Raw genomic sequence first — 72,089 nt, 5'->3', positions numbered from 1 at the left:
ACTACAAGACATATGTCCTAAGCAGAAATATTGCCTCTAGGAACATATTTACATCTTGCAAACTTGTAACTTATGAGTCACAGCCATCTCTGGGCTTTCCATCCGCATAATCATAGCCTTTTATAGACATTTAATATCTCAGGTCATTCATGGCACATTCAATGAATACCTTGGGTCATTCCCACCACATTTAAGGAATACCCATCATACACTAATAGGTCATTCATGGCACATTCAATGAATACCTTAGGTTATTGATAAGTGCTCAAAAAGTGCAATTTAACCCTCGATTATGACTCTTGTTTAGCCATCTTAGTGGACTAATAGTGTTTGTAAGTTATGTTTTATGATTCTACAGGTGAAAAAGAGAGTTTTGTGGAATATTAGAGAAAAATGGGTAAAACTAAGCAATTCGGAACATTAAAGATCACATAGGAAGCCCGTGGACAATCATGGAGAAGGCCAAGGAATTGAAGCTATTAAATATGCGACTTGGACCTATTTTAAAGCCTATTTGGAAGCCCAAAGCCAAAAGATTCGTTGCTTGGACCAAAGCCAGCAAAAGAGGATAGAAGGATAGAGCAGAAGAGACAAAATAAACTTCTGCATCTGGGACACATGGATCACGCGTCCAGACGCATTGATCGCATCTGCGACACATGGATCGTGCGTCTAGACGCATGAAACGACACTGTAGCCACTTTCTTCTCAATTTTGGAGATGAAGTTGGACTCTGAAAGAAGTTGATTTGTATTAGGAAACAAATGGCGGTTTGGAATGCTTCTAGAACTCATTGTAACCCCTATAAATAGAGGACCTAAGTGCCTCATGTAATTTTCCAATTCACTTATACTCTTGTCTCCAGAACTTGAGGCAGAGAGAGATTAATAATAAAATATTTGGTTTTTACTAGCCGAGTCTTAATAAGTTAGTCTTTCTAGTCTTATGTTCTTCGACTCTTCTTTTTCTCGTTCTTCGTGTTCTTCCTTCTTTATAGAAGGCTAATCTTCTCCTTCAAGGGAGGAGATGAAGCCGGTGCTTAAGATTTAATGATTTTTTTGGTTCATGGTGTTCTTCAATCAGATTAGTTCTTTATGTTTTTAGTTATTAGTTCCATTGCCCAGACCAGGATGGAAGTATAGATTAAGGTTTTTATTTATTGCAATCGAATATCATGCTAGTTTAGGGTTTTATTTATTGCAATTGAATATTTGCTAGTGACATGCTTTTATTTATTACAATTGAATATAATGCAAGAATAGGGTTTTATTTATTGTAATTGAATATTATACTATTATTCTCTACTTTTCTTCTAGTTATGTAGTGTTTTAAAGTAAGGAAAGTATTCCTTGTGTTTGCTTTAGATGGTGATTCATTGAATAGCTGCCCAAGCTCACATAAAAGGAAAGAAGATATTAATAGCATAAACATAGGAACAACTTTAAGTAGAGTTATTCGTTAACGATGTTTCGTCCAAGAGGGCATCGAAACTCGCTCGATTGCCTAATTGTAGTCTACTTGTGAGAACAACCATGAAGCAAAAGGTCATTTAATCAAAGGTATCGGTGGATTCTAATCTCTTGAATTCCCTCTCTTATAAATTCTCAATAGTTTAGTTAGTTTAGTTTAGTTTAACATTAAAATCTACAATATGTATAATCATAGTTTTTAATCCCTCAAACCCCCTTTCCAGTCATGTCCTTCACATAACATACACTTAAAAGTGTAACGATACCCTACTCATCTTTTACTCATTGACGGATAATTAGGTTTTGATACGCTTCTATTTTGTTCAACGACCATCATCTATCTACATCTTCCATATACCATCTCATAAACACAAAAAGAGGCAAGGTCAGTTATTCCCGCCACATTCAAGGAATACCCATCATAACACTGACAGGTCATTCATGGCACATTCAATAAATACCTTGGGTCATTCCAGCCATATTCAAGGAATACCCATCATAACACTAACAGGACATTCATGGCACATTCAATGAATACCTTCCTATCACATGACATCTCAAGTCATAATATATCATTACCAAATCCTGAGGCAAAGAGAGTTCTAAAGGTGTGGTCGACTAGTTGAAAATATTATTCTCAGCTCATTTATCATTGTACTATCATTAATCATGCATAATAATTGATCACATGTTCAGAAAGTTATTTTCACGCATCAATGCAAATCAATCACGCATTTAAATATCATTGAACGCGACACGAATGGTCATCAATCAAATACAATTCAAGCAGCCACAATCATGTACACAATTAAATACTAATATTATACACATATAGTTATCACAAAAACTAATATATAATATATAATATAGTGGCTGCATCTGTACATAAGGCTACCTACGTATCCAATCTTTCAAGATTAGAATCAAGCCTTACGTAGCTCTTAACCAATAAATATCAACATCCTTGTATGTACCTTTAAGGAAAACAACAATTTATACTATATAGAATCGCATACATTAAGTTTCAAATACTCCCACAATCATATACTTAAAGTTTCATACCCAGAGATACACTGTGAACCTTTAAATCCAAAAACTCACAAATGAATATTTCTCTCCTTTTTTTTTTTTTTTTTTTAAAGAAGCTAGGGTTTAAGGATACCCTAACCTTATTCATAGATCAGTTAACTTTTAGGTACACAGTTCCTTCTTTATCCTTTCTTACAATGGAATCCAGAGTTGAGTCTAGGGGAGGTATAAAGTACACCACATCCATATCCAGGTAGTCATAGACTTTAGACAAGTAATCGGCTGCCCTATTACCTTCTCTAAAAATATGAACTATTTTAACAGACACAAACAAACTACTAAGGCTCTGAAGCTCAGCTACTAGATTCTTGTAGTGCCATGGTGCTTGCTCCTGCCCGTTTGCTATGTTAACAGCTCTGAGAGAGTCAGATGCAACTTTGATGTACCTCGCGCTAATCTCGAGAGTAGCCTTTAGACCAGCAACTATGGCTTGTATCTCCTGGTATAAGACTGAGGTATGTCGCAATCTACCATAATAAGCCACCTTTACTTGACCGTCTTCATCTCTTTTCAGTCCACCATATCTCGCAATATTGTCCTTCACCTACCCATCTGAGTTAAGCAGTAGCTCGCCAACTTTTGGTCTGACCCAACTACAACACCTGGTTTCCTTCTTTTGGTATCTTGGGGAAATACCCAACCTCTGTAATAGAATTCTCAGCTGGATATTGTCAGGAACTTTTATCAAGCATTTGGCCAAATATTTCTCTACTTTTGATTCTAAAAAAAAATGATCTTATGAACCATGTCGGTTCTAAATAAAACCACAATCTAAAAGTAAGCTACAAATACTATATAAAACACCCAAGAAGAGTTTAAGAGACTCTTAGTTCATTACTAGACATATTTTCCAAAATAAGTTCATGCACATAAAGGATAACACGGTAGGTTTTCTAGCCAACTAGTCAATGTTATAGTTTTTCCTACATTTATCCAAATGATATGTAAATTATTTATTTAGAAACTAGGGGATGTAGACCTACTTTTTCATGTAGAACTCGAAGTCCCAACCTCAACTCATCTAGAAGAAAACTTAGGTCGAAAACGGTAAAAATCCTAATTTTCAGCAAACTAGATTTCTGATGGACTATATTCCGAATGGCTCAACTCTTTACACAAGTGTCCAATCAAGACAAGGCTTTTTGTGTTGAAAAGAAGACTCTCGGAACTTACTCGTTTATGTTTACAAAAAATACTCAATCTTATTCTATGTGTGTGAAAACTAGGCTCGAACACAATGCACAGAAACTGATTTCTGACGAACTGTTTTCTGCTAGTCAAACTTCCAGACACCATAATTAATTCCACGGGCCTCAGAATGTGATGAAGCCAATTGGAATAGAAAGTAGACTTCAAGATCTTACTTTTTTAGGTTTTCATAAAAATCTAGTTCAAACTCTAACTAAATCAAAATTGAGCTCGAAATCAGACCAGCACTAAGACATCTAAAGCACGCCGAGTCATTCAAAGACCAACATATCCAAATCTTAACAATAGAACCGGCCTAACTCAACCCACCAGAAAAGGAATTGGTCAAATAAACCAAAACAAAACCAAGGGAAAAGCCTAAGCCCAAAAGTTTAAAACCAACCTATTTATTCAACCTGACCCAATTGGGACTAGCCCACATAAAAACATAAAACCGGCCCAAAGAAAACAAAAGACATTATTCCGGCCCAAGCCCAACTAACCAACAGATCTAATAAACTTAACCCCAGACCGGGAGCACCGGATCACGCTCTCGGTCATCCTCACTAGCAGCTCTCCTCCACCGAATCAACCACCACAATGTGACCACCAAACACCATGAAACGGTTCGGTTTTGTTCCCCATAAAAAACCCAACCTTTTGGTATAATCAAAACTCAAATCCCTCACTTCTCCAAAATCACCCTGACGCCATTAAGACCCTATTCAAGCTTCAACAGCACCCAAACCATAAAACTCAACCTACTCAACTCAAATAACAATCAACAACTAACCGACATAAATCAACAACCCATTTGATCATCCAAACAATTTGGTTCACACAACCAAAACAAAAAGCAGTATAATATCCTGCGAAATTCATATAATATAACAATTTTGGGCAATATATCTCCCTTAACAATTTATAACAATTCGAAAATGGTAATAGGGACAGTAGGTAAACCATACAAATCAATGAGTATTCGACAATACGATAAACAGTATGTATTCCAAATTCGACAGCATATAGCACAGAAATTAGCATAAGAATACTGAGCAGAAACCTTATATATTTTATGGTAAAGTTTTTAAATAGACGTAAAAATATAGGTTCAGTGAAAGATAAAAATATCTACTCACTCGTGATACGCTCCTGTTATCAGTAGATTTCCAGCAAGAAGCCTCCCTTTTTTTTTATGCGTAAAACTTTTTTTTTTCTTCCCTGTGTAAAACTCCCTCTGTGTTAAAACTCTCCTTGTAAACTCCTCTGTGTTCTTTTTTTTTTTTTTTAAACAAAAAACCCCAAAAACAGGGATGAAGGTTTATCTCTTTACCTTTCCTATGTCCACTAATCTTTATCATTCTTTATTTTATCTATCTTTATTATTATTTTAATATTTTAAACCCTAATAAATAGAGAAAAATATAAAGAAAATAAACGGGGTGTTATATGTGTATTTTATTAATTACCCTTACATTACTCCATTACAACCCTTCTTACGCATAATGAAAAGACAACTCATAGCTTTTATTGCCTTTCTCAAGTTATAGAGCATTTTAGACCATTTATCATAAAAGTTGCATCTGAGTGCCAAAAGAAGCCTTATTAACGCTTATTATGAAGACTCGAAGCTGCTATGAAAAAGTGCTAAAAAAGTCAATGTCAAATGTAAAATGTCAAATACTTAACACTAGATAACTGAAAGTCATGTCCTTAACTCAGAAGACTAGAGATGGATGTCCTTGATACAAAATAAGACTTGCTCTAAACCTAACTTGATTAAGAAGATAGGAAAAAGCAAAAGGAAAAGGAAAAAGGAAAATCATAAAGCAACATAGTGAGGTGTCTTGATTGTAGAGGGAGAAGGCAAATCAGTATTTTGTAAAAGTAGGGGTATAATAAGAACCTAAAAGTAGGAGGAGAGAATGCACCTAGACTTATTCTAGTGTCATGTAGGAGTAGAGTTGATTTATTTTCAAGTCATTTACATTCAAGTTTTGTTTTTACTTTTTGTTCTTCAATTCAATATTTTTCTTTTCATGTTTATGTTTCTATCTCCAATCAAAGTTGTTTCTTTTCAAGTTTATGTTTCAATCTTCACTCAAAGTTTTTCTTTTTATCAATCAAGTTGTTTCATTTAAGTTATTTATTCAAAACAAGTTTGAGTCATTTAAAAACAAGTCCTAAAGCTAAGAATGCTACCTTCTCTTCTTCCCAACTCCCATAAATCCATCTTCTAAACAATCTACGGTGAACCTTTTTAATACTCTTTGAAACCTTGCTTACCACAATACACAACTTCAAATGGCGTCGCCGTCATGGATTGAAAGAACATGGATTCTTGGTTGAGCTCTAACGAGGGAAGCACCATTCTATCCCTTTCATTTCTCGTTCTTTAAATTTTTCATCAATTTATTTCATTATTTTTCAATGCTGATACGTTTTATTTCAAATCCAAGTTCGAGGTTCAACTGCTAGAGAGGAGCTTAAGCTGCCGCCGGAAGCCGACCCAACTTTGCCTGAACCGGTGGGGCAACCGCCTAGCCACTTCCAGGCACTACTCCGTTGCCGTTTTTTCACTGTTCGATCAATTTTGTTCCGTGGTTGTAACTACAAACTCGGATTTTGTAATAAAGTAGTATAAATCAGTGGACTTTGTTGTAATAGATATATATATATATATACCAAGGATTATTTGGTTATGTTAGTTATGTAGATGAGCATGAGTTGAGCATTTGGTTGAAGTTGTGAAACTTACCATGGATTAGAGTTTCCATTACCTTGGAAAGTTCAAGTGTGCGAGGTGAGTCGTGAATCATACGCTCGCGCACTTTGAATCAACTTAGTAATCAGGTAATCAACACTCTAATTATGATTAGCTCTAGTTAATCTAGGTGATCTAGGTAATCTAGTTAATATATTAGTCTTAATACTAGTATTAGTTTACTTTTATGTTTTGGGCCTTTGAACGCAAAGTTGCTTAATTATTAAAAACCCGGATTGTGGATTTTTTTCTTAAGTAGACTTTTTTTGTAACCTAAAACAGGGAACGCTCGATTGGTTGGGCCTGATTCCCAGATCACGCGCCAACCAACATTGCATTCACCTAAAGCAGCATGTAAACACTGCTTGAGAGGTAAATTCTAAACCTCCTCGAAGCTCATGTAAGAGGATACCTTGTGTGTTCAAGCATGCTTACGTGATTGTTTGAATTTTAATTTCCGCACTGCAATTTCAATTCGCGCATAAGGTTGAGCCCGAGCCACATAGCAGCCATTGGGAAGTCATTCCCCAATGTAGATAAATCAGACGTTGCCTGATTCTTGAAGCCTAGACCAAACAATCAAATTAAAATCAATCAACTAAAGCCTAAAGTAGTCATGCTCATCCAGAAAAAGACAAAAATATAGCCACGAGGATTTAGAGTAATCAGTTATCAGATTCCAGTGGACCAACTACCTTCCTCACGCCCCTCCCCCAGATTTATCGTGAGTGAGATTCTTGGTAGAACACCACTTGGTGAAGTGATTGCTTACTCTTCTAAGTCGTGTAGTAGATCCATCCGAGTCTCGCGCCCAATTGTTCGTTAGAATAGGGCATAGTAATTTATAGATCCAACAAAGATTTTCAAAACTCCAAACTTGCAAAAACGAATTTCGATTGCTTGAGCATACACTACATCGTATGCGTATGTTAGGATAGTTTTGCTATCTTGCTAAAAGTGCATGATACTGCATTCAGGCGCTTCAAGGTTTAGTGAGAATAAAACTTACTCACGTAGGAGAGCACATCGTCCTAGACAATCTCCAATTTCTCGTCCCCTACCTTCTAAGATGGCTGACGAAGTAATGCAAGCTGAAGAGCCTCTCTCTAACTTCTATACACCGTTGCAAGATGAAACTTCATCTTGTATACGACTCATACCGCTCACGAGCGATTTTCGCATTCCACCAAACATGTTCAATATTCTACCCATCTTTCACGGGTTTGAACACAAGTTATCGTACGAACATCTACGCCGAATACATGAAATATGCAATACTTTCCGCCATCTGGGCGTCACTGACGATCAAGTGAAGCTACGGGTGTTTCCTTTCATTCTAGATGGTAAGAGTCACACATGACTTCTTTCTCAGAAACCTAATTCCTTCGATACATCGGAAAAGGTTATGTTATCCTTCATGAAAAAGTATTTTCCACCGAAGAAAATATAATAGATAAGAAGTAAGATACAGTTCTTCAGACAAAGCCCGTCTGAGATATTTTCCAAAGTATGAGATAAATTCTCTGACCTACTCCATTCATGTCCTCACCATAAACTAGAAAAATCCACTATTGTCCAATGTTTCTTCAAAAGTCTTCTCCAAGAACACAAAGTAACCCCCAACATCATGAGTAATGATAATTTTTTGGATAAAGGTGCAAGCGAAACTTTAACCTTTCTTGAAAACCAAGCTAAAAAGAGTACTCATTGGAGCAATATAAACAATTCCAGAACAACCCAACCCAGTACATCTAAGGCTAGTGGTATTTTTTAGGTAAAATCCAATCCATAAATCGAAACTTTAATCGAAACCCTCACAAGAAAGATAGATGCCCTCACAACCAAACAAAAAAACCAAACTCCTCATCCTGTCATGAACATAAATACCTTACCATGTATTTTCTGTTTAAGCTTAAATCATATAGATAACACTTGTCCCTTGCTCACAAACATATCATCACTTCCACCAGAAGAAGTCTGTGCTTTCAATGTATTAAATGCACCATTGAGACAACACCCCAATTTCGCATGGACTAATAATCCACAAACCCAGCCACCTCTAGGTTTCATTAACAATATCAAACCACCAAATACATTTAGATAAGGACAAGGTACCTATAACAATCATAACAGAGCATTGGTTCCATCCCATTTTAACTAGAACTACCAAAACCCACCTATCAACAACCAAAGAGACCTAGTTCCAGTTACACCACCAACTAGCATCCAAACAAATAAGTCAACCAAAATAATGTTATTGGTTATGCAACAACAAACTCAAATCCTAGCATCCATGCAGCAATCTCTGAACTTGTTAGCCCAAGACAAAATCCATAAAGGTGTGTTTCCAAGACAAGTTATCATAAACCCTAAACCAACAAACACAACCTTTGAAGCAACAAGTGATCTAAACGAAGTTGGAGCGCTAAAACTTCTTTCATGATTTACGATCTACGGATGTAGACGAAACCCTTCTCTAAGAAACTATCTATGAGGATTAAATCCTCTTTTTCGATATGTATTCATTCCCTTTCCCTTCTATTCCATCTTTTTCTTAAAAAGGAATACATTAATAAGGTAACCAGACCCTCCATTTAGAATGTGCGGTTGTAAGTGTCGGAGCCTTAGTCCACGTATATCTCACATATTCATTGTAAAACACTTTTTACTCGTCGTTTGAGTAAGTGTGAACCCGTGGAACGAGTATACAATTTTTTTTCTTTATTTTACATTTCTTTTTCAAAACAGTTGTTTTCTCTATTCTATTAATGCAAGATTCTCAATACATCAATAGTCAGGTGATTTTCCGAAAACAAAATGGGCAATGGATTCTACACAAACTAACCCCTAGAACAACGTAATCTAGGGGCGGTTTGAGATTAGTTTTGCTTACTAAGGGTCGCCTATATCACTGAGCTATTCGCACGGGTCAGGACATTCCATGTGCGCAATAAATCCCCCAACTCGCGTAGCTGAAGCTCTATCTATCTAAATTGGGTTCGCCCAAGAGCCGACACAAAAGTTGCCTGAGATACTTATTATGGTTTGTTTTCAAAAATTAGTGTTAGAATCACGGCTTTTGAGTACGAGTATCTTAAAACATCTCTCCATAGTTTTCAAAACTATTGGATATAAAAATGAAAATTATATGCCCCGGAGTAACCAAAATGATACCGGATTCACGTATAATTTTATCTTCTTGTCAAAACCTCTATATGGCTAGAGATATCTTTTGCTTGGGAAAACCAACTAAAAAAACAAACGAGGTGTCTCCAAATGAGAATTAAACAAATAGAGTAACCCAAATTGATATTATTCTCTGTTTAATTCTTTCTTTTGCCTCCACCTCTCTATTTGTCTCGAGAATCTGACGTTAAAACACTCAAACTTGTACAAATTTACAAAAATTCTTTCTTTCTTCTCAAAACTTTTAAAAAACAAAATCCAAAATGTCTTCTGTTACAAACAAAAACCCTCCATCTAGCAAGACTAAATGGACCAGATTCAATGATCGTGTGCAAGCACTCTCTAGCTAGAAAACTGGAACTGAAGATATGGACACATATACCAAAAAACATTCTTAGTTTGGGTAAGAGTTCATATGCACGTAAGAGACGAACTATGAAAGAAGGTTGGTGCTCAAACTGTCAAACACCAACTTGTCTCGGTTTTCAACCTCATAGTGAAAATTCAGTTTTCAAGGTTTTCATGTGCCAGCCACCTGCTCACCGAGCACAGCTGAAAAGAGTAATCCAACCATCTGGTTAGGATTGACTCAAGTTTTCAAAAACTTCAAGAAGTCTTAGGAATCTGACTTAAAACAACCCACCTTTTAAAATTTCAGTTCAAATATATTCAAAACCCAAAAAAATTAATTACATTTTTCCTTCTTTTGTTTGTATATATTTCCCTTTAGTTCTTTTTCGTTTCTTTCCTTTATCTGTTTTTCATCCATTGTTAGATGTGAGTATACCCTATATCTTTGTGTAGCATTTTCAATGCTGATCGTTTTGATACCTCACGGATCAGGATCAGACTAGTAACGAAGTGCGGATCGGCTCTTGAAGTTATCAAAGCACTAAGGACATGATCGGAATTACCTGATTTCATTTGGGCTTGGGCCAAAATTTCAAAACAACTTAAAGGGGCACGTGCCATCAAACCTTTTATAGCCATGCAACCACCCAACCGACCTCATCTTCCCTAAATTTCCAAAAACCCTACGTCACACTACACATTTCAGAGTTCACTGCAAAGGAATCAGTTAGCAATATCTCAATGGACAACCTTCAACTTGATAGGCTCAGTCAAGCCTTCTGATATCGATAAGGTGATGCTCCACATCTTGTGGATTCTTCAGGAGCAACATAATAGCTCCTACATCGCCACCTTCATCTGGGAGCAACTCTGCAAACCCAAGAGGTCCACTGCCCCTCTACCAGTGTTGGTCACTAGGATAATGCAACATTGGGGGTTCAATGCTATAGATGCTCTAGTGGAGGTCAGGGACGCTACCATTGGTCCTATCTAAGCCAACTGTGTCCAGAAATTTTGGCATCCACCTGCCGCCAGAGCCATCGAGCAAACACCTGCTACCGAGCTAGTGGACTACTTCGCTGAAGGTGCCACACAACAGTCCACTCAGCCCATGGACGGAATTCATTTCCTCTATTAGGGTCAGAGGATTCTGCACCAACACATCCATCACCTCAAGAAAGGTTAGGGAGTTATTATAGTGGCTCAACAAACCCTCAGAAAGGAGCAGCAGTCTTTTCAGCGGGAGCAACAACATTTTCATCACAGTGTCACAAGGACACTTCAAAGCATTAGATGTTATATAGACACTCTAGGACCCGACGTCAGCGAGGAGAAGGATCTTCTTGATGTCGTGACGAGCCACGCACGGATTCTGACTAGGAAGTTCCCTAGTGTCCGTACAGTTGGATGTTTTCTTTTTATTTGTATTTTATGTTGTTTATTTTTTCCTTTATATAACGTTAGTATAATATTAATTCTATATGTTTGTTTACTTTTTATCTGTGGAATTTGGTATATGAGTAGAATGTAATACAAATACATCATGCCAAAATTTTCCATTTTTCTTTCTACATTACATATGTTTTCAAAAATACAAAAACCCAAAAAGTTCATAGTAGAATAATTATCCCTAGTATAATAAATCATGTATTTCTCGTTCTATATCAAACAACCTACACCCCAAACTTAATTGGGGAGACATATTTTCATCATGAAAAACAGAATACAGGTGTATCACCGTTTTTGCTCATATTTCTATGGTAATCTCTTTCCTTATCTCTTCATACTTTGATGACAAAACATATTTATATTTTAGGGTGGTATAGTAACATTTGCAAAAACTAGGCATTTCTTATATTAGATATAGTAGTATATTTCTTCTTTTCTAAAAAAAAAATCAAAAAAGACCAAAAATATTTTTTATGTTTAGTATTAAAAGTCTTGTTTCCTTTTTCCATGATGAATAAAAAGTTTAGAAGTCTCATTATAGCAATAGAGTAAGGATTCTTTCTTCGAACTTAGACTAATATACGTACAATAGTTTCTGCATCTATTCATGAATGACATGCATAAGCATTTGGTTGTATATAGCAGTGAGTTTCCCAGACCAAGGTTAGAACAATTAAGTTCCATATATCCTATGAGAATCTAGCCAAAAGCCTCATCTGAATGATTATTGAGTGATGGCACAAAGGATGTCCTGATAGAAAGACCACTCATCTACTTACTTGATCACCACGCCATATCCTAGGAGAGAGTTTAAGCCTTTTTTAGATCGATATAGCCAAATAAACGTTAAAAACCCAAAAAAATAGTTTTCCTCTAGTTAACCCTCTTGAACCTTCACAATTTTCTAAAAACCTTTTTATTCATCACCATCAATACCTTACCCGTTACAACACACAATAAAAAACTTATCCAGCTAACGAATTGAGAATTGGATGGATATCAGAAAAAGAGAAAAAGGTGACTTTGTACAAGAATAGATCAGTTAGTTGCTTCGAAAAGAAAATAAAGACCAATCAAAAACCAAAACTCCAAAAAAAAACATTTCAAAGGGGTCAAAATCGAATCTCCCAAAAATTCAAAATCAATAGGAGATGATATCATAAACAAAAGCAAAGTTAGAACTCCCAAAATTTCAAAATCATATAGATTCACAAAGCCAAAGGGCTAAAAAATGAATCACAATTCGGAAGCAAATAACAAAACGAGGTTATTCTCTAGTTGCAAGTATCTTGAAAACCCAATTTCTCAACTTATCAAATTTTATTTTTCCCTTCTTTTTTCTTTCTAAACCATCACCTTAGCCCCGTAACTTCTAATAAAAGACCTCTAGCTCGATTAGGAATGGGATGGTGTGATAGTAAGTGGCAAATGTGATCAATCGACCTCGATTTCTTTTGGACGTCATTCGTGTATGTGAGGAATATAAATGCCTGCTGCATTTTAGAGAACCAAACTTGAGTGAATCTATCAGAAAGTTAGTATTTTAACACATCCCTGTGAGAACTGAAGTAGATTTATTGGTAGTGGTGGAAAGGGTGTTGAAGTTCATCTTAGATTCTTTGTTTAGAGGAGGCTTTTTGATGGATGAAACACTACACTTTGTAACTCTTCTCTCCTAGTCTCTTTTGGCTATTTGGAATTACTCTCAATCTTAAACTTGTATTGAAATGATGAAGAAAACTTGTATAGAATTGATTAAGAAAACTTATATTGAATTGATTAAGAACTTGGTTTACATTAAAGCTTGAAGAACATGAAAATGGAAAATAAGTAAATAACAATGTAATTTAAAAACATTTAATTTACTCCTAATGACTAAAATTTAGATCTAGAGTAAAGATCTTTCTCTATAACTTTGGTTTATATAGGACACCATTTACAATTATACTCTTCCTTCTAGAAACAAACTCATAGTCTTTTGACATAAGCCCATATATTAGAAGTCTTGAAATTGGCTTTAGGTCCCTCGGTCTGTAGCTTTCAGCCTTGAGTCCTTAAGTCTTTGACTTTGACTTTTCGGCAACTTTATGCCGAAGCTGGAATCTTCCCAAGCAGTGTAAATAGCCATCCTTTTTGTGTTAAATCGCACATATTAGGAATATGCGTCCTAATTAACTTGTATCCTGCAAACGGTAACAAAAGCTATAAGTTGACTGTTCATTAAGCATAAGAAGGGCATATATGAGGCATTGTAAAAAGGTAATAAAACGCACATTTGGGGACTAATCAACTACCTCAAAACAGCATTTTGCTTGTCCTCAAGCAAAAGATGAGAGAAAAAACTAAGATCATAAATGTGTGATTTATTATATTAATCTTGTTTCGCAGAGTGCGATTGCATTGACCATATCCAACAAGGCCTTAAACCACTAGGACTTCCCTAGTGGACGAGCTTAAGCCTCATGAGAGTTCTCCAGAGAAGGTACTCACAAACTTCCTCTATTTAGTACAAAGGGTCTTGTTTCCTTATTTATTCTTAGAAGTTTATACATCTCATTAGCGGGGAATAAGGAAAAGCTCCTTTGAACTCAGAATAATATATATACAGTAGTTTAATCATCTAAAGATAAACGTGCAAAACATGAGCGGTGAAATACAAAAGTAGAGTCGTTTCTAAAACCTTTGGAGAGCGTCCTTAAGTTAGGTCCTCACAAGAGTGTGTTGCAATCACAACTCTCTGATAGATTCACTCAAGTTTCATTTTCTCAAGTGCAGAGGGCACTTATATTCCTCACATACTTGAATGACGTCCAAAGAGACTGGAGTCGATTGATCACAATATCCACTTACTATCACACCATCATATTCCTAGTTCAGTTAAAGGTCTTTTATTAGAAATTACGGGGCTAAGGTAATGGTTTAGAAATAAAGGGAAGGGAAAACAAACTCTGATAAGTTGAGAAATTGGGTCTTCAGGATATTTGTAACTAGAGAAGAACCTCGTTTTGTTCTTTGCTTCCGAAATTGTGATTCATTCTTTTAGCCTTTTGGCTTTGTGACCCCATTTGATTTTGAATTTTTGAGAGTTCTAACTTTGCTTTTGATTTTGAACTTTTGGGAGATTTTGATATTTGAATCTTTTCTTTCATTTCTTTTTCTTTAGAAGCTTCTAACTATTCTGTTTTTGTACAAGGCATTCTCTTCTCTTTTTACATATCATCCAATTCTTAACTCGTCAGTTGGGTAAGCTTTTTATTGGGTGTGGTAACGATTCAGGGATTGATGGCGAAGAAATAAAAAGGCTTTTAGAATTTGGTGAAGGCTCAAGGGGGGTAACTAGAGGAAAAATTATATTTTTGGGTTTTTAACGTTTATTTGGCTATATCGATCCAAAAAGGGCTTAAATTCTTTCCTAGGATATGGCGTGGTGATCAAGCAAGTGGACGTGTTATCTTTCTATTTGGACATCCATGTGTCATCACTCAATAATCATTCAGATGAGGCTTTTGGCTAGATTCTCACAGGATATGAAACTTAATTGTTCTAACCTTGGTCTCGGAAACTCACTGCTATATACAATCAAATGTTGATGCATCCCATTCATGAAAAGGTGCATAAACTATTGTATGTATATTAGTCTGAGTTCGAAGAACGAATCTTTACTCTATTGCTATAATGAGACTTCTAAACCTTTTATTCATCATTAAAAAGGAAAACAAAACTTTTAGTACTAAACAGAAAAATATCTTTTGTCTTTTCATAATATTTCAAGAAAAAAAGAAATATAGAAAATCTATCTAATATAAGAAATGTTATATAATAAATGCCTAGTTTTTGCAAAATGTTATTATACCACCCCCAAACAGAAATATATTTTGTCCTCAAAGTATAAAGAAAATGAAGGAGATTACCATAGGAACATGAGCAAAAACGGCAGTGACCTGTACTCTGCTCTTCGTGATGAGAATATACCACCCCCAAACAAGTTTGGAGCGTGGGTTGATAGATATAGAACGAGAAATACATGGTTTATCTTAATAGTAAGCTACGTAATTATTCTACCATGAAATTTTTTTTTTTTTTTTTTTTTTAATCCTGTTTTTCTCAAAAAGTCTCTCTAACCATATAGAGGGTTTTTACAAGAAGATAAAATCATGCGTTTATCTAATAACATTTGGTTACTCTGGGGCGTAATATTTTAATTTTTATATCCTTAAGTTTTTGAAAAACTATGTAGAGATGTGTTAAAGATAACTCCTACAAAAGCTGTGAATTTTGAAGCTAAATTTGAAAAAAAAAAACCATAATAGGTGATCTTAGGCAACTTTTGTGTGGGCTCTTTATTTAACCCAATCCAGTCAGACTGTGGCTTCAGTTATGTGTGTTGCGGGATTTACTGCGTAGAACGTAGTAGGATGGTTTATCTAATTTGACACTAGTGGGTGGTGGAACTAGGTCTTTTTGGTGGATTTTGGTAGTTCTGGTTAAAATGGGGTGGAACCAATACTCTGTTCTAATTGATGTAGGTACTTTGTCCTTGTCTGAATGTAGTTGGTGGTTTGACGAACCCTGGAGGTGTTTGGGTTTATGGCTTTAGGTGTTGCCTCCATGGTTCATTTGGTATATTGAAAGTACAGACCTCTTAATGGTATGTTAGTGAGCAAGGGACAATTGGTATCTGGTTTAAGCTGGGACAGAAAGTGCATGGTGATATAGGCAACCCTTAATAACACATAACTGATCTTCAAACCGCCCTTAGAAGAATGGAGATTGCATACTTCTAAGGGTTGGTCTATGTCGAATCTATTGCCTGTTTTGTTTTTTTGGAAAAATCACATAACTATTGATGTATCGAGAAACTCTATTATAATAACGGGGAAAAACAAACATTTTTATTAAAGAAAGAAAAAAAACATTTGTTTTTGGTTTTTTGTTCCTAAATTACTTATGACAGAAAAATATAAACTATAAAACTACTAAGAAAAATCACTATGACAAGAGTGATCCTCCTAATAGAAGGTGCTTGAAATTAAGTGATTCTAATTGAAAACCTGTGTGGGGTTTGGCTTACCCTAGATTGTGCACTTTCTTGTTTTGCAAGAAAGCGAATCTAGTGAAGAGGACTAGCTCTATTGCTAGATAATCTAGTCTCTCCTCTCCTAATCTATAGTTAGCCCTATTTTGTAGCTATTCCAACCAGAGAGAAAGACGAAGCTCGAAACAATTAGAAATTACCCATAGAAAGAAAAAGTTTTCGAAATCAAGGGCTCCAGCTGCCAACCATCCCACGGTATGGCATGCCTATGGAAGATGAGACATGCTAAGCAACCATGAGAGACAACCATAAGACACCTTCACTCAATCCCCATCGCCCTCTTCTTTGTTTCACATCTCTTCATTATAGAGGAAAGACTACTCAGCGTCAAAGTTGAAGATTGAAATAAAAATGATTATGTAAGATAGAAAATAGGGAAATGAAAATAAAGAAAGGAATTGTAAATGACAGGAATAGAAAACCTATTCTAAAAAGAAGTGTAAAATAAAGAAAAATAAAATTGTATACTTGCTCCATAGGGGTACACTACTCAAAGTATGAGTAAAAATGCTAACGTGGAATATGCAAGGTATACGTGGACTCAAGGCTCCGGCACTTACAACCACACACTCCAAGTGGAGTGGTCTAGTTACTTTAATGATGCACTCCTATGGAATGCATTGAGAAAACACGATGAGTCTTTTATAGTCAAGACTATATGTAGGGTCGTTTTAAGTCAAATTCCCTAAGACTATATGCATATGATGGATGATATGTTATTAGCTATATACTAATAATCTAAATAGTTAGAGATCTTTATAGAAAAACATGTAAAAATATACACCCCCAAACATAATGAAATGATGCATTTGGAGTGTAAGATGCAGAATAATAAGAGAAAGTTTATGCAACCCATCATGGAACTTATGCAATAATCCGTCATGGTTGAATTTTCCAAGAGAATGTGAGTGTTGTAATAGTTGTTCTTCATGAGGCTTAGATAATGCGAGATATGGCAAACTGGATTTTTCAACTACTTGAATAAAGGGATCATCGTATGCTCTCAAGAACTCATATTCCACTTTAGATTTTATTTCCTCTTTTTCTAGCACTTCAATCAATGCGGGGCTCTTCTCAATTGGAATGATAGTCTCGGGAATTTATATGTTGGGCAAAGTCTCTTTACTGGGAAGGTTTAGAAAATTATGAAGTATTTTAAAGGCAATTGGCTTAAGTGCGAGCTTGAGGTTTCTTTGAAATGGTTTAGTGGTAAAGTCCTCAGAATTTGGTGGATTTTTTATGAATAGAGGTTGGCTTTCGAGAGGTGTTAACTCGGGGGAATGATGGTCGGGTGGTGGTTCTTCATGTGATCTCGAGGACTCAGATAAATCTTCATCTAGCTTTGGCGTTTCCACAAATTTGTGGTTCATATTAGCAATATTAAGGATGTCACAAATTTGTTCCATCAATAAGTCTTTAACAGCCAAACTAAAATTAGATCTACTTTCCACTATAGAATTTATATCCTCTTCTCCGTGCGCTTGATTTTTTTTGTCCTATTTGTCATTGTCCAAGTGTCGAGTTACTTTCCAACACAGGTTCTAGAGTTTCTTCTGCCGGAGTGTTCTTATCCATAGGTGTATTAAGACAAATGGGAGAAACTGTAACTTTAGGCATGTAATCATCATAAGAACTGGAATTCACACGATAGTCAGGTGGATGGTGATGTGGTTTTAATTGGTCATAATTATCATGATGGGCTTTAGCAATTGGCTCTGTCATAGCAGCACCTTGTTCCTCTTTTTGGTTGGGTTCTGGACTAGTGGGAAGAATATTAGTCTCAAAGGTGGTATCGATTAAAATAGATTGGAGATAACATAAAGTTTTTGCTATTTGTTGTATTTGAATTGTTTGCTCGACCATTGCTTGGTAAAGTTGGTCTGTGATAGATGGTGGAGTGGGATATGAATTTGAAATGGATGGTGATGTGAATGGTAATGGACTGTTAGTGAACCCATATTCTTACTGGCTAGGTGGATATATAAATGATGGTTGACTATTTGTGATGGAACTCTATGAATTGTTTACATTATTAGAAAACTCTGGGGTGTATTGGGTACTATGGAAATTTGAAAATTAAGGATTGTAATCGTAAGAATATTCCATAGGAGGCTCGAACTCGGTATATGATGTGCATTGAGATGCCCAATGATACGGACTACCATAACAAGAACATGGTTCTGGATTTGCATTATAATTCCATGACGGTTGCGATACATATTGATAAGACATGAATACTCAAATAAGAATGATGCACAATCTGTAGAAATTCATTTGTGACTTTGCAGTTTTTGAAAAGTTTGCATGCAATGTCGATCTATAAATTAGATACTATGCCCTATTTGAATTTAACAGTGGGCGCAAAACTGGGTTTTGGGAACTACACGCGTCAAGGGAGAAGATCACTACTTCACCAGATGGTGTGCCCACCAAGAATCTCACCCACGGTATTTCTAAGGGAAGGGAGTGAGGAAGGTGGTAGGTCCACTGGAATCTGGTAGTTTACTACTCTCTTTGTTCGTGCTAGATGTTTGTCCTGATGGACATGACTAAATTGGCTCTACTTGGTTGATTTTATCTTTTTAATTTGGTTTATGTAACAAACATTTCACGCAATGTCCATTCTAAAGTGGGTCTTAATCCCACTTTTTGTTCTTTTATGGCTCGGGTTTAGCCTTAGCGTTAAATGTAAGGACGAGACTGAAATGTAAATCACACATATCATACAATCATCCAAGCATGCTTAGTAACACACAAGTATCCTCTTACACTTTGTAGCGAGGAGGTTTAGAAATTATCGCCCAAGGTATGCATACACGACCCTTGGGGTGAAGGCGATGTGGTGGGGTTGACGAAGTGTTTGGTGTCTTGTGTGTCAACCCACCATTCGAGCTTTTCCTTTTGGTTACAAATTTAATCTAACTAAGACCCATAAGTCGGGTCGAAATGAAAATATGTAAAAGTTTGGAAAGTGTTCGTCAAAGATTGGAACTTCAACCCCCAAGTTGGGTTGTGATGTGCTTGCATGGTACTACTCTTTCGTGCCATGCACATCCAACCGATCCAAGTTGGTTGAATCTCCAACTCTTGGTAAGTAAACTTAAACCAAAAGACTAAACTTCCAAAGCTTAAACTATTTTGTATTTAACCTAGTTAATTTTTTTGTGTTTTGACTTACTGATTTGATATTATCTTAATCTAAACATGTATAAACAACAATTAATGAAAACTAAAACCTAAACATGTTACTAAACTAATTTTAACTTTTAACCTTGCTGATGGATTACTAATTCATTTTAATTAATAAAAACTTTTAATTTTTAAAATGCTTTTTAATTGAATTTTTTTGGTTTTTGAAAACTCAAAAACTTGTAAATCTATCTACTTTTTATCTACTAACAGTTGAATTAAACAGACTATGGTAAATTAAAGTGGATTTACATATGAAGATTCTAAGCCAACAGAATCTTCATCTAACAAAAATGAGGCGCAGTGTTAGGTAAGGCGCAGTCGTGTGTCACTTGCGTCCACTGGGAAATGGTTCACGGACGCATGTTGTACGCGGACGTGGGAAAATGGTTCGTGGATGCTTTTCACACGCGGGCGCGAGTGTGGCAGGTGCGGCGCTGGTTCTTTTTCTCCGTTTGCACTCTATTTTCTACAGGAAGTTCCGGTGGCTCGTCTCGTGCTACTGTCGGGCTCCGGTTGCGAAGAAATGTACTAGAAACACACAAAAACGAAATATCGGTAGCGAAAATTAGCGAAAAAAAAAAAAAAAAAAAAAAAAAAAAAAATTGAAATGAAGATTGAGAAGAAGGGTTCAATGATTGTTGCTCTTCTCCATCTTCCTCTTCCCATATGAATCCATGACAGCTGCGCCATTATATTTGAAGAATATGTATTGGTAGTGGTGGAAAGGGTGTTGAAGTTCATCTTAGATTCTTTGTTTAGAGGAGGGTTTTTGATGGATGAAACACTAAACTTTATAACTCTTCTCTCCTAGTCTCTTTTGGCTATTTGGAATTTCTCTCAATCTTAAACTTGTATTGAAATGATGAAGAAAACTTGTATAGAATTTATTAATAAGAAAACTTGTATTGAATTGATGAAGAACTTGGTTTACACTAAAGCTTGAAGAACATGAAAATGGAAAATAAGTAAATAACAATTTAATTTAAAACATTTAATCTACTCCTAATGACCAAAGATTTAGATCTAGGGTAAAGATCTTTCTCTATAACTTTGGTTTATATAGGACACCATTTATAATTATACCTTTCCTTCTATAAACAAAGTCATGGGCTTTTGACCTAAGCTCACATATTAGAAGTCTTGAAATTGGCTTTAGGTCCTTGGGTCTATAGCTTTCAGCCTTGAGTCCTTGAGTCTTTGACTTTGACTTTCCAGCAACTTTGCTCCGAAACTGGAATCTTCCTAAGCAGCATAAATAGCCATCCTTTTTGTGTTAAACTGCACATATTAGAAATATACGTCCTAATTGACCTATATCCTGCAAACGGTAGCAAAAGCTATAAGTTGACTGTTCATTAAGCATAAGAAGGGCATATATGAAGCATTGTAAAGGTAATAAAATGCACATTTGGGGACTGATCAAGAACCCACCTTAAGGACGCTCTCCAAAAGTTTCGGAAACGACTTTGCTTTTGCATTTCATTTCTCATGTTTGCGCATTTATCTTTAGATGATTAAATTACTGTACATATGTTATTCTAATTTCAAAGGAGCCTGTTCTTATTCCTCGCTAATGAGATGTATAAACTTCTGAGAATAAATAAGGAGACAAGACCTTTTGTACTAAATAGAAGAAGTTTGTGAGTACCTTCTCTGGAAAACTCTCACGAGGCAATCTCGTCCACTAGGAAATTCCTAGTGGTTTAAGGCCTTATTGCATATGGTCAATGCAATCGCACTCTGCGAAATGAGATTAGTATAATAAATAATAAATCACTCATTTGTGATCTTAGTTTTTTCTCTCATCCTTGCTTGATGACAAGCAAAATGCTATTTGGGGGTGGTGATCAGCTCCCAAATGTGCGTTTTATTATCCTTACATTTCTGCATTACAGCCCTTCTTACGCATAATGAAAAGACAACTCATAACTTTTATTGTCTTTTTCAGGTTACAGAGCATTTTAGACCACTTATCATAAAAGATGCATCTTAGCGCCAAAAGGAGCCTTATTAACGCTTATTATGAAGACTCAAAGCTGCTATGAAAAATTGTTGAAAAAGTCAAAGTCAAAGTCAAAGGTCAATGACTCAACACCAAAGAACTGAAAGTCACGTCCTTAACTTAGAAAACTAGAGATGGATGACATTGATACAAAAGAAGGCTTGCTCTAAACCTAGCTTGATCAAGAAGATACGAAAAAACAAAAGGAAAAGCAAAAAGGAAAAGGATAAAGCAACATGGTGAGGTGTCTTGATTGTAGAGGGAGAGGGCAAATCAGTCTTTACTAAAAGTATGTGTATAAGAACCTAAAAGTAGGAGGAGAGAATGCACCTAGACTTATTCTAGTGTCATGTTTTTACTTTTTGTTCTTCAATTTAATCTTTTTCTTTTCATGTTTATGTTTCTATCTTGAATCAAAGTTGTTTCTTTTCAAGTTTATGTTTCAATATTCACTCAAAGTTTTTCTTTTTATCAATCAAGTTGTTTCATTTGAGTTGTTCATTCCATACAAGTTTGAGTCATTTAAAAACAACTCCTAAAGCTAAGAATACTACCTTCTCTTCTTCCCAACTCCCATAAATCCATCTTCCAAACAATCTATGGTGAACCTCTTCAATACTCTTTGAAACCTTGCTTACCACAATACAAACCTTCATTTACCAAGGAACTGAATATCTGGATTCATTGCTATATAAATCATTTTCATCTATTCTAAAAGGGAAAACATTAAAATGGTTATGTTCTCTGCAAGAAGGAACAATTTCATGGTTCAGAGAGATAGAAGAAACTTTTATTACGATGGGCATCTAAGGATAGAGCCCAAACAGGTATCGGCTTTGCTTTAGTTGAAACACAAAAATAAAAAATAAAAAGTAAAAAAAATAAAAAATAAAAAAATAATAATAATAAAAAAATCACGTAAGGATTTCTTAGCTCGTTTTAAAGCAGAAACACAATCAATTGAAAAGCTAGACGGAGATGACTGCAATTATGGGATTCCAAACATGTAGGGGTCTATCTGCCTTAACCCCATAATTTAAACCCCCTCCCCCAATTTTCCCCAATTTTTATATTTTTCCTCATATAAAAATGACACCTAGCTTAGTTTGTGGTTAGACACCATAAAATGAAACCTGACTGGCTAGTGCGCATTCCTTCTGATTTCTTAAATAAAATGTAGAAAGTCTCTTAATTGACTAGTTACTGATTTTTTTAAACAAATAAACGGTAAATGTCTCAAATTCTTAGTGTTTACCACTTTTTATAGCGATTTTTTTTTTCTGATTTTTAAGATGATGGATTTATATGTATTTTATTTATTTATTTATATATATATTAAAAATTACAAATTTTATGTAGAATATTGTAAGGAATAATAAGACTTTACATATATATATATACAAATTTTGAATTTGATATATTTTCAAAGTAATTGTGATATGATCACACACCACATGTTATTTTATGTTTTAATTATTTATGGCTTTCTAGATTTGGATTTTTTATCCAATTTATTTTTACGAATTTCACATTTTCATTCTTACTGAATTGATTCAGAAATTCGATTTGTCACCATGGTTTGTGGACCAATAAAACTTTATATCTCTAACTTCCTAATGATAATCAAATTGAATGTATGAAATGTAATGACACAACACACGCAACTCGGTTATTAGTCAAGACCTTACTCTCTTAAATATTCGTTGTGTTATAGCTAGAGTAAGGATATCATACCCACCTCAAAACATGCGGAATGGAGATTAAGTTAGAGTCAAGTTAATGGGGAAGAGAGAATGATTTGTATAGTGAAATTGCTAAACTACTTTAAAGTTTAAACCTATGTTGCACGGACACGGACGCAGACAAATAAGTAGGACCCAGACGCAGCAAATGATGCATAAATTAATTAATATTTATAATTTTATGTTATATAAATTGAATATTAAAAACTAATATTCAAAACTATTTAAGATAAATTGCCAACAAGATTAAGGCTATGTTTGATAGGAGCAGTGGTGAATGCATATTTTGTCACCATTTGCCAATGGGAAATTTGCCAAGTGACAATTGCAAATAATTTGTAGCAAATTTAAATTTACAACTGTTTGATGATACTGTGGTAAATATCATTTGCCATGATTTGCAACAATTTGTTGTTGTTTGATTGTCAAAATTTGTTGTGGCAAATATTTCATTATTTCATTTTTTGTGCTTTTAAAATATTTAATAGGATTTAAAAATTATAGCCATTCTCCTGACTTCACCAAATTCAAATATCCTGTGTTGTAGATGAGTTCAACTTTCGAGTTGAGGGTGCTATGGTTGCAGCCTCTCCAGAAAACTGAAGTTAACATTTATGCAAATTATGGAGATCCGATTGATGCATTCTGCTAATGAAAGAAGTCGGAAATGAAGGTGTTATGTTTACGAAAAATATAGCTTTTTTATCGTTTAAATCTCTTATATATTTATTGTGCTTGTATGTTGTAGTCAGGGTGCTATGGAAATGAGGGTCGCCAATGATTGTAGTTATCGTTGTTATTCATTGTGTTTGTATGTTGTACCTGATAATTATTCAACTAATATGAAGTGTGCATACACAAATTACATGGAACACAATAGATGAGCAAAAGAAAAATATTTACATTTCATACTTACAAACAAGTCTTTAAAAGAGCTCAAAAAAGAAATTCGAACTACATGATCAGTAAGGGCTTTAAGCCACTTCAAGGTATCAAAGGTCTCTCCTCTAACACCGAACAACTCAACAAATTGAATTATCCCCTCACGATCACCAAGCAATCCTCCGAAGGTAAAACTGCACCACCAATCCTTTACAACTAACGATTTTGTAGAGATGGACGCAATGAAACTGTTAGTTTCCTAGACAATAAATGGGCAATAGTTGCTTGCAATAAAGAAGAGATGAAGTATAACAACAACAACAACAACAACAACAACAAAATGTATAGAAGACCATGCCAATTAGAATGATGCATGAAGTAATTAACTAATGCATGTAGCAATTTGCAAGTATATGCAGTATATGACCAAAGCCTACTAGTATTTACTCTTTACCACGACAATCATCAACCAAAGCATACCAAATTTTAGTTCTGACTTCTATGTGTTGATATGGATCTCCTACTATTTTCCCACTGGCACAACTCTTTCCACAGGTATCCAAAAGCAACTAGATTTTTTGCGATGAAAAGCTAACACATAGAACTTACTTTCTTATGTTTTACAAAATTCTCAACATCATTCTAAATATGTAAAAACTATGTTCGAACACAGTGTGCAGAAGTTGTTTTCTAACCACTGTTTTATGTCATCCAAACTTCTGGACATCATATCTTTCTCTACCGGCCTCGAACTGCTACAAGACTAATTGGTATGGAAAGAAGACTTGTAAACCTTACTTTTTTCATGTTTTAATGAAATCCTAAATCAACACTCAACCATATGAAAAAGATGACCACAATCCAGTGCACTGAAACTGTTTTCTGCAGTCAGAAAACTCTGCCTACCTAAGTTGTCGAAACCATAACTTTCTCCCCACACATCCAAATGAGTTAGGGCTTTTGGCGTTGAACAAAGGACTCCTTGAACTTCCATTCAGAGTTGGATTGAATTAAAAATATCAAATGTTTAACTTTATATGTAATATCAAAGTAGGAGGCAGAAGCATAAAATTTCCTGTTCATCCTTAACACTTTGCACTCAATTTAAATTCAACAACCACACCACACAATCAATCTGATCTTAGACATGTTCAAATAATATAAAAACATAGTTAAAAGACGATTACTCACCTTAGGAATGAAACCCAACATTAGTAGATATATGTTGGAAGGGCAGTACATATAATTTGAAAACTTAAGTTGTTATTAATAGCTAAGAGATGATCAAAATTCAAGGTTAAGAACTCAAGATGTAGGATCCAGAATATCTAGTAACACATTTATTTTGAAACACACAAGCATGCATGACACCACTAGATGGAGAATATCATAAAGCAAACCCATGGTAGACACATCCACATATTGTAAAACAAAAATAAAGCAACTAAAGAAATAAAGGAATTCATACATGAGAGCATTCAAAAAGCAGCAGGCAACCCCCTTCCTAAGTTTGAAACACTTCTCCAATCTGCTAGTCCTATCATTGCTGCTCCATCATCTGTTTTACGGCAAACATAGTTTTATGTTGAAAATGAAACATACAAATCTGTCGTAAGGAAGTTAATCAGTGACAAAGTCACATAGAAATAATATTTTGTAGTCCCATTACCCAACCTTTAAGAATATAAACAAAAAAAGACAAAATAAAATTGGCAAAGTAACACATTAAAATGGACTGATAAGCTTGGGTACCTGATTAGCCATAGTAGCAAAAATCCAAAAGAAATGTCTTAAACCAGACAAGTGCATTACATGTACCATAATAGCAAAAATCCAAAAGAAATGTCTTAAGCCACTAGAAGGTTGTCCAAAAGTCACTCCCTCCTAAGATCTTCATCATCAAAACTCAAAAAGATTTACCCATGTTTGGGTTATTTCCAAGGAAGGTCATTCCAAGCTTAAAATTTTCTTTAGACAAATCGAGACCTTTCAAGGCATCATTAACTTTTTGCATCATGCTAGGAGGTCTCTTCAAATTGTCTGTCATTACCTTAGCAACTTCTGCAAGATGTTCGAATGTCTTAGCTATCTTCTCATCGTTCACATCTATGCATGGTTTTTTTTTTTTTTTTTTTTTTTTTGCCCATTCGAAATTTGATGAGGTGATTCTTCTTCCACATTCACCCTTGAGCCTTGGGTAGCATCTCCAGTATTGTCAACATATTCATTTACATTCATGGGGTCATTATCATCAGTTTCATCTATTAATTTAAGTTAAACACACAACATAGTTATTAGCTTATTAGTATCTCATTGCATAAAAAAAAAACCACAAATAAAAAACATTTCGCGTAACTTACCATCCAATATGGGTATAGCATCAGGATCATGCACATTAAAGTTTCCACCTCCATTTGCAGAATCATTTCCATATATGAAGTCAAACATTTCTCATAGTGTTGAAGCCACTTGGTTTTATAACTTGCTGCGGCTGGGTGGGCCTACAATGATAATTGTAAGTCCTCTAGGAAGCTAGCTTCCTTTCAATGACAAATATATTAAATATATTAAGTGAAATATATACAAAATTGATAAATCAAGATCATTTACCTGAATATACCTCTCCCATACATCGGCATCAGCCTGAATGTACTGTACTTAGTTTGATGGTTAAAGGAAAAGCCACTCTGGGCTAGCAACTCTACAACAACTGTGTAGGCACCCCTTAATGACCTTAGCCTAGAGTGCACATTAGTCCATTCCACTTTTTGAGAACCAGAATTGGTTACCACACTTGCAACTTGAACTAGAGTATCTTTCTTGGAAAAATTAGAATTCTGAGAACCCTTCCCTAGAACAGTAATGATGTCAAACAAAGTTCCGACAAGGACCTTGTCCATTCCATCATTCCAACATATTTGAGGCTTGCCCTGAAGAGCTTCTGGAATTGGCAAAGGCGGGGGGTGGAGGATGTGGTGCTTGGCTTCTAGCATTGTTATGTGACATGGTTCTGGATATAATAAACCAAAAGAGATTAATATAATAATCATTTTTCTATATCGACACGAAACCAAAATGTAACAGTGAACTTCGTAGTGGTAGGACCTGAAACTAAAACAAAGTTAAGATATTCATACACAATTCTAAACAAAGAGTTACTAATATAAGGAAGGCTATAAGGAACCATACTGTCATATAGAATAACAAAAGTCATAAGCCAGAATAATATATACAAGCATCCTAGAGGCAAAACACATCATTCAATATTGCCAAAACAACGGCAACAAAAAATATAAAGTTAAGCCACTATTGCCAACAACACATTAGTTATATAATCTTCTCCATTTCGTTCATCTCGACGCTCCCACATGTCCACCATCAACCCATCTCTCCACGTTGTCCAACCATCGCTCGAAGTCATGGTTATCCCCACATCATCGCCTACTTCTCCATTTCCTTCCTCTTCAATAGTCACTCTTTCTTTTTCCCATATATCATCTTTATTATCTAGCAAAAGTTATGCAACCCGTAACATGCACAAATTATATTTACTTGTGTCTCAACGTCATGGTGTGGAGTGTGCCTAAGATACACAAATCTTTTTTTCAACACACCAATTGTCCTTTCAACAACATTCTGCAAAGAAATGACGGAAGTTACACATTTCTTTTGCATTTCGAGCACCGTTGTATTTAAAGTTACGTTGTTGGTCACTAAGATGATATCTTACACACGATATGGTGTAAGGAACTGTGGAGCTAGCGGGAACTCAACATCGACGAGATAATACTTACCTATGTGAAAAAATTAATTAGAATGATTGCTAAATTTTAATAATACTAAAAACACAGTTGGGATTTGAAATGTTTTAAGGATACGTACTGTGTGGTACAATTAGTTTTTGCCCTGGCCAACTCACTGCACATCTCAACAAATGACCCTCCCAACCAGTAAGTATGTAGGTGAATCTCATACCAAATGTACAAGACCTTTCGATTATGATACCTAACTTGATCTTGAGGTGGTACGTAAACTTCAAAGTGGGTGCCATCAATTGCACCCACATGATCCTAATTAATATAGCATCATCAGTAAAAGAATTACTAATTAATATTATGTGCATTAGATATATAGCTAACAAATCTGGAAAAAATGGTGCCAAGGTTTAGGTGTTCTACTACAGTCGGCTGGAGAGTTTTCCATGGTGGCAAGTCGTACCTCGTCTATATGTAGCCTAAGCAGTGCATTTAAGACTCGGTGGAAGTATCGGTTAATTGTTTCAATTGATCTAAAAAACTTAACCTCAAAAGTCCGATTCCTTAAATCGTACCAAACTGTGTGTAAGAAAATGGCTACTTGTTCTTCAACCTTAACGGACCGACTCGACTATCAACTAACCTATAACTAACCCCACAATCAAGTGCATACACGTTCAAATGTAAATATCCTCATTCTCAACTGTTCGTAAAATATACAGTCACTACACTTGAACATTCGCATGAAAACAATGTTTCTTTGAGCATCCAAGTTTCTAATGAGGTCCTTAGGAACTATAACCCTTCGCTTATTTCTCCTATACCATTGGTACCACATCATAGCTTGCATGATTGTTAGCATCATGGTAACCGCAACTAATATATTTACGCTCTTCGTCAGTCGGCATTTTACCTAATTAAATGGACAATCATGCATGAGATGAAATAAGACAAAGCAAAAACATGGAATGAGCAAAGAATGACAACAAGTTAATTTACCAGTAAAGAAACCAAATTAAATTCATAACCCAATCAAAAGCATGCCAACTAGATTACTAACACAAGCGACAAAAAAAATAGCTTTAAATCAAAAACAACTACAATAAATCCAAATCTGATGACTTACCCAATTACTTATTAAATTGAACAAAAATGCAGAAAACATTATTTGGGCATTCAATATTTGACTTTAGCTACTTCTAATTTGGTGAGAGTTCTGTATTGAGATCCCACCTTGAGAGCATGAAAACTTGCTGAATTTTCAAACTTACTTGAATGAGCATGAAATCAGTTTTGAGAATAACACAAAGAGATCGAATTTAGTCAAATAACTTCCAATTTATTAATCGATCAGTTATAAAATAATTAAAAGAAAACCTGAAAGATGTTAAACTAATGATCTAAAAAACTGAAAATTAAAGAAAAAAAATAAACAAAGAATGAGAGATGGAGTGAGAGAGATGAATGTACCTGAGTCGTGCAAATCGATGAAAAGTAACTCGCCTCTCCAAATCAATCAAAGAGAGATGTAGAGATTATGGAGAGAAGAAGAGAAAGGGAGAGATACCACCGAACCTATTAGAGAGATGATATCGGGGGGGGGTGTGTTTTGTTGGTGGCAAATCCAATTTTTTTTTTTGTGGCAAATTTGTCACGACAAAATTTACATAACTCGAGTAAAAATTTGCCATCAAAATCATGGCAAATCACAACTTCATGGGCCAAAAAAAATTATCAAACAGTTGCAAACAAATGAATAGTGCCATTTATTAATTTGCATTTGCCATGACAAATAGGGCTATCAAACACAACCTAAGTTTAATATTTCCTAATCTGACTTAAAAAACATGTTACAAGTCTTAACAAAACAAAAATTGGAAAATTTGAGTTTTTTAACATTATTTTTATTTTTTATTTTTTTATTTTTTTGAGTCAAAATTCGTGTCCTGACCATGTTGACCACGTTTGATTTAGTTGACCACGTCGGACACTCGTCCATGCCGCAAACACAACTCTTTAGTAGATGCGTCCATGCTTTAGAACTTTAAACTATAAAAATGATAAAAGAAAATGAGAAAGAAGATATGGGAGTACAGGAGAGTTTAAATCCATCTTTTTTGAAATCAAACTCTCTATTAATGTTGGTCAAATCATTACAATCTTTCATCCTTTAGTTGATTCATAGACAAATCAACTCCAAGACTCGACTTTTGATCCCTAGTAATATATCTTTGTCTGCTAGCATATAGAATCAAGATTGAACTCCATCTTTAGAGAACTCTCTTAAATTCCTAACTCAATCTCTACATCAAATATTTTGTAATTGATATGTAAATAAAAGTTGATATAACTAAGCAATGAACACCTCCACTAATAGAGTTTTATCTTTACTCGGGCCTTATATTGCACCCTCCTCTTAGGGGGTTGTTTGGCCTACAAAATAAAGACTTAGAAATAAGAGCGAAGAACTAATATATGCATTTATTAAAGGTTTACACTAGAAAACATGATTAAATGCTAAAATTTGATGGATTCTTTGGATTTTCTAAATAAGTCGCTACAATGAGAAGGAAAAGACAAAAATGACAATAAAGTAAACCTTATTCAACGATTCCAATAATGTAGAAAGAATGTTACTGATGGTTTTTGGATGATCTTAAAACCGTCACTAATTGTTTACACAAATATAAACTTTGAATAACTAACAAAGAGTAATGAATCCAATACACAATAAGTGTTAATGAGAATATGATGTCAACCCAATGGGAATGACAATACCAATAAAAGCAACTCTCTTTGTTCCTCAAACCCGATGGAATCTCTCCAAAAATGACAAATTCCGAGCAAACCCTGCTATGATACCAATAACAGATTTTAATTATAGGATTGGTGTGAGTAATGTCGCGAGACTATATCGATTACACACTAAGAGATAGAGATAGGATAGTTTCTTCAAGTTAACACCGATGGTGTGTAGAACAATTTATATAGAGATGGAGACCTGACCCCTCTTCTAAATGTCGCTAGTGTCTATTCAAATGGACACATGTGTCTCTTCTAACGGACACATCTCTTCAAAGAGACTAGCATCATGCACGTGCATGCGAAAACACGTTTTTTAAAATACACAAAACATAGTGGGACCAAAAGTAAAAAAAAAAAAAAAAAAAAAAAAATGAAATATTACCTTTTATATTTGGTGGAACCCAAAGTATTGAAAAAACAAAATATCGGCAAAAGTGGATGTGCCCCAGGGGTATAAATGAAATTTAATTTCAATATTTACTATTCATCTTAATTTTTTGATTAAAAAACATTTAAATTTGATGTGAAGTTACAAAAATCCCCCTAGGGCCTGATGTAGAATTTACTATGCACTCAACCCCATATTTTTCTATATAGGAAAGATGTGTCCATTAGAAGAGACACACCCCTTCATACAAATCTATGTATCCAACTCACTCTATATTGTGGGAAACCAACTCACATTCTTCCAAATAGGATCACATTTACCACTAAGTGCACCCATGGTCCAACAATCACAGGTCTAAAAAAATGTTGAGTTAAGCATCTCCAATTGGGGTGTAAACCATATCGAGTGGAAAGTTTACACCCCAAATGTCAAAAAACTCTATCCAATGGGGGTGTTAAACCGTAGGTAGTAGACTATTAGTTGATAGAGAGGGTGGGGAATTCTCCGTCTCGCTATCATTTGATAAATAGCCCGGGCGACACTTGAACACACGTCTGAACGAAAGAAACGTTCAGACCACGGAGTGACGTTCCTATCTATTTCTAAAGTCACAATTTGAAAATTATAAACTCAGTCACGTCACTTCAAGTGTCAATTGATTTTAAAATCAAACTTTTTGACACTTCTCCTCCATATTTATATTTATGGGCTATACGCATATACAATATTTTGCAATTAGAGTAGTAAAGTGGAGCCTATGTGGAGTTGTAATTTTACACCCCCAATCCGAGATGCCTCGTGAAGAACCAAAACCCAGAGAGTTACGAATAAACTATTAATCGGAGATCACCGATTTAATTACTAGTTGGCGTTGTGTTTTGACTTTTGTGTTTGTGACGTCAGCACAAGGTGATAAACGGAGTTAACACCCATCTAAGCTTACTTCCATCTCGATGGTAATCTAGCCGTGTCAGGTGTCCACACAAGATTGCTTTTATGGCTACCCTCTCTGACACACATGCGTAACAGTGGTCCCGAGTTAATTTCCAAAGTCACACCGCCCATAAACCCTAAACCCTTGACTTCTGTTTCAATGATATCAAAGACCATTAATACTGAGTAGTTGAAAATGCTCCCAATGACCCACTTCAACCCCTTTTTTTCTCTGAGGTGGACACGTTAGCTTGGGTAGAAAAAAAAGGCAAATTCACGCACTTTTCAATTGTTCGTACATCTCAAAGACCATTAATACTGAGTAGTTGAAAATGCTCCCAATGACCCACTTCAGCCCCTCTTTTTCTCTGAGGTGGACACGTCAGCTTGCGCAGAAAAAAAAGGCAAATACACGCACTTTTCAATTGTTCGTACGTCTGCGAATAAAAAATAAACCTAAAAATAGAAAGTCCAAAAAAAAAACTTTGTGCGCCCTCCCAAACTTTCTCTTCCTCTTATCTCCATGTAAACAGAAACCCAATCACTTCAAACTTCAATTTGATGAAAAAAGAAAACAAATAGAAACAAATCCATTAAACAAATCCTTATCTCTTTTTGAATAGGAATTGCATTTAGACTTTTGGAATCTGATATTATCATATTTTCTCTCTCCTTCAAGCACAATCAATTGACTACTCAGCACGTAAACAGAACAAAGATACAAAATTTTACTAAAAGGTTCGTTGGATTACCTGCATTTCTTTAGCAATAGAAGGTAACCACTTCTCCCCCCTAATCTTTTTCAGCTCTGCCACTCTTTCTTCCTCTTTTTTGGTTGTTGCTTTGGCTGCAGCATCTTTGGCTTGAAATCTAGCCAATGATTTTTGACAAGGCGCGTCTCTTACTGAAGCCATTATATCCATTCCATCAACAACAATAGACTGGAGCTGACGTCTAAACTAATTTCATTCACCATTACAACCAATAGAATGATATCACGTCATTAATTCTTTTCACTGAAATCTTCGTGAAACTATTATTTGCAGGTTTCAATGTGGAGACTATCGAATACAAGAACATTTGCTTCATTGTTTGGGGGGGGGGACAAGGTATCGTTTCTACTTATTTTATATTACATTGCATAACATCATTAATCGCGGAAGTCTTTGCTCACCAATATATCATCTTCAGCCTTGAAATGTGAAATGGAATACCCTTCTGGCCTGTTTAATTAGATGGATGACTGTATACAAAATATTATCATAATCGTGGTTTTTAACTATAATGGCATTTATCTATACTATAATTAATAAAGAGGCTCTGCGACTCAGCTGTGAGAGCCGATGATGTGGAATGTTAGTATGTCGAATATGGCAATGCAAAGGAGATTTTTCACTAATGTGTCCGCTGGATGGATCTTAAAGTAAAAGGGAAATTTAATAACTGCTGAACTTGCTACTTCTTTTCCTGATAATGGTGGTTATGTTCATATTCTATGCTGGCTATATTAATAGTTCATAGTAATACCAAATCATATAGTTCATGGCTATATTAATAGTTCATGGCTATACATATCCATGAAGGCCGGTGATTGGGCACGGGGAATGAATGCAAAAGCATCGAGTGCTTCGAGAGGGACTCAGAGTATATGGATTAGTTTATGGTGAAATAACAAGTTCAAGGTGGATTGCTATATATTTTGCAAGTGGAGTGATTCCACAAAATAGTTCGTGTGGACGACACTCTATTGATCCAAGTGTGTGTGGATGACTTCCTTTTCCTTATCTTTATTTATTTTTCAAATCTTTTTATCCTACTTTGAGAAGGTTTCTTCGTATTTCAACATTATGTATTTTTTTTCCACTGTTTCTCAATTGCCTCCTGGTTTCAGTTGTTTGGTAAGCTGAGTGGTGCCGTTAATTGCTACTCCTCTGTCTTTTTTTGGCTGTAATCAATTATCTCTGGCATAATTTAATATACATTTTTCCAAAATGTACAAGTCATTGCTCTGTGAGCCATTATCATTGTGAAAAAGTTTTTTTAGTTACATTTGAACTGTGAGACATATTCTATCATGAAAAGTATAATTAGAAATGAAACTACACTGCACAATGAAGTCGGTGGGAGGAGCGAATTTAACGTGTAACTTAAGCTATATATTTCATATAGGTATCATGTGCACCAGTATACTAATGGCACAAGTTGTGATCTCACCAATCGGCCTCGAGAAACCGAGGTATGTAGATCATCTTGACTTTTGAATCCTCTAATATTTTTATCATTTAGTTCCAAGTTGAATTGATGAATCGCTAGACACGTATAATCCATCGGCCTCCATGTGTTTATGCACAGGTAGGATTTGTGTGCTCGGAGCCTAGAGCTGTGATTGCTTCTATAATGGAGCTGTCAACTTGCAAGTATGCGCTCACACTTCATAGCCCAATGCTTTGTAAGCACCCATAAGTCCCTTTCATCTCCTAATCCTTTTTATTCATGTTTAAACCTATCTCCTTTTTTACTATTCTTTTTTTCTTCGATCTATTTCTTCACTCGATCTATTAGATTCATATTGTTTTAAATAAAAATCAGTGACAATAATGGTGTGAAATAGAAATGATTAATTAATTAAATAATTTGTTTATTTTGTTTTTTGGTTGGTTTGTGCATGCAGTGGATTATGGTGTTCAGAAGCTATATATGGGAGCCAACAATATCGGGATATTAATTCTACTACTCTAATTTAGTCTGTCTGTTTATCAAATCATATAGCTTGCACTTTTAAGAACAATTTAACCATGATATCCTCAACCGCCCAAACTTAGGTTTGCAAGCAATTACTTGCTAACGAGTAAGAATGTTTGTTCTTCTATTTAGTAAGACTTACTAGGAGTACCTTACAGTGTGAAGTTATGATGATTTTTTGCACTTAGTAGGAAGCATGTGGACTAGACCAAAATTTGGATCATAAGATAATCAACTGAGGAGCCAATCTTGGACGAAGAAAAAATCTTACCAAGCCAGTTGCATATGTGCTAATACTCTTCAGCATATAGGAACATTTTGATTCCATTCTCAAGGAGGCGGGGGGATCCCGACTTCTAGATTCCTCTTCCACATCATCATGGCGTCATAGTTTAAGTTTATACACAGTAGGGGTACAAGATATGAAATCCACTCCATTAGCATATATTGATGGATTTTTATTTGTTTGTTAATTAAGGTTTCTCGATTGTTCGGATTTGAAGAGGTTGATTTCCCTGTACTTGAATCTGAGGCGTTTTTTATTTGCAAAGTCGGGGAAGAGATTAGAGACCAGGTATGCATTCTTTTTTTGTAATAATGCAGTTTGTACTTATATATGTATATAAGTTCTGGGGTTGAATTAAAGAGATTGTAAATTCTTGACTGAATTAAAGAGATTGTGAACTCGCGAAGTGAAAAAGACCACTTTGTTATTTGGAAACATAATTATCTTAATAAGCTTTACCGATTATTAAGTTCTTCTCAACTGGTTGAAATTTGTCTTTTCTCGGCATTGATGAACTTTTACCCTTAACAAATATCTCATGTCATGTATTGTAGATGGGGATCTCAATATACTCTTACTTCATTTTGTTCTTCCAACTCTTTCATTTTAAAAAGTGTATTTAGCATCTGAAACTTTCAGACCTCCCAAGATCACGACTCATGGTTTCTTGGGCTAGGTCGTAAACTATCATGCAGCATACCTCTTTTTTTAAGAAATAAGCAAGGGTTAGACAGACCCCTACCTATATTCATTAAGATAATTTTACATATTGAGTCCCAATTGCATCCTCCTCTGTCAGTACATCGAGCTCACTATCTAGAAGAGGACCAAAAACCAACAAAGATGGAACATATTATATCACAGGGTCTGTCTAACCCTTGCTTATTTCTGATAAATTGACCACTTTGCTGATCTTTCAAAGTGTTTATATCATTTAAGGAGAAGTTCATCTTCTTCCAGCTCAAAATTTCAGTGAGTCGGGTATTTAGGGGACTTCATTTAAGGAGGGTATTTTGCGAATGAGGTTAAGCTCTTTTCAGTAGATGCTGCTGCAGCTCATGGTATTTAGGGGACACTAGCATATGTTTTTATTCATACCATAGTACCATGAGACAAACCAACTACAACTTATTTTAATAGACATGTTTTGGTGTTTTTCTTTTTCATTTTAGTTCTAATCAATTGAACCCCGATGTTTTGTTTTGTTTTATTAGGTTCCATTACGATAAGTTTCTTTCACTAATTAATCTCTTTATCAAATCGGAAATGAAAAGCCCAAAATCAGCTGGCACATAGCCATTTGGTGCAAGTACATACTACATTACTACATACACCCTAAGGTATCAGCTATATCCCAGAAACAATAACATGGATGTACCGCAACAGATTACATGATCAAGAGAAGGTTGGCTGCTGGCATCTAAGTTTGTTGTGTGTGGTGAAAACGAAGAAAACTTGCACCGCCTTCTTTGGGAGGGCAGATTCACAAGGTCTGTTTCAAACTGGTTGGCGGGTAAGTTCAAGTTCAGACTTTATTTCCACATGTTGAGATATGCTCTTAAGCTCTCCCAGTGAAGCTGACCACTAACTTTGGGAGCAGCTGTTGTTGGCACCATTAAACAAAATGTATTAGCAGAGGGAAAAAAACTCTCCTCAAGCTATTTCCCTACCGATGCAGGCATGAAGATGAGATCTCAGTTCTTGGGGCATTAGTTTTAGATATGCTCATTTCAAACCACCTTTTCAGGGAACTTGACTACCTTCCACAACCCAACAAGTAAAGATAAATACTTATGGTTGCAGGGAAAGGACTAGGCTATGGAAATTTGTAACAAATCACCGGGCGGAATGTGTTGCTATTTTAGAAAGTGTTGAACATGCAGTGACTCATGGATGGCTACACTTATGGGTGGAGCGATCTTTGCCGCAATGCTGATCACTACTTTTAAAACACAATCGATTACCTTGGAAGCTCTGTATGGATGGAATTTTATCCAACAAAAGATGCAAACTATTTGCATTACCCACATTTGGAGGGAAGCAAATATATCTGTAAAGATTGTCGTTAATCTGAGTTACAAACTATAATGATACTCCACCCAGAAAAAAATACTAACTTATTGTTTCTTATTTTATAAATATGGGTAACTGTGCACATTTAGTATATTAGGTACAATACTGATTTGCAGATATAGATTTAGAACAAAACAAATAGTAAAACGACACCTAAGCAAAAGTTTCAAAGACAAAAACATGCTAGGTTACCTTAGTGAAATAGATAACTTTTGTATTCAAACAATTTGTTTCATTCAATTTGAGCCCTATTTTTAGTTCTTACTTTTGTTATTTGCCTACTTTTTATTCTATTGAGAGCGGGTCAATGTTTGGTAGCTGATTATATTATTCCCAAGATGCAAATAAGTTGGATAACACGTTCAAGTGTTGTTATTAGGGGGACATTGTGCATTAAGGATTCGAAAAGAGAACAATAGTATGTTGCCTTAAGTAATTGTGTGTATAGGTAGTGGATTCACTTAAGTCGCTTGTATGCATGTCCAATATATATCTACTGGGTTGAACATGAAATTGAAATAAAATTGCTTGGAATTTTGTCAAACTGATAAATTTTGGCCATTTGATTTGTTTGATATTCGAATATATATTTCAAATGCTCATATATTATAATAATAGTTCAAAAAAAAATTAGAAAAATATAAACCCATCAAACAAAGTATATATATATTATAAGCAGTGAATCATTAACTATCAATATACATATATTATTTATTCAAGTGGATTTTAGGTTTTCGAGTCGCTATCTATGTAGCAAGTCCGGGCCAAATGGCTAGTAATAATAGTTGTTGGAATACATACATTTGAGGCCTGGTATGTGTAGAGAAAGAGATACAGACATGCCTTCAAAGAATAGGAAACATTCATCATCAAAAACACCTCCTCCTTCTTCCCAACCAGAAACTAATGAAGAAGAAGAAGATGTTTCTCTCTCTCTCTCTTGGAAAAAGCATCAATCCAATACCCATCTTTAATCTCCAAACAAAACACTCTCATTTCTAAAATAACCGATATCCAACAACCCACTCTCACTTCTAGAAACACACCAGCCACTGTTTGGCTATCTGAGTCCACCATCACTGCTTCTTCCTCCTCTCTTCGTCCCAATTCCATTGTTTCGGTAATAATCATTTCGACTTAATATTCTTATATATATCGTATTCCACTATCCTGGCATTTTATGTATATATATACTTCATTTGCAGGTTTCACTTGCTTCTTCCAAGAAGAAACTATTCGGTGGCTCTGCTGTTGAATTGTTAGGAGATGATGAATATGATGGGTTAGATAAAAGGAGAAGTACTGATGCTGGGTGTTACTTTGTTCTTGCCCGCGTTTTTCCTTCGTGTAAAGTTTGGATTAATAACATTGTCTACCGCGTGTATGTGTTGTTTAGACTTATGTAGTTATGTCTGTAAGTGTGGCGTTTTGTTATGTAGGTTTTAAAGAATGGAATGCGATTGTCGTGAAGTCTAGCATGTACATTGGGAAATCCTTCTGTTGGGAAGATTGCATTTGTTTCCCCTATTCAAACTCACTCCATCAATTGCAGTAACCTGTATTTACAAGTGGTTCCATCAAAGAATGCAGTCGTGATTAATGGTAATTCGACTTCAAAATATCAGCATGATCAACTTGAAAATGGGAAGATTGCGTCACCTAAGACGCCGTTGTTATATAGATCAAAACTGAACTCTCCTGTCGTTTGTAGTACGCCGAGAAGTCAAGATTCAGGTTCAAAAATGCATTTCCAATGAGACAATAGTTAGTACGTACGGTATTGAAGAAGCTCTTGAAAATGAAAAGTCTAGGGAACTTCTTCAGACATGTGCTTTTCTGTGGCTACGGGATCGGCTTCTGCTCAGGGGAAATCTTGTGGCCATTCCAATTGGGGAAGATTTCTGTTTTCTCTGTGCTGGGTACAGAGGAATTATCAATGGAGAATCATACCGAGGATTCTATCAATGAAGGAAAAAGTTCTCGGGAGGGTCAAACTGCTGATGTGGGCACTCTAATTGCTGCTTTTGTCGTTGACAAGACAAAAGTCCATATTGGTTTGTCATTGCCTTTAGAATCACAAACTCCAGAGAGAAGGGATTTGCCATCGGGGGAGTCTCAATGTAGAGATACAAAGGACAAAGATGTAGTGCATGTCTTGAAATTGGGTGGTTTATCAAAAGAATATACCAGCCTGAAGGAAAAAATAAATTATTTGTTAGTGAAAGGACCCTTGTCAAGGTACGTTCAGTTAATAGCTTCAAAATCTTTTTTCCTTCCCATTTCCCTTTTCATGACATGCCTTCTAGTAAATAAATGTATATTGTGTATATGGTGAATCACTAATTTAATGAAATAGCCACCAGATTCTCTTTAGAATTCTCTTCTAATTGCGAAACTAATATTAGAAAATGGCAAATATTCATATTGGATGTCTAAATAAAGATGTGTATGTCACACCGAGCAATGGTATGGAGCTACCCCGTTAAAGAAGAGCATCTAGCTACCTTTTAAAATGTGGGTTCCATGACAATCACAATAAGTAATTCACTTTCTAGCTCGTGGGGATAGCTACTTGCACTGTCCCCCAAAGGAGTGGCTCTGTTCTTCTCTCCAAAGGGCCCTACCATTCTAGTTTGAAACGATTTGAGTAATAGTAATTCATAGCTATAATAGCAAGTATACCCCATAAGTACTTATTGATGTTTCTATATGTGTGGTTATTGCTGATCAGGTTTTCTTCATTTCTCTTACTTGTTGCAAAATTTAGTGGTACCAGAGCTAGACATATGGGAAGGTAATTGTACGCACAAAAATGTGTACTTAGATCTATGCAATTGATTTTAGAGTCGCTACTAATTTTATTAAGAAAAAGTTGAGTAAAATCTATGTGAAGGACTAGCCCTCGAAACTAGATGATTATTGGGTTCGGGAGTCACGGTACGATGTGGGAAGGTGTTAGACACCCACACTCGCCTGGTAAAACCAGTCTTACTTCTATTGAGGTGTAACGTATTAAAATAGGGAAACGAAGAAAGCTTGAAAAATTAATCTAACAAGTTGGATGATCTTCACTAAATTATTTAAAAACTAATAACTATATGTTATAGTAAAACTAAAAAAACAAATAATCCTAATATGCAATACTAATTAAAATAAAAAAGAAAAAAAATATGTCACCTTGTTTGGAATGTTGTCTCATACTTGATTGTAGATTGATTGATTGATGATCTTGATTGATTGTTGATAAATGATGATGATAAACTTGATTTGGAATTGACAACTATAATTTTTGGATTGAAACAGGTGATTTGAGAAAAAAAAACAACTTTTGGTGAAAAGAAGCTTCTACTCAAGATCGAAAGAGGGGAAAATAAGACTAAAGACGAAGAACACGAAGAACTTCATTAGAAAAACCTCGAAGTCGAAATTTTACCTTCAACTCTAGATTAAACTAAAGAAATTCTATTCTAGAATGATGAACTAGAAAAGAAAAAAAGAATAACACTCAAGAAAAGAAAACTACTAAGCTATTAACTCTGAATAGTTAGGTCCAGATTATTAACTCCGAATTCCTAGCTCCAGATCATTAGCTCCAGATATTTTTTTGTGGGTGAATGAGACCCATATTTATAGCTTTTGGGCGTTGATTCAAATATGGTAATGAGTTTGATCCAATGGCTGAGTGTTGATGAAGAAAAATCTAATGGCTTGATCTCTTTCTGGTTGCACCTCCTAAATCTAGCCCTTGATTCAAGAGGTGGGATAAGGGGTGCGATCTTGGCCCTTGGTTTTTGGATCCTTTAGATGGATTAGGGCAAAAAATCAAGCCCTACACGTCCTCAATGAGCCCATAATCCAGGGTTTCTAAACATGGCTCCAAAATGACATATTCTCTAGAATATTCTTGATTTTTGGGATCAAATCAAATCAAACAGATAAGGAAGGTTCTCTAGGTTTTTGGAGGCTTGAAAAATGGGCTAGAAACTCTAATAAAAATGTCCAACTCGAGCTGGATCCACAGCCCACAAGCACAAGTCCAAAATCCACAAAAAGACCAATTTTGACCATATTTTCAATGCTGCAAATTCTCTTTGACGTGGTCAAAATTAGGCAAACTCTTCTTCACAAAAATTGTTAATTAATCAATTAGTAAGTTCCATGAGCTCTTAAAAATATCCTTGGGTCTAAATCTTACTCCAATAATATATTGCACTGAACAGTGCGCACAACGGGCTGAAATGGGATAAGGCAAGATTAGGGTTTCTGAAATCCAAAAGGAACCTAGGCAAGTTTGTACTCATTTCGAAGGATTTTTCAAGGGGAATCCAAATATGAAATAATCTCATCCAAAGAAAGAGTGGAAAAAGTGAGATTTGGGCTCCAAAGGGTTACAGGGGCATTTTAGTCATTTTCAGCTCAAAACTCAGAAAGCAACGAAATTTCAGCCATAGCTAGAACATGATGAGGAGAGTCTAAAGACACTAAAAAAAAATGAAAAGAAGGAAGTTTGATGTAGTAATGAAGACTCTAGAAAGCAAATCACCTTATATGATCAAATTTAATTCAAGACAAAATCATGAATGAATTATGCCTGGAGTGCAAAAATAGGGTGTCTACACTAATAAAAAGAGCCCCTCTATGAGGCGTTAAGCTGATAGAGAAGAAATCAATCTCTTACTGTGTGAAGTCCCAGAGTTAGAGAAAAAACAGTGATAACAAAAATTATCATGATGGCAATTGGTTATACGAGATTTCCCTTATAGTCAAGAAGGTTCTTAAAGTGAGATAGTAGACAGCATAGCTATGCTATAAAGGATTTTAAAACCTTCTTGATTTCATAATTCTGCTAAACTAAGATGCTCTTAACTCTTAAGAGCTAACACTTTAGCTAATTAGCTGTCTATATTGTAGCAGAATGAGTTGTTTGCATCATCAAGTGTCCACACACTGAGGGGGAAGAAAAAGAGCAGAAGAAAAGATGAAAAATATGGTTGTCTTGTTTTTGTCTTTTCAATAGGTTTTTTCCTTGGCAGAGTTGTCCGAGTATTTGGGTGCTCACCAAAACCCTCGTGTTAGACAATTTTGGTATGGTTTTGGAAATCTGCACGCTATACGGATTGTGTTGATGGTAGCAGAGCAATATCTAGATTTGCAATACCTTTTCTGACACACTTGCATGAATTTGTTTCTCTGTTGACGACTTAGATTGAAAGGCCTAAAGTTTGTGGTTCTGTGGATGAGATAAGTAAACTTAAATTTTTTGTTAATAACTAAATAAGTAAGATGTGGTTTTTTTTCTTATTCTAAAATACATATATACCTGGACACATGCACACCTCCATGTGTAATATCGATATCAGAAAGTATATGCTATATCTTGTCAGCAATTGCTGATTACAAACTGACATAATTAATGATTACATGTTTCAGTCTCGGTTTACGATCTATAAAGGGAGTACTTCTTCATGGTCCACCTGGGACTGGAAAGACGTCTTTGGCCCGTTCATGTGTTATTGATGCTGGCGTCAACTTATTCTGCATAAATGGGCCTGAGATCATTGGTCAATTTCATGGAGAAAGTGAGAAAGCATTGTGTGACATCTTTTACTCAGCTAGCCAAGCTCCACCAGCTGCAGGCCTGCAGTAAGATTTTCTTATCTTTACTTGACCTCTGAAAGACTGAAACTACTTGATTAGCTTATTCTGTATCTTCATCACTACTATTGATCACTTGATAACCTATATGTCAGTGTATCAGAGTATGTTTCTCCTCTTATGAGTTACGACAGGGTGTATATATACTCCTTATTTGTTCCCTGTTATGGGACCCACAGAGTAAATATGGGAAAATCCAACCTTACACTAGGTTCTCTATTTGATAAAGATTATTGTCAAAAATGTCGATTCTGTTGGAAACTCTAAACCTTGTTAAAATTTCGTGCAATACTGTCTATACCGCTGAATTGCACAGTAACTTTGCTCTGGTTTCTCAAAATGTTATGAGTTTCAGATGAAATTTTATGAGATAATCTTATCAACATGATATGTTATTCCAACAGTATATATCAATGCGATCTCGATAGTGGTCCAAAAACAGGGAGTAACAACAGGGAGAATGTAGATCATATCCCTCCCCCATATATATTTCAGTGTGCATACGTTTACTGTACATTTTCTGGAGTATCTCTTTCATTTCCCGATACAGAATTTTCTAGTACCACTAGGATTTACTGACACAAGATTTTCTGGTACCAGCAGGACCATATACAACTCATTCTCCATACACTTTTATTGTTATATGTGCCATATGTAACCAGATGTAGTTTTAGGCCTCAAACAAGTGATTTAGGTGTTATAAAACGTTATGAGTGGAAGGAGGTGGTGGTGTAGAGGCAGCGTAGCTTATAGGGGATCAGCAGTTGTTTCTTTACTAGTTAATTGTCCTGTTTTGCTTAGTTTTTTTTTTCTTAAAACTTTTCTGGGGGTCTCTTTTTTTTGTTATTTTTGAATCCGTTTCTTTGTTTTATTGGGCCCTTTTTGGGTGTATTGGGTATGGGGACTCATAGTTTGGGATTTCGGAATTTTTGGAATTTCGATAAATTTAAAAACCGAAATCTATTAAATTTCGACTCTATTATATTCGGAATTTCAAATTCTTTCAGAATTTCAAATATTTCGACTCTATATTTGAAATTTCAATTTTTTCGAAAATTGAAATTCCAAACGGAATTCCGGAGTTTCGTTCGGAATCACAAACTGGGGACTATCGCTGATAGTTTCTGCATACCTATTTTAGCTTTTGATGTAACTGATTCCCCTAATTATATCAATATATAACTTTTATCGATAAAAATCTCTATCTGCTAGTTGCACCAAAACAAGAAACCTAGCTACTTTTTCTAAGAGGTGGTTCTTGCATATAACACAAATATCTCAGATACTGTGCGTCAAATTTTGTTTTTTTACTTCATTATTTTGGGTTATACTGGACCAACCATCTCAAAAATGAAAAATTACTTTTATACTTCTATATTTCTCTTAGCCAGGTGATCTTGCTTATATTCCTATAATCCTTTTAGTAGGTGTATATTTGAGTTTTAGGTGTTTGGGTTCAATCTATTGCAATCTGATATCTTATTTGGGCTTTCTAGTCTCTTATGATTTTGTTTGAGTTGTTAGAATGTATGAATGTATTGCGAAAACTTCATTTGAAGACTTTAGCTATTAATTGTCTTTGAAAATTTGCCATATATTTTGTTATCCTTATAATTGTAGAACTTTGGTTCATAATATGCTTATATAATATTTGTTTGAAGTGTTTCTTTTCCATTATTGCCGTCTCTTGGTTGATGTCAAAATTTCTCATAGAGGCCCGTGGCACAACTAATAAAGTAATATGGACGTCCATTCCTTTTAGTATCTCTAATAAATTAGTTTCATTTTCATATTGCGATTAGGTTCAGGCCTTTGTTTTTAAGACTTATGCCCTCACTCTTTATTGCTTCCGAGAATTAATTGGAATCCTTAGAATTCATTGGTGCTGTTCCCCAAATTGTAAAGATAGCATTAATTAAGCTGAAATTGTCGATCTTAAAACCCTAAATTTCTGGTATTGTTCGAGATCTTGAGATTGTTGTAATCTTTGTTTTTGTTGTCGCATCAACTTCACCGTAAAATTGGTACGAGAGCTAGGCTCTTTCTAGTGACTCCCTTCAACGTTTACCATGGCACGAGGTAGACTAGCAGTCAACTGTCGATTGCATCGTATATAAGAAGCTTCCCAATACAGATCTCGCATTATTAAGTAATAAAACTAATTAAGGAGGATATTTCTTATATTATGTTGTTCAATCAATGGAAAAAACAGGTTGCTAATGTTGAAGGGTTGTTGAGATCTGATAACTCTTACGGCATTTCCTGAATATCAATTCCGATCCCAACCACCCTAACGTTGATGGTTTTGGAATTTTGGCAGCAAAATTGTTGTTAATGGAGAGGAAGTTTGGGGATTAGTTTTGGCCTTGTATCACCTCAAAATATATATGAAAATAAGAGTTTACTATAATAGAAACTTTCTAAAATATTCAGAGAGATGTCCTCTTAGAACTCTAACAGTAGCCTACTCCCAAAACTTTTTTCTTTGTTCAATAAAATGAAATTTCATTAATAAGGGGAAAGTAGGCTGCGAAAGCCTACCCTTACAAGAGAAAAAGAAATAAAAAGCATTTACAAGATCTGAATCAACTTAAAAAAATCCCCAAGAAATGCACCATCGCCCTATGTCTAAGAACATAAAACGATCTCACCTAGCTAAGAAAGACTTAAAGAAACATCCTCTAAACTGAAGATTTTAACTCTTGGAAGGAATTTTGGTTCTCCAAATTATGGGATTAGAGAAGTCAGAAATAGGGATAGGACTATTAGAATTAAACAACCAAGATATGATAGAAAAAGAAAATTACTTGACTGAAAAGATACCTTAAATATTGGGGCACCACTCTCTTATTACCATTCTGTGCATTAGGGATAACCGCATAAATCCTTGCCATCAATGAAGATTGATATCCATCATGCACTTTCTATGCACGACAAATCTCGTCATCTTGCTCATTAGTCCGGTAGGCTCCACCTATATCTCCCTCTTTGATTCTTGCAAGCCAAACATTGGTCATATTCTTGCAAGCAAATCATTGGTCAACATCAACCACACCACCGTCCTTCTCCGTATTTCCACTGAAATCAGACACATCAGAGTTTCTATGGATAGTGGGCGACTGACTGCTGCAACAGCGCTTGAAAGTCTCATTTCTCTTTAGCTTGTGCCAATTTAATGTCTGCTATAATGGAAGATATTTGTGTGACTTTCTTGATATCTTTGCCGAATAAAAGAAAACAGGCCAGAATAAGTCAGTAACCAAGTTTAAAATCACAAACTATTGAAATTGGTGATTTCTTTCAACTCTTTTTTATGATATAAAATCCAATTATCATTATATTGATCCAGTTTGGGCATTTCTTAAAAACCAATTTTGAGGAACAGGTTGTCTCTTCTGTTGTAGGAGAAAGTTGAAGATCTTGTGTTTCGAGCATTTTAATAGGGACGTTGGTATGTGAAAATGATATGCCAAGGAGGTTCTTTGTTGCCTAAATTTTTGTTTTTCGAGTATCCTAGTATGGAGGTTGGTTTGTGAAAGTGATAGCCCATGGAGAAAAATATCTATGGAGTTTTTTGTTGCCTAAAATAGTTAGGCCAGGGTTGTTTTTCTTGTTTTCTTGGTTTATGAAATTTGGCTTCTACAATAGTACAGGTTGTCGAAGATATCAGTCTTATATTTTTCAATGTAGTGAGCAGATACATTGGTAAAACCTGCGGACAGAGTACTTGTAGACAGGCTGAGTTCTAGAGTGGAGATACCAATTTCTTTGCTGATTACGGTAATAATCTAGAGGATGAGTTTTTAAAGATGGGGGGATTGGTGTAGGGACACATAATTTATCATGTACCGCCTGGACATGCACAACCATAAGGACGCCCACACCTTTTAGTCTTTATGTTATAATTCTGTTGTCCCTTCCTGTTTGAGAAGCAATTAGATTTATGTTGTAGTTTGTAAGGCTTGCACGTCTGATTGCTATTGTTTTGGAGAATCAGTAACTTCAAGATTTATTGGTGTTCTTCCCTGAACAGTAAACAAGCCGTCTATAAAGTGAAACTTATATGAATGAAACCTTCTGATTGTTCTGAGATTGCTTGAGATTGGTGGTCGGAAAACTTCAGCATTCAGGAAGCTATAATTGTCGTCATCTTTCTCTGAAGTGGATGGGAAACAGCACTGAACTGAATCATCAACAATGGTTGTTAGTATGCCAGCAGATGGTATTCCTTTCCCATCAAAACCAGATTTCATTTGCACCCCTGTACAACCAGTTGACTCCACAAAATATCTCTTTCCAACCTTTATCCCTAGCTTCTGTCTTGGTATACAAAGGTTGCTTTTACAAAAGATGCTAATTTATGTCAACTTGGTGAGAACCTCTTACATAGGGTGCCAGGACTGATGTACATCAAAATAATCTAAGCGGGCCTTTTGTGGAATATAGAATTTGTCCTTTTGAGCATTTCGTGTTTGAAATTGGACCATCTGGTAGGTTTGGATCTTAGTGTGATTTGTTTTTAAGCCGTTTGGTTGTAGTGCTTTTCTATTGTAATGTAGGTTTTCACAGCCTACTTTCTGCGTTTATAAATGAGAAAAAGCCAAAAACGAAGAAGAAAGAGCTACAGTTTAACTCCCACACTTTGCCAGGTCTATATGTCCAGCTTGGATAATAAATACAGAAAAAGCTAAGGGGGTGTTTGGATCCTATTTATTTTTTGGCAAAAAGTGTTTATTAGTCAAAAAATGTTTTTTGAAAAAATAAATGCGTTTGGTCTCTATTTTTCAAAAAAATTGTTTTTCATCGAAAAAACATTTATTAGTCCGAAAAACTGGTTTTATAAAAATTAGGTAAAACTTGTTTTTTAAAACAAAAAACTGTTTTTTCATCTCTTTCTCTCATCTGCGCTAAAGGCAAATTGACTGCCCGGTTATTTTCTCCAAAGAAAACTCGGTTTTTTTTCGATATCTCGTCTCGATCTCTCGATCTCTCACTCGAACAACATCTCTCTTCTCGATCTCTCACTCGAACAACATCTCTCACTTGATTTCTAAAGGTAAGAAGATCCTAAAAAAGTGACTTTTTTTTTGTTTGAATTCATTATACATGATTTGCATCTATGGATCTATATTAGATTGATTCTATTGTGTGTTTCTGTATAATTTCTATTATGTGACTTGCGTCGACTAAGCAAGGATTTGATGTTGTGATGTTAAGTGATGTTAATAAGTTGTGATGTTGTGATGTTAATAAGTTGTGATATTGTGATGTTGTGATGTTAAGTGATGTTAAGTGATGTTGCGTCGACTAAGCAAGGATTTGATGTTAAGTGATGTTCTAATAAGTAGGAACAATTGGTAGTTGCACCTGATGTTGTGATGTTAAGTGGTGTTGTTGCTGCAACTGCCATTTTTATTTTTGGAGCTAAGGTTGAACAATCTACTCAGAGTTGCTAGAGCCTCAGACAAAAGGCTTCTTGTAAAGAAAGGAGCATCCATGAAATAATAAAAGGTTAAGTGGGCATGCTCGCTGCACTAGCTTAACGGCGTATCGGCCACTTAGAGTACACTACTTACAGCACACTACTGGCCTTCACCCTTCTCAATTGCAAGTCTTTGCAGCCTTTTCTCCTATTCACTTAACCCATTGGAGCCAAACACCTAACCAAACTTCTGCTCTGTGTTTCTCTCCTGCCCATTGGTTAAATGTCCTGCTTTCATGAAGAAAACAGGATGTCCCTATATATATATTTAAGTTAGTGTTGTAGACTCAAAATAGAAATACTACACAAAAGAAGTGAAGTGAAAGAGAAAACATAGCTTTGCAAGATGGAATATAGTGGGAAGGGAGAATGATGTTGAGGTTTATAGTTTGAGTTCCGGCAAATGGAAAGAGGTGCCGATAAATGTACCACCATTTACGGCATGGTAATCGCTAATCTAATGTATTTCTGCATGGACGAATTCACTGGGCAACCTATACGAACATAGGCCTTTTGGATATTGTGACCTCCAAAAGAGTAGTTTTAGGCCTATCGTGATATACAACCACAAGAAAGAATTACTAGAGAATTTAAATATGGCAATTGCATAGGTGGGGAGACTATTTTCACCCAAGAATGTTGGTCATCAGTAGAGGTAACAAAATCTGGAAGCACGACTCTTTTATATATTAGTTTTGATGGTTGCATCTTTTGATATAATGATCTTTAACTGTACCATATTCATTACATATGCTGCTCCACTCTTCGCTGAACGACGCATTGTTGATGCGTTTCCTTTTGAATTGAAAGAATTATATTTGAATTTAATTCAATTCCTAAATATAGTCCCGTGTGTCGGATACTAATTTGAATCATTCCATTGTCATTTTTTTAGGACTTATCAAGAAATTTGTTTTTTTTTTTACTTGAGAGTTGATCATTAGTTGTTGTCACCATATATAGATGAGTAAAGGTACCACTTCGGAAAAAATGCGTGCAAATTGGAATGACAACCTTGATGTGATCTTTTCGGATCTGTGGTTAAGGAGACTTTAGATGGTAATGTCACCCAAAATGGGTTCACCAAAGTCGGTTGGAATAATATATTGAAAGACTTCAACGAAAGATCCATGATGTGACTATAATATGGATCAAGTTCAGAACCGCTTGAATAATTTGAAGTCAAAATACAAAGTCGCAAAGGCACTTACTGTTTTATCTGGTTTTGGGTGGGATCCGACTACTTGTGTGTTCACCGCCAGCAGTGCTGTTTGGGATGAATATTTGAAGGTACATAATGTTTATCGGAAAATGTATATCTATATCTTGAAGATTTTGATGTTATTAGATTATTAATAAAAGGAATGTACACAGGCACATCCAGATGCAGAATGTTTTAAAAAATCACCATTTCTCGTGTATGATCATATGGCTTTTCTATGTGATGGAAAAATTGCTGAAGGAAAATTTCGGAAGTCGTATCACCGACAACCAAATCAAGAACGGGTTTCTATCGACATACTTGAAAACACACAAGAGGTAAGAGCAAATGGTGAGTCTTTGCCTTTACAGGATGAGCCAGTTATACAATGAGAAGAGTCTGTGCATTCACCTGATATCGAACGAAGTGTTACTAGAGATGCAAACAAGGGAAGAGAAACAACTAATGCTAAGCGAAAGGCTTCTAATATTAGTGAATTGTCTGAAGCTGTAACGGAGTTAGCTGAGGCACATCGATTTAGGGCATCTTATTTTCGATCGGTTGATGATCCTTATGGCTTAAACAGATGTATTACTACACTAGAGGAATTGGAAGGGATTGAAGAAGAAGAGATCTATGATGCAATAGAATTGTTTGAAAAACCTCATGCTAGGGAAGCATTTATGTCTCTTAAGCCACATCGTCGTTTAAATTGGCTTAGGAGGGAGCTTTCTCGACCAACTATGGTTTAGAGGCTCTCTTAATTATTTTATATATGTTTAGAACGATTGTGACATTCCATCTTTTTACTATTTAAGTTTAGTTGTGTGTTGAGCTGAATAATCTTTCTTTTTGATGATTTAGATATTATGATGTATTAATGATTGAGAGGAACATATATATTAATTATGTTTACTTGAACTTGGGCTTACTAGTTTTAGATAATTTTTATTCTATAGTGATTATGGAATATGTAGAGATGGTACTAGCTTCTTGTTGCAACTGTAGTAAATCTGGATCTAATGCTTTCAGATTTTAGAAAAGTTGTACAGAGAAGGTTGGGAACCAAATTTTGGGGTAGGCTTGCATAATAATAATAAGTCCTACCAGGGAACTAGCAGTCAAATTTTTGAGGTATTGAACTTAGTAGGGAAGCACCATGGCTTCAGGTCAGGATAAGATAGTTCTTTGGTAGTTATTATTGGTTCAATCTATTTGTTCTTGTGATTGTCACTCCTAGTGGCCTCGCAAAGAAACCTGCTATTATTGTTCCTCGAGAAAAATACTTGTGACTTGAACCTCTTTCCTGTCAGTACCTCAAGACACTAAATTATAGAATAGGTGATCTGTCCCTCAAGATGCTAAATTTCTGAAGCTCTCTTTGGTTTGTATCGTCATGTATTAAACTGTAGTTCCCTATTCATCTGCTTGCTATAATGGAACAATGAAATTACTGTAGACTGCTGTGTTAAATAATTGGTTGGGTTGCAACTAAATTATATTGGTTCACTATTTCTGCCTTTTAGTCTGCCTTTTAGCCTTGCTTGATCCATAGAGAACCTGTATGTTGAATAGTGTATTGATGCAACATCTATACTTCAAGTTTCTTTTGGGTCAAATTTCTTTTTGGACTATTCTCTGAAGTCATGAACTAGTAAGTAGTAATATCAGATGTGGTGTGAAAAGAATACGACCTTGTCGTGATGTTGTATTCTTATGAGGAGTATATGTTGTATGTTATTGAATAATTATGAGTATTCTTAACAGGTGAGATATTTTTCAATTATGGGTTTCGATGATGAGCTAGATGAAATTGAAGAATGCCTCATAGAACAAGTGATTGCGTATGCTATTGGTATACTTGGAAGGCGTTTTGATAAGCAACCTTGTAATGATTCTATGCTTAGTGGTGGTGCCTATATGAATGAGGTTTTAGAGGGGCACAATGATTGATGCCGCAGAATGTTTCGTATGGATAAGCCTGTTTTTGTAAAGTTTTGCAAGATTCTCAAAGATAAGGAGTTGCTACAAGATTCTTTTACTATTAGTGTACGAGAACAAGTAGGAATGTTTTTATATACTATGGGTCACTGTGCGTCAAATCGGATTTGTCAAGAACGATTTTAGCATTCCGGTGAAACAATTAGCCGCCATTTTCGCAATGTTCTGAATGCAATTTTATCCTTATCAGAAGAGTTCATTCACCCACCTACAACTAATACGCCTCCTGAGATTCAAAATAATGAAAGATTTTTTCCTTTTTTCAAGGTAATTTATAAACATTGTTTTTAGTTTAAAGTCACGTGTTTTTCATTTGGTATTATGTATCTGACATGATTGACTATTTTAAAATTATAGGATTGCATTGGGGCTTTGGATGGTACTCACATACCTGCTAATCTTCCACTAAATCAGCAAGTTAGCTTTCGTAATAGGAAAAATGATATCACACAAAATGTTTTGGTGGCTTGTACTTTTGACATGCAAATTTGCTATGTATATGCCGGTTGGGAAGGCTCTGCAGCTGATGCACGTGTGCTAAAATCTGCACTGGAAGACCTAGATGCTAGATTTCCTCACCCACCTGAAGGTATATATGTTTATGTTGATTTCTAATTTATTTAATATGCATTCCACATTATCATATAATTATTTACTTAATTCTAATTTTGTTCTTGAACTAGGCAAGTATTATGTTGTTGATGCTGGGTATGCAAATACAAAAGGGTTTTTGGCTCCTTATCGAGGAGTTCGATATCATTTGCAAGATTACAGAGGAAGCAAAAATCCACCAAGAACTAAAGAAGAGTTGTATAACCATAGACATTCATCTCTTAGAAATGTCATCGAGCGTTGTTTTGGAGTTCTTAAATCTCGATTTCTGATACTTAAATTTGCGCCAGCCTATCCATTTGAGACGCAGCGTGATATTGTATTTGCAGCATGTGTCATATACAACTACATTCGTCTGGAAGGGAAAAATGATTGGATTTTCACTAGGTATGAAAATATGGCATATGAAAATGTCCCAAGTGAAGAAAATGACCAAGTGGAGGTGGTTGCATCACGACCAAGTGCGCGTGTTCAAAGAGTTAACCAACGCCATGCTTCATTACTAAGGGATTCAATTGCAGACGACTTATGGAGTGCAAGAGATTGAACGTATTTGATCAATCAATTTTATGATATGGGGTTGTTTTTAACTTTTATATAACTTGAACGGTTTGTAATAACTTTTTTTATTGTATTATCTGAGCGAGTTTAGTTTATTAAGATTGACTATTTTTCCACACACAAATTTGGACTTTAAATAAATACGTTTGGTCCCTATTTTTTAAGAAAAAAATATTTTTTTTTTATAAAAATAGCTTTTAAAAAAAATCTCAACCAAACATATTTATTCAAAAACTGTTTTTAGAATAAATATTTTTTCAAAAAAACACTTTTTGAGAAAACTGATTTTGGAAAAAAATAGGATCCAAACACCCACTAAGATTTAACTCCTACACTTTTGGCATTCGCCATTTTCATGAGAAATACCGATGCCCTTGATTGGCGCACTCGCTAGTTGCTATGAACAATTGTTGCATAAAGTAGAAACCCAATAAGCGCGATAGGTTTAACAGTATCACATGAACAGGAGAGGAACTTGAGAAACCTTGAAATGAAATGTAACACTAGATCCTAAACTCGTTGAATTCTATGTAAGCCATGTGGAGCATGTACTTCTAACAAAACGTAAAATTTAGTTTTGTCATTATTCCAAAACTTCTCCAACTATTTTTACCTTTTGATTCGCTAAACATTTAGTTAAACCTATCATTCTCTGTGCTTCAACTACTCCTTTAAAAGCGTTGTTCCATCCAAACATTTTGCATTGAACTGGGTTCAGTCTTGCTGTGCATGCTTTGCTAAGGCTTCATTTTTTTTTTTGTAGGTTTTTATTGATGAATTAGATGCTATTGCCCCGGCACGGAAAGATGGAGGTGATGAGCTTTCACAAAGAATGGTCGCAACATTGTTGAATTTGATGGATGGAATCAATAGCAATGATAGTGTAACGGTAATTGCTGCCACTAATAGGCCTGATAGTATTGATCCTGCACTGAGACGGCCTGGAAGACTGGATCAAGAAATAGAAATAGGTATGTCAGCAACCAATTCCTTATGAGCTTGTACACTTCTATAACCTTATGAAAATATTCTTTGTACATGCTTATGTCAAGTCTCATCGGTCTCATTGCCTCATTGTTCCCTAAATAATGGGCTAGCGTCAATTGGTACAAATGTGTTTTATTTTGGGCTTGCATGACACTGTTCAAGAACTTCTAAGTTTTGATGTTCATATTCCAACTGTATTTACCACTGTGTGAATCTACGTAAACAATGTTTAGTTTGACGGGCTTATATGGACCATATGGTTGACTTGATTAGAGATGGCCACTAAACTTTATGTATATATACAAAACTTCTTGTGAATGAGTTAGGCATTTATAGTAATACTAAGATCTTCATGAATTATAGATTTGAGTTTTCTTTCCGTACCCAATTTGCCCTGCTTGTCTCTGATCCATTCTGTATGCTAGTTGACTGAGATTGCCAGTTCGTACTTCATCCAGATCTAATAATTGTTATGCTAGTAACTCCATTCTCTTCTCTTAAGTCTACACTCTACAACAAGCGAGTGTTACATGTGTATTCATACTCAACGCTTGGGCCCATTTTTGTTGTTGGCACATCTGTTGAAAATCCACTGTGTAAAGGTGTGATATGGTTTTCCCTTACAAACAGTCACTGGGGGACTGGAATAGGTTATTGGATGAGACCGAGTTCGACTTGAGAGCGAACTGCCTACGTATCTTACTCTGGGTTGTATGGGGGAGAGTAGAATCAGGTCTGGCGTAGTTCATAGGAGAGGTATTTATAGAGATTGAGAGTGTATCCTTGCTCACCACGTGTAAAGGATGTCCCAAATGAGGGGTGGAGATTAGGATCACATGTGAGAACTGCCCTCCTAGGTCTGATGTAATGATGTGGAGTGGCAGTCTGTACAAGTAGCTTGCGGCCGTGATCAGTGGCTGACGGTCAAGATATGTGTAAGTACACCTTTAGTCATGATTGCTTATGGATAGGGAATCCGTGTCACTTCCTCGTGTAGTTCGCGTGATACTGCGATCTGTCTGTAGCGTTCTACTAGCTCATGGATGCGACCTGGATCCACAGGTCGATGTGTCATTCCCACCATGTTAGGCGCGTGCTGGATAGAGAATATCACTCCCCTACACAGCCCCCTCTCAATAGGTTGTGAGAACGACCTGCTGAGAGAGATCGGTAGCGCGCGTGGAGTATGTGAGAGGTGGAAATCTCCAACGACCTGTGAGGAATGGCTCGTGTTAACCATGTGAGCTAGTGGGTGCGAACGTTTGACGCGTGTCGGCGCGACGCGATGATCCGGCGATTCGCAGAGAAGAAAACGTGGCTCCCCATTTTTCGGATGTGAAAAGACAGACGATTGGTTGGAAGTCGGGCAGCTAGGGCTAGGGTGTAATCATGATGCCTTGGAAACTGGAGGGGCGGTTGCTCAAAAATTTCACTTGCTCTGTTGAGACTTCATTTGGCTGCTTCGTCTGGTAGACAGAACTTCATTACCGCATCATCCTTTAGGTTAGTTCTCTGCCATTTTTGAACCTCTTCTTCTTGTTTGGTGCTAAGCCTCTGTTCTAGAGTTGTTAGGATACCCTGTTAGATACTAGTAGCTAGACTTGTTAGGGTTAGAAGAGAAAATGTCAGACTCCGATGACACTCGATCTAATGAGGTTCGTAAAGTTTCTCTTGGCTGGGATGACGCAGGTGATGAGAAAGATGAGTCTGTGTGTAAGATGGTTGAGAGTGATGATGAAGGCGAAGCGGTTGAGGGGGCTAGCAGTGAGGAAGATGTGGCTCGATCTGCGTCTCAGAATCTTGAAGCTAGCACTTCAGTCGCGCGTGAGGGTCGTTGTCTTCAAAGCGCCCGCCGCTTCAAAATATTGTGGATAGACATGCTTTGAGGGCGTTCCCATATCTGAGAAAGAAATATGGGATAACCATAAGCGATCTGGAGATCCATGAACCTGATCAGAACGCTCTGGTTTTTAGTGATAGGTACACCCCACCAAATCATGGGGTGATCATCTGTGAGGGACGGTGAGGGCATATGACGATACCGTTCTCCAAGCTGGTTTGCGAGTTCCTGAACCATTGTGGCAAGGCGCCTGTTCAGTTTGTGGGTAACACGTGGCGATTATTTAAGGTTTTTGACCTCTTGAACGCTAGTGGTGAGTACCGAATCGAGGTCGCTGATGTTATCGAGCACTACCTCGTAAAGCGATCTAGGTCGCTGAACTTTAGCCTGGAAACTCAAGCTACGCTGTCGGGCGTTTTGGATGGTAAGAGTAACGAGTTGTGGGACAAACGACCGCTGCTCCTTGTAGGGCGCTACTGTGCTAACGGGTTCAGTGTGAACCATAAAATATACAACTTTACTGGTGGGTAGCAGCGCGTTGTCTGATTAGGTCAACTTGGTTTTGTTGAACTTTTACTGAAACTGTTGTCTTGTTGCCTATGCAGATATCCGCTTGAAAAAGGAGTCAAGTCGACAGGTGATCAAGAAGTTCGCTAGCCTGTCGCGAGCTGAAAAACAGGCCAAGCTACCGGAAGTTGCGCATTTCTTTGAAGAGCGCGGAGGACCTGCAATCCGGGAAAAAAGAGTAGAGCAGAAGGCCCGAGCGAAGAAAGGAATACGTCGAAGAAAGCTGTGATGGAGAAGCGTAAGAGCGATCTGGTGACGCGGGAAGACAGGTAACGAGGCCGTACTGGGGTGAAGCGACACGTTGGAAGTGCTCGGGCCTCTGGGTCTGGAGCGGGGAAGGGTCGAGAGGACGCTCCTTTTGATGTAGACGACGTTCTCTTCGACATTCCAGAGTATCGACGCGCGCGAAGCGCGGGGGTGGTGACCGCGACCGGGTGGTGAAGTCTGAATCGGGGAAGGGCGGCTCGCAGCTTGAGGGCGAGGCCGATGCCCGACTTCAGCGTCCTAGGTGAGGACGCCCCGGAGGTTGCCCCGGAGGTCGCTCGACCCAAGGTTGTTGGAGATCCCTCTGGCAAAATGAAGGGAAAGGTTGGTGCAAGAAAGACTGGTAAGGGGCACTCCAGTGCTGGAAAAGACGAGCTGGAGCGCAACCTAATGTACATCGATGATGTAACTAGGAAGAAGCGCTATGTGAAGAGGTCGGACTGCAGCTACAAGTCTGCACCCATAGCTGCTTGCTTGTTGGAGGGGATGACCCTGGACGGTGATAGGAAGGACCTGGATTCGAAGGAGCTGGAGTCGAACCTGAGGGGGATGGACAAAGCGATGTGCCTGGTGAGTAACCCTTTCGTTCTACTTGATTGTGTCATTGCGTTACATGCTGTTTGTTTGGTAATAACGTGATATGTTGTGTGATCCGTCGCAGCTGATCGCTAGGTACCAGAAGCTGAAGACGGCTGCGCAGATCGCTGAACTGGAGAAGGCGGACGTTGAGTCACTAAGGGACGAAATTGTCCGAATCTGCGAAGCGTGCAAGAGGGCCGAAAGGCCGAATCGATGCTCCGAGGCCTCACCACCGCCTCTAACTCGAGAAGACCTCTGCTGTGAACGAGTCGATCGAGTTGAAGCATGAGGTGCAAGCGTTGAGGGGCCAACTAGCCGCGGCGAACACTTATGCTGAACGATGTAAGACTTCCACTCTGCAATCAAAAGAGGCCTATCTCACCATCCGTGCTGAGGTGGAAGAGCTGGAAAGGAAGATGGATGACCTGCAGGAGGAGCGGGAACGCCGGACTTCGGCGAAGCTCGGCGCGAATCGCTCAAGATGCAGCCCTGTTCCCGCAGTCGTGTCAACCTCCCTCGCTGGTCTGATGAGTGAGCAGCTTCAGGGGTCCAGCGATCTCCATGTGGTTGGTGCTGAGGCAGTTGTGGCGTCTTCCGGTGATCCAAGCTCCGTCTCTGTTTTGAATGTCACTCTTAGAGAAGATTTAGGCGAAAATGTTTAGAACATTTGTTTATTACATGCGGTTGTAATGGGCCTCTGGCCGTAAACAATAGAGCTGGTTTTCTAGGTTGACCTGGGCAACTCGCTTTTCTTCTTTGTTATTGATTATGATACTGGATGTTTAATTGTGCTGGATTTCCTGAGTATTCTCAGCAGCACGGTTAATCTGTGAACTGGGGCGTCCTTCTTGTCGTTAGGTCACTCCTTGTATGAATGTGAATCTTGTTGTTCTTTCCCTTTATACCTGGCCTTGTGTATGAGAGGAATGTTTATATTTGTAAGCGTGTGCATGCTGTTATGAACTAAATGGTGCAGGTCGTTCATCTCGATGAGGGCCGGGCATCAGACAGACCGCGCCGCTGAGCTATAGCGTCGTCGTGCGCGGCACGGGATAATGGGCGGTCAGGGGGTATGAAATGATGGCTGCCAGGTTGGCTGGCGTTTGGTGCCTCGATGCCATAATGGTGTGCCTTGGGAAGAGACGTTTCGTGGGTATAAATACGACCGGTCTTGGTAGAGCAACGACATTTGCTCTTCTTGTTCTTCCCATCGGGTTGCTCTCCTTCCTACCTGCTACCGTTCTCTCTGCTTTCCCTTTTTTACGCGACGCGTTTTCTTGCTTTCGTTTAGATTGTGAACGTAGAAGTTACTGGCCGCTCTGACCATCTTTGTTTTGTTTTCTGTGTGCAGCTTTCATTATGGCTCGGTGTTTGCCCTACGTCAGAGGAGAAGGGAGTGTAAGAGCGAGTTCCCCTCTGCTCATGGAGGAGATGGAGTTCCATCCTCATGTGCATGGGACCGCGGTAAGAGGAAAGCTTATGTGTCTGGTGGCAAGAAGAGCAAACGATCCAAGGGATCAAGTCGCTCGACGGGCGGCATTGTGTTCAGGTCGCCGCAGCGAGCGGAATGCTCCCATCGGGCTGCTGATGGAAGCGACGACCTGGGGCAAGGTCGTCACGTCGCTAGTGAGAGTTCGCTCCCTCGTGTTGGGGACGTGGGGAGCGAATTCTACTACGTGGGGAGAACGGGGAAGAAGCGTGCTGTAAAACGTTCTGATTGCAGCTTCCACTCGGCGCCCATAGCGACTAGCCTGCTGAAGGGGATCGTGTTAGATGGGGACCGAGCTGAAGTCGAGGATGAGGAAATGGACACGCTGCTGGGGACCATGGATATGGCTAGTTGTTTGGTGAGTATTTCTCTGTCAGCTTTGTCGCTTTGTTTCTTAAGTGATTCTGATTATGACTTTGTCCTTGTAGTTTTTGGCTGGGTATGATAAACTCAAGAACGCTGTGCAACGTGCTAATACTGATGTCAACTCCCGGTCGAAATGGATGCTTTGGAAGCTGCCCGGGCTGACAAGAGGAAACTTGACGCGATGCCGGCGAAACACCGTGCTGCTGTTGATGAGAACGCTAGGCTGGTCGCTGCGATGGATGAGCTGCAAATGGAGGTAGCAGAAGTCACTAAGTACGCTAACGATGTCAGCGGGTTGCTCGCAAAGCTCAAAGCGCGTATACCACGGCCTGTAGCGAGTATGCCAAGCTGGACGAGAAGTATTGTCAGCTGACAAAGGCAGATGGGGCTCAAGGGATGGGTATGCGCGTTGTTCTGCGGGCTGCGAGGCATGTTCCTTCGACCAGCACTGCTCCTCAGGACAAACATGTGGTTAGTGCTCCGTGATGTTGATTTTGCTTCTTGGTAAGAAACTTGGTTCGTGTTTGTAATGATCATGCTTGTTCTTTGCCCCTACGAGGGTTAAACATTAGAGCTGCATTTTCAGGCTTGCCTGAGCAGTTCGCCCTTTTTTTTTGTTGTTCATCGGTCCGATCTGGATTTCCTGGGTAAACCCAGCAGATCAGTGGGTTTGAACTGATTACCTGCAACTGGTCATAATGCTACGTGGTAATTTTATGCTTAATGTTTAACTTTTGCTTGACTGTTTGTAGCTATTACTCTTTTACTCTGTTCATTTGGTTTGTTTCGGAGATGTACTCTCGTAAAGCGTTATGCTTGTGTAGTATTGCTCGGGAGAGCGATCTAGGAGATGTAGGTGTCCGATTAGTGTAACTTAGGGGCTCGTGGCCCTGTGATTTCCCTCGAGGCGTGTTGCTTTTCGGCCGGAGAGCGTTCTTACGTAGTTGATTCTAGGAGTATAGGTTCTCAACGAGTGAGACTTCGGAGAGGCGATGAGCCCAGACACTCTGGCGAAAGCCGCTCGCTTGAGAGAGTGTGTGTAGCCCCCGAGGCGGGCTGCTCTGAAGCGAGCCGCTCTCCGAAGTTGATCCTAGGAGTATAGGTCCTCAACTTAGCGAGATTCGAGAGGCGATGAGCCCCCGTAGGCTCGAGGCGTTCGCCGCTTGAGAGCGTGTGTAGCCCCCGAGGGCGCGCTCCTGAGCGTTCGCCGCCCTGAGCGTGTGTAGATGGTGCTTGTGGTACGAGTGGCGTGGCTTGGAGATACGAGTAAAAACCTCAGTTTATGATAACAATCTTGAGTATCTTACACTTGAGCTTGTAGTAAATGGAAATATGAATTACAATACATAATGCAACTACTGGTAAAACTGTTTTAGAAAGTACGTGTTCCAAGGTCGTGGCAATAACTTCCCTTCCTGGGTTTTAATCCAATACGCTCCATTGCCAACTACGCGTTCCACTATGTAAGGGCCTTCCCACGTTGGCGCCAGCTTAGAATCATCTTTAGTTTTTTTCAAAACTAGATCGCCAGGTTGAAAAGATCGAGGATGTACTCGTTTGTTATATGATCGCCTTAGGATTTGTTGGTAGGATGCTACTCGGATAGCTGCTAGATCGCCCGCTTCTTCGAGGAGGGTCGACCTCTCGAGCTAATACTTGAAGTCATTATGACCGACTTCGACAAGCTCGGATCGGGTTGTCGGATTGTTGTTAGCTTCGGTGGGGATGACGGCTTCTGTGCCATAGCATAAGGAAAATGGTGATTCGCCGGTGCTGGAGCGAGCTGTGGTGCGGTGAGCCCATAGTATGTTCTCGAGCTGATTTGGCCATTGGCTCTTGTTCTTTTCAATCTTTTTCTTCAAATTCTCTAGAATGGCTTTGTTGCTGGCCTCTGCCTGTCCATTGCTTTGAGCGTACTGGGGAGTGGAGAATGCATGAACGATCTTCCACTTGGCCAGGAAATCTCTGACTGTTTTGCCTTTGAACTGGGAACCGTTGTCCATCACTAGTGTGTGTGGTAAGCCGAATCTGGTGATGATATGAGTCCAAATGAAATTCCTGACATGTGACTCTTTGACGTGTGCCAACGGAACTGCTTCGACCCACTTAGTGAAGTAATCTGTGGCGGCTAAGACAAAATGGAAGCCGGTACTTTTCTGAGGGATGAATGGTCCCATAATGTCCATGCCCCACATGTGGAACGGCCAAGGGCTCGCGATGTTGATCGGGTTAAGCGGTCAGATGATGTTGTGACCAAATGTTTGACATTTGACACACTTGAGGACATACGATTTGGCATCAATCTGCATACGGGGCCAGAAGTATCCTTGGGAGATCGCTTTGTGGGCCAATGAGCGACCTCCGGCATGATTGCCACACTCTCCTTCATGGATCTCAGCGAAAATTAACTGACCTTGCTCTGGACTGATGCACCTCAGATGAGGTCCCCCTGCGGACTTGCGGAATAACCTGCCATTCACCAAACAATAGCTATGTGCCTGGTGTGGAACCTTTCTGGCTTTGGTACGCTCATCTGGGAGTGTGCCGTGCTGGATGTATTGTATAATAGGCTGCATCCATGTTTGACTCATCTGATCTTCAGAGAGTGGGCACAGGTCGCTGATTGCCAAGACATAGTCCGCTTGGTAAGCTGGTCGATCGACCACTACAATGGTCAGTTGTCTAGGGGCACAATTCGGTGTCTGAGTGGCTAGGTATGCTAAGCTATTTGCGTGCCGATTCTCGTCATGCAAAAAATGGTGTACCGTAGCTCTGCTAAAAGAAGGAAGCAAATCATTAACAACTTGAAGGTACTTGGAAGGTTACCTTCACCGGTAGTGTAATACTTTTTTATCCGGGCGAACGGCGATTCGGCCATGAAGTCACTAAAGATTTGGATCTCCCTTACACCGAGCTGGATTGCCGCACGCATTCCCATTATTAGTGCTTCGTACTCTGCTTTGTTATTGGAAGTTACGAAGTCTATGCGGACTGCTTTCTCTATCATAGCTCCCTCGGGGGATACTAAAACGATTCCGATACCACTGCCTCCGGGGTTGCTGGAACCATCGACGTAGAGGGACCAAACTGTTTTTATGTTCGCTTTTGTAGGTGCGACCTCTGTTTCTGACTCCCAATTGGGGTCGTCGACTGGAAAATCTGCCAGGAAATCTGCGACGACCTGACCTTTCTGCTATGTGCGGGGGACGAAGTCCATGTGGTGCTCGCCCAATTCTTCGGCCCATATTGCCATCCTAGTGGTCTTATTTTCCTTGTGAAGGATCCTCTTCAACGGGAGATCGCTAAGTACTTTGATTGGATGGGCTTGAAAGGAAGGTCTGAATTTTCTTGCCGAGTATAACAAAGCAAGGACTGCTCTCTCTACGTGGGAGTAATTCCTCTCTGCTTGAGTAAGTGTCTTACTTGTGAAGTAGATCGACTTTTCTGAATTGTGTTCCTCTTTGAATAGGACCGAACTGATGGCGAAGTTCGGTACTGCCAGATAAAGCCCCAGAGTTTCTCCGTCTGTCGGCTTAGCTAAGACGGGGGTGTTGTGAGGTATTCCTTAAGAGTGGAGAATGCTTGGTGGCATTGATCATTCCATGAAAACTGCTCGCCTTTTTTTAGTATCTGTAAGAACGGTCGGCATTTATCTGATGCTCTCGATATGAATCGATTGAGTGCAGCGACCATGCCTGACAACTTTTGTATCTGTTTCTTTGTTTGCGGGTCGGGCATGTCTAAGAACGCCCGAATTTGGTCCGGATTCGCTTCGATACCTCGTTGCGAGACCTGATAACCGAGAAATTTTCCGGAGGACGCTCCAAAAAGGCACTTCTCTGGGTTCAGCTTCATGCCGGTTCGTCATAGTCTGGAGAACGCTTGCTCGAGGTGAGTAAGGTGGTCGCCTGCTTTCTTGCTTTTGACAACCATATCGTCGATGTAGACCTCCATGGTATCTCCTAACATGTCCTGGAACATGTCAGTTACTAGTCGTTGATATGTCGCCCTTGCATTCTTCAGTCCGAACGGGAGAACATTGTAACAATAAATTCCTTGCTCAGTGATGAATGAGGTCTTCTCCTGATCTTCTTCAGCGAGTGGTATTTGGTTGTACCCACTATATGCATCCATGAATGATAGCAGCTCGTGCCCACAAGTCTGGTCGACAAGTTGGTCGATTCTGGGTAGTGGGAAGCTATCCTTTGGAGTTTCTTGGTTGACGTTGGTGAAGTCGACGCACAGGCGGACTGTACCATTCTTTTTTGGAATGGCCACTATGTTTACTATCCAATCTGGGTAATCGACCTTTCGGATGAAACCTACTTGTTTGAGTTTATCGACCTCATCGTTGACTGCTTTTTGAAAACGTAATGACAATCTTCTAAGTTGTTGTCGAACTGGTTTGGCGCCAGGGTTGACGTTTAACCGGTGACATGCAATGCTAGGGTCTATACCAGGCACGTCGATATACGACCAAACGAACACATCTTTATTCATGGACAGAAAATTTACAAGATGAGCCTTAAGTGTGGGGTCGAGGTTAGCCCCAACATAGACGAGTTTAGGGTCGTCTTCGGTTCCCAGATTCACTTGCTGCTTTTCTTGAGTCGGTGCTTGGTTCTGTGCGTTTTGAGTGCTCTCTGGAGGACTGCACTTTGCAGATGCTGTGCTGGTCTGATGACTGGCTGGAGTAGCCGTAGGAGTTGGAGTGTCTTCTGTGGTTACGACAACAGGGTCAGAGGTGACTGCTGTTGCCGTGACAACAGAAACTGGGGTGGTTTGCTGCAACTCCGCTGGTTGTATGAGAGCTGTTGGGGCGATCTCGAGGCTTTGTTTGCACGTGACGTTCTCCACTGGGGCGACCTCAAGGATTTGCAATGCTGGTACGATAGCTGCCCAGGATCCGGGCTGGTGAGAGGAAGTTCTTGTTGGAGCCCCCAGCGTTCTGTTTTGGTGCGCTGGCTCTCACCTCGGCCACCAAGTCTTTGGCCATTGTATAGCTGGTAGGCTCGTTGCTGACGGTGATGGTAGATTCGGCGATCTTGTTTGCTGCGATGATCTGGTTACAACGATGGGCCTCGAGCTGGTTGCTTCAAGCTCCATCATTCCCTTGGCCCGGAAAACGGATCACTTGGTGCAAAGTGGACAGTACTGCCTGCATTTGATGGATCCACCGTCGTCCTAGAATGGCGTTGTAAGACAACTTGGTATCGAGGACGCTGAAACGCGTGTTAAAGCTGACCTTGTCTTCTCGGGAGCCCATTGAGATTGGGAGTATGATGTCTCCTATTGGGTTGGCTCTGGAGCCATTAAATCCGAAGAGGGGTGCGATTGGGTCTATGAAGACCGACTTTGGCAGGTTCATCTCTTGGATCGTGTGGTAGAACAAAATATCGCAGGAGCTGCCAGGATCGATCAAAACTCGCTTGACGGTCCAGTCGCTGATTTTGACGTGGACCATAAGTGCGTCGTTGTGCAGGAGGCAAACCTTGTTGAGGTCGGCCTCTGAGAAGGTGATGTCTCCTGTCCTACGTCCTGAACTGCGTGGTGCGGGTGTGGCTTGTGAAGAAAAGTTGTAAACTTCATGAAGGGCGCCAACACGCCTTCTCTTTTCTCGCGAACTTGAGACGGAATCATCCCGGTGTGATCATGTGGATGGTTCTCCATGCTCGCGACTTCTTTGATGGCTGACGGCGATCTTGACGGGGCGTTCTCGAACGCGTCCTCTCTGTGAGGGACGACTTTGGGATCGCGGATCGCTCCATCGGGGTGGGGATCTGCTTCGTATTCTGCGGGCCATAAGCTTATGACACAGGTCGCCGTCGGGTATATTGGTGTATTGCTTGATGTGTCCGGCTTCAACCAGGTCCTGCAAATAATGCTTGAGCCCCCAGCACACGTCGGTCTCATGGCATCTAGCACGGTGAAAACGCCAAGTAGGGGGCTGGTCGGGCGATCTGGCGGGTCGCCTTATCTCCGGTCGGTAGAAGGCAGCTCGCTTGATCTTCTCTAGTATGTAGCTAGGAGATCTGGTGAGCACGGCGAATTCTTGGTTATTGCTTGGTTTGGGTTTGGAGGATTGCCCTTGTTGTCGGGGTCGCTTTTTAGAGGATGATGTTACCTCGTAAACTTCTCCTTCTTCTGTTTCTTCTTCTTCTTGGTTCTGATCTTTCAAGCCTTCTTGCAGCTTGATGTATTTATCAACTCGAAGGCATGTTCGCCCGCGTTCGGCCGGTCTTCGGAGCCGATCCGTTAGTGCGGTATTGCGGGTTCGGCAGGCGGTTGTGAAAGCCACTGCGGCAAATGACTCTTTGAGGCCGCTTTCCATGTCCAAGAGTTCTGTTTTGAACCGGCTTAGGAAGGAGCTGTAGGTTTCCTCCTTACCAAGAGCGAGTTGGAAGAGTGAATTGAGATCACCCTTCTTACGTCTGTTGTGGACGTATTGGCTTGCTGAACAACAGTCGGTGAGTCGCTCAAGCTTTTATTGAGTCTGCCTCGAGGGAGAAGAACCAGTCGAGTGGGCCATCTTTTAGACTCGCCGGAAATAGTCTGCAATGGAGATGGTCGAACTCTGGTGCACTATAGAGTGCAAGACTTTGAACATATCGAGCTATATGCTGGCCTGGGCATGTGCGGCCGTCGTACATCGGGAACCGTGGTTGGACAAAGTCTGGAGGAGAGACTTTGTGAAGTATTTCAGCAGCAAATGGAGATGCGGGGTAGGTTTTCAGCATCTTTTGCACTATCTAGGTGGAATCTTTCTTTATCGCATTTTTGTCGAGCCTTTGGTTCAGCTCGGTGATCTGTTGACTGACGTTGATGACGTCGTCCTCTGCGGTGACTCCTAGTGGGTTTTGTGTATCCACCTGTGCACGGAGTGTGATGTTTTCTTGCCTGAGCTCAGCTATTTGCTTGTTCACTGTCCCTAGTTGGCCTGCTAAAAGGTGGAGTTGAGCTTCGAGGTTTGCCATGCTTCGTGGGCTTGAGAGTTTTGGCTACAGATTTGTTTGGAAATGGTCTGGTTTCTCAAGTAATCGAGACCACAGACGGCGCCAATGTAAAGGTGTGATATGGTTTTCCCTTACAAACATCACACCGGGGACTGGAATAGGTTATTGATGAGACCGAAGTTCGACTTGAGAGCTTAACCGCCTACGATCTTACTCGGGTTGTATGGGGAGAGTAGAATCAGTCCGTCCGGGTTCATAGGAGAGGTATTTATAGAGATTGAGAGTGTATCCTTGCTCACCATGTGTAAAGGATGTCCCAAATGAGGGGTGGAGATTAGGATCACATGTGAGAACCGCCTCCTAGGTCCGGCCAGAATGATGTGGAGTGGCAATGCAGTACAAGTAAGTAGCTTGCGGCCGTGGATCGCTGGTCGACGGTCAAGATATGCGTAAGTACACCTTTAGTCATGATTGCTTCTGGATAGGGAATCCGTGTCACTTCCTCGTGTAGTTCGCGTGATACTGCGATCTGTCTGTAGCGTTCTACTAGCGCATGGATGCGACCTAGATCCACAGGTCGATGTGTCATTCCCACCATGTTAGGCATGTGTTGGATAGAGAATATCACTCCCCTACACACTGGACGAATTTGGTTAATACTGAAGGATGGGGATACACTAAGTTGAGAAGGTGAGAGTGTTACCTAAAAGTATTGGAGGGTAAATTTGGCGTATATTGGGGGTTGAGGTGGAAAGTGGAGGACATTTCAACTGCAATAAAGGGACAAGGGACAGAGGTTAAAGGCCAGCCCCCCACCCCCCCCAAAAAAAAAAAAAAAAAAAAAACCTAACATGATTCCATGACCGTGATTTGCGAATCATTAAGTTTGAGTGTAAACTCTATAGTGTAAAGAGGAGGAATTGTTGGGGGAGGAAGTGGAAAAAGAAAGGAAATCAAAGAGAGAGATTGATTGTTACTCACTTGCTCTGTACAGAATAATTAAAATGGCGTCAAGGGTCACGAGAATTAGAGGTGGTGAAACAGGGGGAATGAAATACGTGTACTTTTACAGTGCTGGAAATGCTAGAAGAAGGTGGAACAGTCCAGCTTTTACATAAATGGGGGACTAAATTGGAGGGGATCAACCTTGATAGAATACCTTTGGAGGAGAAAGAAGTGATGCAGGTGAATATTAGTGAGGGGAGGTGAAATAAGCTATTAAGAACTTAATTTGTGACAAAGCTCCGGCGCCGTTGGTTCCTTTGCTTCTATTGAAAAAGTGTTGGGAATCAATGAAGGATGTTTTTTATGTGTGTAGACCGCCTATTTTTGCACCCGGTTGTAATTCATTCACGATATGCCTTGAATTAATTTTGATCATATAATGTGATTTGCATTTTAGAGTCTTTATTTCTACATCAAAATTCTTCTTTTTGATCTCCTATTAGTGTCTTTAAACTCCTCTCATCTCATCAAGTTCTAACTATGGCTAAAGTTTCGTTAAATTCCGAGTTTCACGTTGAAAATGACTAAAATGCCCATGTGACACCTTTGGAGCCCAAATTTTGAAATTTTCACTCTTTCTTTGGATTAGACTGTTTCATATTTGAATTCCCCTTGAAAAATCCTTTGAATGAAATGAGTATAAATTTGCCTAGGTTTCATTCGGATTTCAGAAATCTAATCTTGCCCTATCTCGTTTCAGTCCATTTGATGTGCAATACTTTTTTGGCGTGAAGTTTCGCCCCAAATGACGTTTCGAGAGTTCATGGACCTTCCTAATTTATTAAGGAACAACGTTTGTGAAGAAAATTGTCAAAGTGGGCCTTTTTGGTGGAATTTGGACCCGTGGTCATGGGCTGAGCTTCCATCTCATGTTGGACCTTTTTATTAGGGTTTCTAGCCCATTTTCAAACCTCCTAAACTCTAGAAAACCTTCCATAAATGAATGACTTGTTTTGATCCCAAAAATTTAAAATATATATGAGAATATGTCATTTTGGAGATATGCTATGAAACCCTAGATGCTGGAAAGATTGAGGATGTCTAGGGTTTCTTTTTTCACTCCATAATCATCTAGAAAACTTAATAAATCAATGGTTAAGATTGCACCTCTCATCCCACTTCCTTCATCAATGTCTAGATTTTCTTTATTTGAGGAGGTGGATTCAGAAAGCTATCATCTTTTTGGATCTTTCTTTCTGAATACTCAACCATTTTGGATCATTTTCATTTCCAAACTAAAATCCATCCCAAAAAACTATAAATATGGCTCCCATTTCACTCATAAAATCATCTTCAACTAGTTATTCAGAGAGCTAATAGCCAAGTCCTCTTCTTTTCTTGAGTGTTCTTCATATTTCATCATTTTAGTCCCATTTTCTTCTAGTTCGATCTTGAGTAGAAGCTTCAACTTTAACAAAAGTAGTTTCTTCTCCCAAAATCATCTGTTTCAAAAAAAAAAAAGATTTTCTATTCAAGTCAAGTTCAAAACCATCATTCATCAACAATTAAGTATGAGACAACATTCTAAACAAAACAAGGTGATATCTTTATTTTATTTTTTATTTTTTATTTTATTTAGCATTGCATATATCTTGGAACCACTGTAGATCTCGAGTCAATATGATCGGAAAGAGAAAAGATCGAGAAAAAATAACTAAAATATATATGCAATACTAAATAAAATAAAAGAGAAAAGAAATATATCACCTTGTTTAAAATGTTGCCTCATATTTAATTGTTGATATATGATGGTTTTGAACTTGACCTTGACTGGAAAATCATAAAGGTAAGTTTTTTGAATCATGTGATTTTGGGAGACGAAACGATGTTTGTTGAAGTTGGAGTTTGTACTCAATATCAAACTAGGAGAAAATGAGGCTAAAATGATGAACTATAAGAGAAATATGAATAACACTTAAGAAAAGAAGACTACTAGGCTATTAGCTCTCTGAATAACTTTTTGAAGATGATTCTATGAGTAAAAGCATACTCCTATTTGTAGTTTTTTGGGATGAATTTTCATTTGAAAATGAAAATAATCCAATGGCTGCATACTCAGGAAGAAAGATCCAAATGATGATAGCTTTTTTGATCCACTTCCTTAAATAAAAATAAAGAAATTCTAGCTATTGATAAAGGAGGTGGGATGAGAGGTTCAATCTTGACCATTGATTTATTAGGTTTTGTAGATGATTATGGGGTGAAAAAGGAAACCATGGACATCCTCAATCTTTCTAGTATCTAGGGTTTCAAAGTATATCTCCAAAATGACATATTCTCATGAATAATTTAGATTTTTTTGGATCAAATCAATTCATTAATAGAAGGTTTTCTAGGATCTAGGAGGCTTGAAAATGGGCTAGAAACCATAACAAAAAGGTGAAACATGAGCTGGAAGCTTAGCCCATTACCACAGGTCCAAATTTAACCAAGAGGGCCCATTTTGACAATTTTTTTAATACTACAATTTATGTTTGACCAGTCAAAATTAGGCAAAGACTTGCTCACAAACGTTGTTCCTTAATCAATTAGGAAGGTCAATAAATTCTCAAAAATGTCCTTGGGTCGAAACTTCACTCCAAAAAAATAGTGCATGAACTGCACACCAAACATATGGAAACAGGATAGGGCAAGATTAGATTTCTAAAATCTGAATGAAACCTAGGCAAATTCATACTCGTTACGGAGGATTTTTCGAGGGAATTCAAATATGAAAGTCTAATCCAAACAAAGAGTGGAAATTTTGAAATTTGGGCTCCAAAGGTGTCACATGGGCATTTTGGTTATTTTCAGCTCGAAACTCAGAATTAAACTAAAGAACTTGATAAGAGGAGTCTAAAGACACTAATAGAAGTTCAGAAAGAAGAATTTTGATGTAGAAATGAAGACTCTAGAATGCAAATCACATTATATGATCAAATTTATTTCAAGGCAAATTATGAATGAATTATGGCCGGGGTGCAAAAATGGGGTGTCTACAGAAGTGATAGAAGAATTCCAAAGAGAGGAATTTTTGGATTCACGCTGTAATATTACTCTTATTCAAAAGATTGAAGCGGCTGAGAATATAGAAGTTTATGGGCCCATTTGTTTGTTGGGATCCATGTACAGAATATGGAATACGGTGATTGAGACAAGATTGAAGAGGGTTATGAGGTCTGTTATATATCCATATCAAAATTCCTTTGTCAAAGGAAGACAAATCCTATATTGTTGTCTTGTAGCAAATGAGATAATAGATTGTAAGGAAAAGCAAAGCGGGGGGGGGGAGGGGGAGGGGTGGATATGATGAAGGCTTAGGATCATGCATCATGGACCTTTCTGTACTATGTATGTACAAAATGGGGTTTGGGATCAAATGGAGAAGATGTGTTCGGAACTTCGGATTTGCATGGTTATCTAGGTTCTCCTAAAGGATTTCTTCAAAATTTCTATGGGAGTTTGTCAAGGTGACCCAGTCTCTCCATTTATATTTATCTTGGTGACAGAATATCTTAGCAAGATGACATTGAAAATTGTGGAGGATGGGTTGCTAGATGGAATTAAATGTCTTCTATAGAGAATGTAATGGTTGTATCTCATTTGCAATTTGCTGACGATACTATGTTCTTTCCAGATGCAATGGCGGAAAAAGCTACGGTGCTAAAGAATCTTCTACTTGGGTTCCACATGGTTTCCTGTTTGAGAATGAACTTGGGGAAATCCAAAGTCTTATACCGTCTCTTCTGTTTTAGCAGAACAAAACATGTTCGTCTAGTTCACATGTTATATCATATCTACACACGTATTTTCACATTTACATTCTTCCGGTTTGATAATATATACTTGCTATCTGAGTCAATGTTCCCTTAGACACATTTTGCCCCCACCGCCTCCTATAATGGTAGCGTGCTTTTTCTGATAAGAGCAGACAACTGTTTTCTAAATGCTTTTATGTTATGTAATTATCATCTCATCAGTGAAGGTTGTCCTAGGTCTTTAAACCTTTTCATATTGATTAAGTTTTTGAATGTGTATATCAAGTGTATTTCTAGCCAATGTTCAAGCATTTGTCTAAAAGGGATGTATGGGACCTTCCCAAGCAGATATATTTTCATCATTATTGTTGTTTTGGCATCCTCCTATATGCCGTGCAAAATGGACCGCCAAAAGAAAAGTTAAAGCATAGCGACATGAATAACCTTTTTAAAATTCATAGGACATACTAATAACCCTAAATGAAAATCGATATCATACTCTAGGGTTTGTTGGGTATACGAATAGGATATATAACGTCATAAGTTTAGCAATTCAGTCTTGGTTTTTATCATCTGACATGGCCGTGACTTATATTTATTTGCTTATAATTAGACCATATGTTTAGCATGTTTTCTTGAAAGCCTAGCTTTGTGAGATTAATTGTTCTTATTACTTTGTTATGTTTGTAAAACACTTCAATTTCAGGAGTGCCATCTCCCAAGCAGCGATTGGACATACTGCACTCCATTCTCCATGGAATGGTTCATACCCTTGTAGACACACAAATTCAACATCTCGCTCTGAACACACATGGATTTGTTGGTGCTGATCTAGCTGCCCTATGTAATGAGGCCGCATTAGAATGTCTTAGGCGTCACGTTACATCAAAGAACTCCGGCTCGACTTCAGTAGTAATTCTTCATAATGTGCAGTCAAAGGAACCAAGTACTGAATGTGATGGTTGTTCAGATGATGTAAAGGGAAGCTCAGGTCTCTCTGGTGCTAATAGGCACAACCACGACGAGTCGGTATCTTCGTCTCTCTCGGATATCTCAATTTTATCAGAGACTGCTGAATCCTGTCATGCAGACCCTGAATACAAGGAAATAGCAGATGCCCTTGGGATGAATTTTGATGACTTTGAGAAGGCTAAGAGGAAAGTGAGGCCTAGTGCCATGCGAGAGGTATCTGTTCTCAACAAGCAATACCTTTTAAATGATCTGGACCAGTGCAGTCAAGGCGCGCTTAAAGCACAAGGCGCACTTTTAGTGCCTCGCCTTGACTAAGGCGCGAGAGGTAATATAAGGCGTGCGTTTTTTGTGCTTTTTACGCTAATTGTCGAGGCGCGAGGCGCACAAGGCGCGCGCTTATCAACTTTTACAGTTTTTTCGTTTTTTT

At 37.9% G+C, this 72,089-nt stretch overlaps 2 protein-coding genes and 2 long non-coding RNA genes across 4 annotated transcripts; 3 read left to right on the top strand and 1 right to left on the bottom strand.

The window, feature by feature from the left end:
- Positions 1–38,836: 38,836 nt before the first annotated feature.
- On the top strand, positions 38,837–43,238 carry LOC147488035 (calmodulin-interacting protein 111-like). Its single transcript, XM_086572732.1, has 2 exons — positions 38,837–39,629; positions 42,822–43,238. Exons 1-2 carry the CDS (start codon positions 39,190–39,192, stop codon positions 43,036–43,038), a joined length of 657 nt encoding a protein of 218 aa, XP_086428858.1. The 5' UTR covers positions 38,837–39,189; the 3' UTR covers positions 43,039–43,238.
- LOC147488034 (uncharacterized) lies at positions 42,795–47,645 on the bottom strand. The gene is made up of 2 exons (XR_015202147.1): positions 45,870–47,645; positions 42,795–43,029 (listed from the first exon to the last, which is right to left on the bottom strand). It is a non-coding gene; the product is annotated as an uncharacterized LOC147488034 (long non-coding RNA).
- Positions 47,646–47,929: 284 nt separating this feature from the next.
- Positions 47,930–51,858, top strand: LOC147488033 (uncharacterized). Its single transcript, XR_015202367.1, has 2 exons — positions 47,930–48,102; positions 51,497–51,858. It is a non-coding gene; the product is annotated as an uncharacterized LOC147488033 (long non-coding RNA).
- A 113-nt stretch (positions 51,859–51,971) lies between these two features.
- LOC147488032 (uncharacterized) lies at positions 51,972–53,900 on the top strand. The gene is made up of 5 exons (XM_086574232.1): positions 51,972–51,997; positions 52,029–52,032; positions 52,088–52,319; positions 52,414–52,784; positions 53,667–53,900. The coding sequence occupies exons 1-5, from the start codon at positions 51,972–51,974 to the stop codon at positions 53,898–53,900; spliced, it is 867 nt and encodes a 288-aa protein (XP_086430358.1).
- Positions 53,901–72,089: the final 18,189 nt, after the last annotated feature.

Source organism: Coptis chinensis, chromosome 7 (assembly GCF_015680905.1).
Source record: "Coptis chinensis isolate HL-2020 chromosome 7, ASM1568090v1, whole genome shotgun sequence".
Taxonomy (NCBI): Eukaryota; Viridiplantae; Streptophyta; class Magnoliopsida; order Ranunculales; family Ranunculaceae; genus Coptis; species Coptis chinensis.
This window is presented reverse-complemented; position numbering and strand designations above follow the sequence as displayed.

Coding starts and splice junctions, on each gene's coding strand:
- LOC147488032 (XM_086574232.1), top strand. CDS start 51,972: ATGAAAGATTTTTTCCTTTTTTCAAG. Junction 52,320..52,413: donor ATTTCCTCACCCACCTGAAG/GTATATATGTTT, acceptor TTCTTGAACTAG/GCAAGTATTATGTTGTTGAT. Junction 52,785..53,666: donor AAGAAAATGACCAAGTGGAG/GTGGTTGCATCA, acceptor TTTTTTTTGTAG/GTTTTTATTGATGAATTAGA.
- LOC147488035 (XM_086572732.1), top strand. CDS start 39,190: ATGAAAAGTCTAGGGAACTTCTTCAGACATGTGCTTTTCTGTGGCTAC. Junction 39,630..42,821: donor GTGAAAGGACCCTTGTCAAG/GTACGTTCAGTT, acceptor TACATGTTTCAG/TCTCGGTTTACGATCTATAA.